Below are 60,948 nucleotides of genomic sequence, written 5' to 3'. Positions count from 1 at the left end.
CACACAAGACCTTAAATAGTGTAATAGACTTGTGAAATAGACCCTAGTAACAAGTGGTTGACTCCAAAGTCAGCTCCAAAATGAGTTTCTACTGGGACCCATTATTGTACGCACTTGGTGGATCGGTCACCCTGGGAATCACACACGATTATTTTTATATTCGGAAGTCATTCAGTGACACAGACTTTACAGCACTGACAGTTTTTATTGAATGTTTCAATGCAGGAGACATTAGTTCAGTTGTGATGGTCTGTTCCAATGAGTAGAGACCACCGGTGGACTTTGGAGGTTTTGGTCCACAATTAATGTTGTTCTGTCTGCTTAAACCCTGTGAGAAAGAGAAAATCATCATAAAATCAGTATTTGCTCATATAAGGTCACTTTCTGTACCATATAGTGAACACACACAGTAAATGATTGTTTAGCGACCAGACATTTGACGTAGACCTTGTTCCATTTTGCTCTGGGTCAACATTAATACATTCAGTTTATTCTCTTGGCTTTGCATTCTTCAGCCATAATAACACAATGCATCATGTTTATCGTTTTGCATAGTGCATGTTGGCTTCATGATGTTGAGGAACCATGGAGGGCCAGATCTCAAAGTATGGACCTGGCTATTAGTCCAGAATGGTGGACTATAGTACATGGGCCTCTGTGACCGGTACATTATAGAAGCCTTATCTATTCCGGGTATCTATATCCCTCCTGAATGGTAGTCTCATGAGTTGCTGTCACAGTAGCCTCGCATGGAATTCTGCATAATTGTATCAAGGTACCTCATAGTTTCCCCAACACAACAAAGGCCATACAAGATCAATCTCATCCCTACTATTGGTAAGACGTTGGCACTTAACGCAATAACGCTGCAAATTGTCTTTCGAATTAAATGTGACACTTAATGTTTTTGATATAAACTTAAAAAAAACAAAACAATATAATAATAGCAAATTTGACGCAAAGTTCACATCTGCGCTCGGGTCTCCATTCTTCGGGTCCACTTACGGACCCAAAAAAAGGTAATCCAATCCGCTTTAAAAGTGGTTCTCCACAAAAAAAACTATGGACACCATAGTCTACAATGGGTCGAGTTTGTAGACTATGGAGAGAAAAGTTGTGCATCTTTCAAGCGGAATGGAGGATGCAATCTCCGAATGGGATGCAAGTGCAGAGGTAAATCCAGACTTGTAAAGGTGGATTTTGAAATTTTACAAAGAATTCCAAAAACAACTAAAAAAAATAGGGAAAAGTTCTATAGGGAAATTGTGAAGTCTAACCATGATGGAAACACCACGGGGTTCCGTGGATGCTGGAATCGAAGCAGCAGCCTTTCTGTTCACATTCCTCCTTTGAAATATTTGGGCGACCACAATCGGATCTCTCTCTGGGGTTTACAGCACAATGAGATACAGCTGAGAACACAAAAGTCATTAGGGTTTATGAATATTGTGCAAATTTTAGGCAGCCCTTTATAAAGGTGTTTTAAAACCAAATTAAATTACATTGAATAATAATAAAATTAAATTACAATAAACTTCCCCTTTAAGAGTTGCCTTAATCTGTTTTTTAAAAATTAAATAGTTCAAATTTAAATAAATTTAATTTTTGAATAGATTTTTAAGTTACAATCACAATGGATTAGCTCGTCTTCTGGCAACAAAATATCACAGGGGAAAGTCTTGAAAACTGGTGCTAAGCACGAGCCAAGGAGTTGTCCATTTCACCAATCTGATGGCTTCATTATTTTCTCAATGGACACCTTAGAAGTGAGATCTAGAGTAGGATTGGTTGCTATGGATAATTGCTCTAATTTTAATATATTTCCAGATAGGAATGAGTTTTCTATAATCTTAAGACCCGATCAGATCTAAATATAAGCTGGACACCATTTTACTAATGGTATTCCAGAACACAGTGCCAAAAATGAATTCGGAGTTCCTTTCTTACCTCCATGGCAGGGGGCATTGTACTCAACCACGGTGTTTAAATCTGTAACAGAAAGATAATATAGATGTAGCAGGAGTGTGAGAGTCACCGATTATATCATTGCTAACCATATATTGCTATATATAGAGCCCTCTCATAGTATAGTTACTGGAACACAGACTAATGAATGTAGAATTATCCATAAGATCAGATAACTGAAGCCTAATGTAACCAATAATAGATGGCCATCATTGTGGAAGAGTAGAGGGACCGTCGTAGAGAAGGTGAGGAAGGGGTTAAAGGCACTATCCCATTTGGGCAACTCCTTCATGGAATGATTGTGCCAGTGATCGGTCCGTCTTCTCTAACCCCCAATAATCAGATATGATCACTGTGGGAATCTTTGTACAACCATTACATCGAATGAATGGGTGTCCATAGAGTACATTGCCATGTTGAGTCCTTCGTAGCAAAACGCTGTCAAATAGTTCATTTTGGAAGGTCAACCTAATCACATGGGAATCTGATATCTTACCCATTAAAAAAGGTTTTCTAGAATTTTCCATATCGATAAATGACCCTACCCTGTTATATTTGGAGGACATACCTGGAATATAGTAGTCAATGACGACGACACTGGCGGGCTGCAGATTCTCTACGATGGATTCTTGTTCCAGAGACAAGTGTAATCTTTGAGTTTGATGAGTGAGCTGGAGAAAACAAGGTACAATAAACCATTTCAGGAAGCCAAACACTTTGGAGAAGATAAACCAGATCTACTCGAGGACATGAAAGGTATCGGAACGGTATTTCACAAGGAGGCAGGAACTTGTAGCAGCATAGATAACTATAATGCTAGGGTTCACTCTTCTGGCCTACTCTTCATACTGGTAAATTGGGATGTGTGAATGTAGCCTAAAATCTCACTTGGATTCCACCACCTTGTAGGCTTAGTTCATACAGTAGAACAGGAGATGTACTATCATGATAAAGACCATGTATTACTTACGTGCTCCATATAAATGGAAATCTTCTTGGCGGTAACCTCTGTTCTGCTCACTGCCGGGGTCTCCTCCAACTATAAATGACCATATAACCAGATTACCAAAGTCATATATACAATAGAGATGGCCACAACCAAAAGAAGTCCATGGCTCATCCACAACTAGACCTGGCTCTCCACTGACTACTCTTGTGACCAATGTGGCACCATGCTCCTTTGGTATCACTTCCTCGATTCTTAAGTGTAGAAACCTTTCTCCTTATGTCTTATTGTTTACCCAGTTGTTTTAGTAAATTGTTATTCTACGATGTTGTTACCCCCATAACTATAAAGTGCTATAAAATATCAGCTGACTAGTTGTAGTATATACTGCTTCCCTTTCTATTAGCTGTATAAGGCTATGGTCCCACTGGCATTGGGTGACCGGGGACTCTGTCCCCCATTCTGCTTAAAATATGCAAGCAGAACTTTTCTCTCCATCGATTTTGGGCAGAAACCGGGCTAAAACCCGATGGACCCCCATTATAGTCTATGGGGCTTGAGGTTTTCTGTGAGTAACCGCTTTTTAAGTGGATAGAGTTTCCATTTTTCATATCCCCAAGTGGACCCAAAGTATAGAAACCCGAACGCTAGTGTGAACCTAGCATAATATATTTTTTACATTGCCACTTTTTATTATTATTCTTTCAGAGGAATTGTGTGAGGGCTTAGTTTTTGCGGTAAGACCTGATATTTTTAATGGTGATGTTTTGGGGAACAGAAGACTAGCTTAGAAAGTCTATGGATCAGTCAATGGGTTACGCTGGTTATACACATTAGTTAGCTGTCGGCTAAATACTCATTTGGCGCACCGCTTTTACCCAATACCCTCATACACATGCACACTCAGCTTGTTCTGAATAGGTAGATGGAGGAAAGCAGCTAAGTTGCTCAGGACCAAAAGGATGGGACGCTAGAAATCCTTATCTCACCCCACATCTGTTGTTGAGCATGTTCAGGAGGACCCCATATATAGATGGTCGGCCATTCCTACACACGTTCAGCTTACACACATTGAATGTATATGGCCACCTTGAATGGGTAACGTACAACAAACCTTCCCATAGTCACATCTAAACTCCTATGACCAGTTCAGAGAGTTCACAGTCTGTTTTACGATTCTAGATGATGTTCCTTACCTTTTTAATACTGCTTTTATTAGGAATATATCCTGAAACAGGTTCGATTAGGATCACCACCATGTTGGTTTTTTCTCGCTTTCCAACATATCTACAAACAATGGATATCTCCGATTATTTATATGAATAATATATGAAAACTGGTCGATCAGTGGCATGGTACACAACTGAACCACAAGTAGTAGCTCTCGTGGCTGTGTCATGTCTTCTATGATAGAGGAGGAGATGCTGATCTTGGAGATGTACCGTCTTCATTGACTGTCAGAACTCTTAGAGAAAACCTGCCTTGACCTCAATGATACAGATTGTAAGAAAGGATCAAACTTGTGTAGTGTGAACAGTCCTATACCTATATGGTAATAAGAAATTGTATCTCACCGGACATCTATTTGGACATCAAACTTCATGTGTGATTCATGCGAGCAGGTAGATGGAACTGCGCTAACGTTGACGGAGAAGGGTCCCGTCTTGGATTCCTCAGGATGAATATTGTAATGGTAGTGTGTCTGTAAAAACAAGGCTCTGATATTAGAGTAAAACTGACAATCCCTACAAGGTAACACAAAATTAATTGGACTCTTTCATTTATATCTCTTATATTCCTAGGTTACAATTCCTCATCCATGACTTATTTTGCCGTAACAACTTTGCTGTACGCTACATATTACTCAGTGTTGCATACTTTCAGATATTCTTTCATATACTTATTACAGTATGTCTATTACCAAAACGTATTTGATGGAGAGGTAAAATATTAAGGAGTTTAGTTCTTTCTCTTTGGATTTCTGTTGTTCTTTCACAGACCTAATACGGGAGAATACTGCTCTAGTCTAACCAGCAAAACAAAAACCGAAACCTCATGGGCCCATTACTAGTCATTGGATTCTCTGAGGCAAACCAAGCAATTTCTAAGGACCCCTATTCCGAAAGGGCAGTGAAGGAGTTAATTTTAGTATCCTTGGTGGTATAAGAAGGGACTGGCTACATAAGACCCTTTGCTCTAGAGCAATCAATGGGTTCATTTTAGGACCCTTGTGGTCTAGAGAAGATAAGGGGTTTCATTCTGGATTTTGGTAGTCCAGGGTAGTGAAGAGGCTAATGTCGTAATCCCTGGTGGCTTACATGGGTCACATTTAGTTACTCTGATGGTCTCAAAAAGTAAAGTAGTATATTTAAGGATCTCTGGTGGTCTAGGGGAGTGAAGGGCTTACATTCAGATTGTTGCAATCACATGCTTATCCCTTATCTTGTGGATATAAGGTGAAACCCATGCAAACCACTGCTCCATTGACTTCTAGTGAATAGAGCAGTATTCATGTTTTGGTACTATTGGTCTATTCACCCCAGAACCTCGAGTTCCTCCAATTACATGAGGTCTCAGTGATTGGGCTCCCAGCTTTCAGGCACTTATCCCTTGTCTTAGACATAGGGGTAAGTGTTATTCATGGGAAAACTCCTTTATGAGGGGTGTCTGTGTAGAGCCAACCTGTCTCTGAGCAGAGGGAGCTTTTAAGCTATTTGGCTGTGCAGCACAAAGGGAACAGTAGCTGCAAAGCTAATATGCCTGCCCGGTCTACAGGACAGGGTATACGTGTCAGTTTGCTGGGGTTCCAATCTGTAATCTCTGGCAGTGCCCGAAGCCCCATGGGAGTGAATGGAGCAGCGATCACAGGACTTTTGGTGCTCCATCCTCTTGATCACTCGGGCACCTAGTAATTGGACACTTATCCCCTGACCTGTGGATAGTGGATAAGTGTCCATAGTGGCACAACCCCTTTAATGAATTCAGTCACCCATCAAACTTAATTTTTTGCCTACAAAATGTGTGGAACTCAATGAATACCATCCCTTAGAGCAAATCATCATACCTGCACTAAGGCCATTCCTTCTCCTTTAATACTAATGTCATATTCTCCAGGGGTTTCTGGAAGGTCAACTTGGTGTACAAGAAGACCATCTCCTTTATGTAAATCAACAGTCTTCACGAAGCCAGACTTTGACTGAATTGTTACTGCTGAATCTCCCTTCTTGTAGTCGATGAGTTTGGCATATTTAGCCAGAGCTTGAAGAGCCAAGGTTGAGTCCTACAAGGAAGATAATGGTGAATAACTTGTGTTAAAGTAGCAACCAAGACAGGAAACTTATGTATCCTATACTGGAAAGAAAGTTGTCTTGTTGACCAGAAATATGAAGCTGGTTACTTAATATGGCTGCCATGTGGGCCTACTGAGCCAATATTAGACAGAAGAATTCTATTTGGTGTATTGGAAACATGGGAGCTCCAGGTATTGTGTGACGTTAAGATGTGGGTGGGCAACCAGCTTTGGGCTAGACAGTTGTAAGGGTTTCTTTGAGAACAAGACACTACCTGAGAAGACTGGAAGCCTCCGCGGGAATTTTGCTGGCTCACTATGATACGGGCAATTTCGGCACATTCTTCCATATGTTTGGAGTATGTTGTCTTGTCATGAAGCAAGGTTAGAAGAATATATGATGGTGTCTCAAGTTCATGTCTATGGTGAGGGTTTGTATCCCAGCGCTTTGTTCCATCTGTATAGGAAATATAAAGAGTAAAATATCATTGAAATCAGCACAGGTCAATATAACAGGTCATTTCTTAGTAGGCACTCCAACCAATTTTTCCAAAAAAGAGTGGGTCATGGCATGTCATTCCTCTTGATGCAACACAGCCATACTACTGCCAGCATTGAACACCAGTTTTAATACAGGTGCCCTTGTGACTCATGTATTGGTCTTTTAGATTCAGTGCTGTATCCAAACCCAAGTTTTCGTCTGGAAAAACTGAAAACAGAAGGCATTGGCGATCCCCCATTGTAGTGACCCGTTGTAATGAATTATATCTAAGATCAATGTACAATGGACTGTCTACTTCTTATCTCTACGTATACATGCGTCAAACCCTCTTTGAGGGGATGCAGTGAAAAGGTCTTTAAGACTTAATGGTTGAAGAAGAGGACATAGGGCGAAAGGGAAAGGGCGAAGGCCTGTTACGAGAAAATCCATAGAGGAGGTATTTTGGAGCAGTGCACATATCACTGGAGTTCCATTGATATGAGTTTAGTAGGGGTGCCCCTTCCGGACAACCACTTCGTTGAGAATGGAGAGCAGCATTTGGATAGGGGAATACGTTGCTTTGGTGGACAACTTCTCTAGGTAGGAGATAACAATTGTGGGCAGCCTAGTTGTCTTGCAGCACCGGGTCCTGGGTTCAGACCTTTGTGATAGAAATCACAAATTTTTATCTACAGCATTGCACAATAATCATCGGAATCAAACATTTGTCCAAGATATGGTAGGTCCTCCAGAACAGACCATACTCTTTGTAGACACCATCCGCTGCAGCCTAAAGATGAGGAAACTCAACCCCTCCCCTATACTAACCTAAGCCCTTTAAGCTTCAATACCCGCCTCTGTCACACTCATTTGGACATCTCTATGGCAGATATTGTAGTAAAGACATTACTGTCTCATTGTCTGGTTGATCTGTAGTGACCTCCACCAATAATACACTGATAGCCAATCCTAAGGATACATTTGTAATATTGCGGAAAGCCCTATTAAGTTAATAACTATTAGTAATAAGAGTCCTATTGTCTCACTTATTGATTATAACAGCTCACAATTCATTACAGTAACTTTACCTTTCTTTATGGCTTTCTCGTCCAGTTTCTTCAGAACACGATCTCTTAGCTCATGGTCTCCTGATAAGGAGAGGGCATAGGCCAGAAGAGCCTGAGTGTGTGCCACTGTAACAGTGTCCACTGATCTCCTGAGACAGCCCAGGGCATCTTCCACCATACTTCCCTATATATGATATAAACAATACAACAAATACATATGACTATACGGTCTATAAGATTGAAAAAAAAACAAAACAGTAGCTTACACATGAAGGGAAGGGGCTTATGAGTAAAGCATAATTCCTTTCATGTGAATGGGGCTTTCTGTAGACAAAAATTGTGAAGGTCCCACCGCGCTGAATCAGCACCGCCACCCTTCATTGTTATTGAATATGGGGGGTCTATTATTCCTGTGTGCTACATTGTATATAAGTAATGCTAGTGATGCTTTCATGAGTTGTAGACTTTTCCTTGCCTTCCACTGATTGACAGCCTTCTCTCTATGCAAAATAAGAGGGAGAAAGCTGTCAAATAGCATGAAGAGGGAACCCAAAGGGTGGGATTGAACCTGCATTTAATGAATACATTGGATTTCTTGCTTACAGTACTACTACCAATAAGAAAATAAAAGAGAATTTTGAGCATCAGACAAAATCAGAAGATCACAACCTCAATATTACCGAGGTTGCTATGTTCTTCTGACACATGGTAACTCATAGAGGTGCAGAAGCAAAAATGTCTGTGAGCGCATTATCTGGCAGTCAATGATTTCTCACCAAGAAGTACACTACCCAAAAGTAGCCTCTTTGTGGGACAGTAAGAGAAACACTTCTGGTGAGATCCACTGTCTAACCAGACCAAAGACCTGTAAAAAGTTCTGTATGGTGAGCCATAGGGGGAGTCTGCCTAGCTCTGCCCTGCAGGCCATGTTGGAGGTACAAACATGCCTGAGAAAAAAAACATTTTTTGCAGCAATTCGATATTTCGATATTTTTTTGGTCACTTATATTTCTATAATGTCTTACACTGTGTTCCTTCTCATTTTCTAGGAGAGACATCACGACAAATGAAGTACGAGACACTTCGTTGTCTGCCTAAAATGAGAAAACAAGTGTCAAACTTTTTGGTATAGATTATTTTATATAATGTAAAGATTTGTAAAGAAAAAATAACCAGCCTATAGAAGAATCATCTCATTAAATTAAAAACATTCAGGTAATAATATGATTGCCGCAAGTCATGTTCCTGAAAATTGCAGTACGTGCTTCCATAGTATGGTATGAAATAGATGGTTGACCATGTAAGGGTTCATTCAGATGGTTGTATTTGGATCAAGATGGTCCTTGTGTTGACCACTAGGGTGGATCGGAAAAGATCGGATTCCGATCGGCGATCGAGCAAATTTCACGATCACGATTGTTAAAGTCCCTTGTAACAAGTTTCATTACAGGAGAGTGATATTGCAGGGCATGGTATATACACAATGGAGGAAATAAACTAAGCACAATGGGCAGATTTATTATGCCTTGTTTTTAGGTCTCAATTTTTTTGTGTAAATCAGTGCTTTGCCCCCAAAATTGCAACTTTTTACCACTTTGACCATCTCTAGTCCCTTTCCTAGACAGGGGTATGTTGATGGGCAGGCCATGGGCGGGAGGATGAGCCTAATTTTTTCACAATATGCCGATCTTCATAAATTTCCCCCAGTGCACCAGTATTCTGGGAGGCTTTTTAACTCATTGATTTCAATGTGTTATGCGCGTTAAATGGAACCCATTGAAGTCAATGGGATTCTGTTTTGAAGCGCTGATTCTGACACGTGTATACGTGTCAGAGTGAGGGCCGCGTTACATCGTGGGAACGAGCCCTTATACTATAGCTCTGGGTATCAGACCATAGTACCCGTCAAATGTGCATGTCTTCTGCTGGACCTTTATTGTATTGGAGCCTGAGCCCACTGGAGAATCCTCTCTAGTTCTCCATTGCATAGACACTAAAAAGTACTGAACATACATCAGAAACGGTTCTTTATCTACAATTGTTTTTTTTTAATCATGTAGATTGATATTAGTCAATCTCTTTTCACCTCCAGTTCATTGTTGAAGTAGTAACCTTCATCTTTAAAGCAGCCATCAGGCTTCTGTAACGTCTTCAGCCAGTCTTCAGCTTCCTGAATGTATTTCTGATCAATGGGGATCCACTTCTGAGCCACAGTGAAAGCCTTTAATGTCAATGCCGTGATCCTATAAATGATTGGAATACAGGAGTCACTTATTCCATCCCAGTGCAGATTACATATATTACAGAATGATTTACAACCACCTGGATAACAACTACTGAAATAGGTGTTGGAAATGTCTAGATGTCCCTGTGGCGGTCTTGTCAATACGTGGCCCATTTCTTGAAGGAGGTTATAACATGATTTGACAATATCTGCTCTATTTCCTTCCCTTTCTGTTTGGGAGTGATCCAACGCAATTGGTACCTTTTGGCAGAGGCACCCATTATCCAAATACTGGAAGACCCTTACTCTTTTCATAATTTGACAATGGGAACAAAGGGTAGACCACATCTACCACTTGGTAGAATGGGCACATTGTTATCTGATCCAGCTTAGATTCACAAAAATCAGGGAGCATGGACAATGTTGTAGATGACTCTGTCAATTACTCGACTTCCTACTCCTCGTACCTTAATCAAGTACCTGTGCATGATCTTCTCCAGATATCCTCCTCCCCTCTTTTTACATACTAGTCCATTCTCCTACCATCCCTTCTTCTATCCTTGGTTAAAGTTTAGTAATTTTTCCCTGATCTACATGGGCTGGGTTGACTCTCTGTATGGGGATTCGGTGCCCCTCTCCGCTTTCTGAGTGAAAACCAAGCGGACCCCATTATAGTCTATGGAGTCCGCAGGTCTTCACGGATAACCGCTTTTCTAAGCAAATTAGGTTTCCGTTTGGGAAGGGGGGCAAACCTGAACGGAAACCCAAACACAGATGTGAACCTAGCCTCAGATAGTCTCATAGACCATTCCCCCCTTTTTCAGTTGCCGATCCTCTAGACTTTACAAATAATTTGTCTACAGCAACCCTTTTGATTACAACGTTCTTCATGCTCTCCAATGTTTTGTTATATACTTTCGATAAGTCATTGTACATTGGGGAAATTCACTACCACAGTATCTACTATTACTTACTAAGTCTCATTGTATCTAATTGTGCACATACCATAAACTTGGAGAACTTCCTTCTGCAAAAAAGCTGTAGGAGCCGTTTTCAGTTCTATAGGTCAGCTGGTTCTGGTACACTGAAGAGAGTGTAGAATCAGGGAATATTAGTGAATACACCACTCTATAAGTTTATTCTAATGAAATAATTTTTACAAGCATATCTAATGAAATATGCAACGTGTCACCAGGACCAAGTACCAGTGCCCACCATCAGGGCTCCGGGAACGGCAGTTTATTAATAGCATATTAGAATTATCTGCAGGGGCTCACATTGACCTCCCGAGGTGTCCTGCTGAAAAATCAATTTAGGAGGATGAAACGCCTTGAGGTTAATTAATTATATCTACTATGGTCCAACCAACCAAGCTATAGTGTGGGAGTGTGCTCGAGAAACAAGCCACCATGGAATACATGTCTATAGAGGCTTTGTACGTAAAGTATTGGACACTCCTGAACGTTATACTGATGCCGATGCATTTGATTTGATCATTCTGTCTGATGGAGTTTATAACTAACAACTCTAACATGCACACTAGTCCCTTTATGAGGGATAAGCATGGTGGTATAGTGAGCCCCATATGTTTTTAGTAAGTGCTACACAGTTTTCTCCTAAGGTCAAATGACTGAGTCCAGATAATATGCACGAGTTCTAATTTGTGATGGCAGAGACAATATTGCTAGTGCCATACTTTGCAGTGAAATAGTTGATTGTGTTATATACGATTCAACCCTCTGGGAGAATTTTTTTATTAAACCTGTCTCAACTGTTTTGAGATTTGTGGCTGCCATGGATTTCTAATTGAGTTAACTTTTCAAATGCAATGGAAAAATGTCTAATTCTCAACTTCTGGTATGTGTTCTATGTTCTATTGTGTAACTTTCATCTTCCAATCTATGTTCTATGTTCTATTGTGTAACTTTCATCTTCTGATCTATGTTCTATTGTGTAACTTTCACCTTCTGATCTATGTTCTATTGTGTAACTTTCACCTTCTGATCTATGTTCTATTGTGTAACTTTCATCTTCCAATCTATGTTCTATGTTCTATTGTGTAACTTTCATCTTCTGATCTATGTTCTATTGTGTAACTTTCACCTTCTGATCTATGTTCTATTGTGTAACTTTCACCTTCTGATCTATGTTCTATTGTGTAACTTTCACCTTCTGATCTATGTTCTATTGTGTAACTTTCACCTTCTGATCTATGTTCTATTGTGTAACTTTCACCTTCTGATCTATGTTCTATTGTGTAACTTTCATCTTCCAATCTATGTTCTATGTTCTATTGTGTAACTTTCATCTTCTGATCTATGTTCTATTGTGTAACTTTCACCTTCTGATCTATGTTCTATTGTGTAACTTTCACCTTCTGATCTATGTTCTATTGTGTAACTTTCACCTTCTGATCTATGTTCTATTGTGTAACTTTCACCTTCTGATCTATGTTCTATTGTGTAACTTTCACCTTCTGATCTATGTTCTAATGTGTAACTTTCACCTTCTGATCTATGTTCTACTGTGTAACTTTCACCTTCTGATCTATGTTCTATTGTGTAACTTTCACCTTCTGATCTATGTTCTACTGTGTAACTTTCACCTTCTGATCTATGTTCTATTGTGTAACTTTCACCTTCTGATCTATGTTCTACTGTGTAACTTTCACCTTCTGATCTATGTTCTATTGTGTAACTTTCACCTTCTGATCTATGTTCTACTGTGTAACTTTCACCTTCTGATCTATGTTCTATTGTGTAACTTTCACCTTCTGATCTATGTTCTACTGTGTAACTTTCACCTTCTGATCTATGTTCTATTGTGTAACTTTCACCTTCTGATCTATGTTCTACTGTGTAACTTTCACCTTGTGATAGGTGTTCTATGTTCTATCATGTACCTTTCACCTTGTGGTATGTTCTATGTCTTACTGTGTAACTTTCACCTTGCGATATATGTTCTATAGGATAACCCCTTTAGTGAGTATTGGATATCTAGATCATAATAATTATACCGTCTAGCTCTTGGCATTCACTCACTTTTAGTCATCGATTCTGTAAGTTTGTCTTTCAGTTCAGGTGTCAGTTCATTCATATTCTTAAGATATTCCAAGGTATGACCATATCTTAACATCTTTGATGCCTTCTGCTCTCCACATCCCTCAGGTAAATTAATAATATTATCTAGGTTAACAGCAACCGTGGCCATAATATCACCTGGAAAAACAAGTTACAAATAATATATCAAATACAAAGTGTCTTTAAATGGTCTCTAACTTTTGAACAAACTCTGCCTAAGTCGATAGTGAATATATAATAAACGTTCTTTGGTTATCTGCTTATCTGGTACTTCTATTGCTTTATTCTCGGTGCTAAACTGATATTCACTCTGAAATCTCTGCTGAATTTAGATATCAGTTCACAAAGGTGCCATATTATAGATTTATATAGAAATCTATGAAAAAATGTAAGGGGAAGAGCTGTCAGGGAAACTTATCCTCTATTCACAGGACAGTGTTTGATCACTGGAGTCCTGATTGCTGGTTCCCCCCAAGGATCAGGACAACATCCTTGTAAAGATAGTTATCACTGAAGACTACTCACCCTGGATGAAAACGTGCGCACGATCAGAGCCTTTTACTAGTCTCTCTGGGAGAGTGAAGGTGACATGAACCTCCTCTGTGCCTCCTGGAAAGTAACATGAGGGATAATGTATCAGTTAGAGACTATTAATACTTATTAGACACTGACTTAGTTAAAGAAAGACTCAAGGCAATATAGCAAATATAAAGCTTGTATGTCAAATGCTAATTTTTGCACTGGGAATAGGCTATTTGTCAAAGTTACCAACATTTTGTAAAAAGGGGACATTTACGTCCCACCCTCAACCTCTTAAATACACTTTTTTATACATCCGATCCCTTTCAGGATGGGGCAAGCCAAAATTAATGGGATTGCTATGGATTACAGTGAATGACCTGGAGCTTCCTTACAGACCCATGGCTAGCCATGCCACCCCACCCTACACGAAATTGTAGAAGTTATCACCTAGACCTGGAAGACTGATGGGATTGCTGAAGATAACCAAACATTGTACCAAACTATCTCCTTCTGTACCACTGAGATGACTATGTGATTTGCTGTTACATTGATACTAGGAAAATGGGATCGGTGAGGGTCCAAGTGGTCAAAGCCTCATCAATCAAGAAGTGTCACCTATTCGTCAAAGCTTAGTCCAAGTTATTGTAGAACCTAGATCAGTGTTTTCAGGATCTCTGGCTCTTCATTTGTTGCAGAGTTACAATGCCCAGAAGCAGACCATAAGTGGTACATGAGGGGCCAGAGAGCCATGGGTTGAAAACCACTCATCTAGACCAGGAGCTTTGGTCACCATTGCAAGTTGGAGATTGAATCTAGTAGAAAAGGAAACACAATGGGGCAAGATGTTCGAAGCTAAATCCACTAGAATTATGGCTCCATTGGCATAAAAATAATTGGCACGCATGCCTCGCACCACCTTTTGGTGGTTTATCCTGGAGTTTGGCTTAAAATGGAACATTTTTCAATGAAGTATTGGCAAAAGGTAAACCAATAAGTAATTACACCAAATGTTTCATCCTGAATAAGCCACTGTGATAAATTTGGCCCATATTTAGACTGCTCGGTCTAAGTTTACATTTTCTAAATTAGACAAAATTTAGTAAATCTGGCCCAATAAATACAAATTTGTAGATGCAAATATTATAAACAGAATTTTTTACCTGGGTACATCAGGAATGTGTTTATCTTTTCTTCTTCAACTCCCATTGGCTAACAAAAAGAAAAGACAAAAATGAATATCTGAAATTTTTGGGCTACGACTTTTAAGGACATAGCAGGGGACGGGGATATTACTTGAATGCTAGATGTCAGGAGTAGTGATGAGCGAATAGTATTCAAAACTCTAGTTTTGAATACCTCGCTCCATAGGAATGAATGGAAGCAGCCGGCGCTTAACCCCTTGGTGTTCGGCCACTTCCATTCATTCCTATGGGAGCGAGGTATTCAAAACTAGAGTTTCGAATACTATTCGCTCATCTTTAGTCAGGAGGACTGCTTATTGGGGGTATTTGGTTACAGTTAGGGAGCAAAGTGAATGTTTGCACCAAGAGATCAACAACTCTATAACATGGAATGAATGAATACTAAAAAGTGGGCCTTTTATTAAGACGTACCTTTGGCTTCCTAAGTCACAAACACTGGAATATTCCTCAGTATTAAAGAGGACTGTTCATGTCCTCTGACATTTGCGGAGTTATATACCTCTATGAAGCTGAATCCAGCACCCTGCCGGTATGTTGACTGGTTGCAGAGATATCAGTACTGTTACTTTTGGCACCAATATCACTGCACTGTCAAGGGGGCCAGCGTTACAGCAATGGACAGTAGTCAATAACCGAGTACTGATAATGTCTATAGAAAAGAAGGATTCACTGCCAGCATAGAAGGGGCAGACAATGTAACTGGGTGCAGCTACAACGCAGCTATGTTTTCTCGTACCTGTAAAGTCGAAAACATGATGGAGTGTGATGTGAGGAGTTTGGTAGTTTTTGGAATGACCATATCATTGGATATTAAAGAGAAGGTCTTTATGCTAAATCCTACGGGGTATTACTGCCATCTAACCACAGATAGCTTACCTTGACCACAATGGTTTTCTCCACCCGATCCTCCCTCTCAGTGGTTCCTATCAGTGTGGTGTCCTCAGTACATTCCCCTTTCAACTCTATTGAACCACTCTGAACTTGTACCTTTATAGTCTCTGAAAAGTGAATACATACTGTGAATATATATTAAATTTTCATTCTTATTACAGTACATAAGGCTATATATACATCAAGCAAGAATTTTTACAATTGAGGTATAGCTAAAGGTTCATGGTACCTGCTACAAAAGCTCAGCTTAGGTTCCCTTCTGCAAACTATCCTCACAGCCATCTCCCATGTCCTATCTGTACATACTCTATCTGAGCCCTGTCAGGAGGACTTACTCACAATATGTCTTTGTGCGCTCAAGCTTCACATCATTCCCATCCCCTCTTGGTCCTGCCCCTCACATAGTCATCATGCCCATTTTGTACCACAGCCTCCCAAACCGAATCCCTCACAGACTCCGTGCTGCGGACCAACTGCAATTTTTTGACCATTAGAAAGATAATTTTCTCCTTTCTGACAGTGGAAGGGTGAGTATCATACATCTTCTCCCTCCAACACCCCAGAGGCAAAAATTTACAATGCAGAGATGGTTTTTGAACCCTAGTGTGTTGAGCGTGACCCTTAACTTCTGAGCATGGCAACCTACCCAATTTTTACAATATTCTAAGGGGCTACCTCCTGATTTTGGCCGCAGCAGCCATTTCTCTACTGTGTATGCAGGCTCCTCATGCCAGACGATGTTGAGGATAAAGGATCAGGCATGCTGAAAGCAATATGCAGCCCGGGCAGTCTGTCAATTATGTTTTTGCATCTCATTTTTGGTATTTATATGCAATTTTCGATGCAGTCTTTGGATGCAAGAAAATAAATTGATAGGAAGTTGGAAATTGAGGCAATGCAAAAGCTGCATTAAAATGGCATGTGAGGTTCCAGCCTATGGCAGGACAGCTATTAAGCTTAAATGGATTACTTGGTTTTATTGCGGTCACATCCCAGGTGAAGCTTTGTGCATGGTGATCACAGACACATCTGGTCTGCACCTTGTTCTTGACTGCTGCAAGGTCTTCTGAATCCGGTAAGGCCACGGAAATCTGTTGTCATTAGAATAGAAATAACTTAGATACATGAAAGATTACAGCTCCAGATTTTTTTTTAACCTATAACCTAAAAACCAAAAATACAAAAAAGCAGCAAGCGGCTCCCATTCACATCAATAGAAGCCGGTTTTGGCAGCGGATTTTGAAGCGGATTCCACGTCAAAATCCGCTGTGCCAAAAAAACTCATATTGCATTGTATATTCATTGCCATATTTGCAGTTCTTTTTGTTAAAAGTTGTAAATCTGTTTGCAGATTGCATGTATTACATTTCCCTGCAAGCTGCTGGATTGTGTTCTGAGGAAATTCCCCCATGGGGCTCAGATAGGATCAAATTAAATAAATCCAACTCAAATCACATCAAATGTTAAGGAATGTTGAGGGCCAGAGCAGCGACAGCAAATGACATGACAGGGTCTAGCTCCTGGAATTGCAAATGGACAGAATTGAGCATCTTGCAGTGTATGTGCTGAACACAAAGGGAGCATTCACATTCATGCGGCGCCGCTTCTGGCACGATAACTCGTGTAAGAATCAGCGCTGCAAAACAGAATCCCATTGAGATCAATGGGTTCCGTTTTATGCGCGGAACACACTGAACTCAATGGGATTCTGTTTTGCAGCGCTGATTCTTACGTGAGTTATCGTGCCAGAAGTGGCGCCGTGTGAATGCCCACAAACAGCACAATTTTTTTCATTACATCAGTAAAAGGTGCCATTAAATATTTTAAGTGAAATTGGAAAGTGGATTCTCTTACCAAAAGACATCCTTTCACATGGCTGAAGATAAGGGCTTGTATAGTAAATATCTCCGCCTGTACCACAGAGTAGGGAGCGATCATGTCAATAAAGTAAGGTTGGAATGTGGTGAGCTCAACGTTGCTGACACTGGCAAAACCGGTCTTGCCCAAGCAGAAGCCATCAGTCACCCACTTAGTGATACTGTGTGGTGTATTCAGATTCAGTACAGTGTGCCCCTCCGCTCTGTAACACAAATATCATGCTGTGATAGAAGTAGTGGATAGATAGAACTGTATTTAGTATTAACCCTTACATGCCATGTTTCTTTCGGTTTTTTTTTAATTTTCACTCTCTACCTTCCAAAAGCCATGATTTTTTTTAGCACCTCTCAGGTGCTTTTTCAATCTTAGATCATTCTAAACTTGAAAAAGCACCTGAGAGGTGCAAAGAGATTGTCGCTGCAGTTTTTCATATCTGCATGAAGTGGAATAAAGCCTGAAAAGTTTTAATGATGCCTTGGGTGAGTGACCCCATAATTTCTATTTTTGCTGTGAACTTCTGTGCGATTTATCTGGGAGTGAGCATCACCCAAATTAGGATTGGTTACATCCGACCACATGGTATATACATTTTTTTCTTCCTGACATCCCTGCCGCTATATAGCGTTTTTTGCAGTGCCGCCTCTACTGTCTCTGAGTGTTTTGTATTGACATTATTATTTACTTACGGGATGTGAACTAGCTCAAATATCCATCTTTCTGGAAAGTCTTTCCTTGTGAAATACGCTTTAATTGCTTTATCTGTTTCAAGAAAATGTAACAATGCCTTAAAATAAATCCAAGTAAGACTTAAAATTACAAAATCGCAATATGTATAGAATATGACAAGAAATAAGGTGCAGAGTGGAAAAGTATGCCCAGAATGTATATACAGTATGACTCAAAAGTGCCTGTGTCTTTAAATATTACTTATAGTGATTTCAGTCTGTTCTCCATACACAAGCAGGTACATGTACAATCAAGTCTATGGAGAAGGAGAGGAAGTAAAGGAGATGGAGTTATTAGGCCATCTACAGTCCTTTTTGTCTGATGAAGGACAGAAAGTCATTTTTGATATCCCAGTTGTGTTGTGAAAGAAAACAGTCTCTCTATAGTGAAGATGTCTCTCTGATTTTAGGAGTTCTTCTACCCCCCTTCCCTTTCCATAGACTGCTATTGTACAGATTGATCAATAACAGAAAGAATCAAATCACTTCTGTCCATTGTCCTGATCCTATGATGGGTTGTTCCATTACAGATACAGGATAAAGGATACATGTCAAATAGCTAAGGTGTTTGAACACTGAGACCCCCAGTGATCAGGAAAGTAAGGACCTAAAGTGTCCCTGCATTCTTCCTGTGAATGAGATGCAAGTGCACTTGAGTGGCCAGTGTTCCATTCACTTCTATGGGACTGCGGGGGCTGCAATCTTGGGCAGCCTCATAGAAGTGAATGGAGAGTCAGTCAGGTACTGGCAATCCTTTTACAGGAAGGCACCATTAAGGAACAGTTTTTTTTTTGTTTTTTTTTTTGCACAGACACAAAGTCGACTCTGTGTCCGTCCAAAAAAAAAACCTGTTTCCCCGCAGAGAGCCTGCACACGGACTCCGGTGGTTTCTTTAAAACTCAGCACTGGCAAGTCATCCCCTACCCCGTTTCTCCGGGGATTAGGATGGAAACCCCTGGGTGGACAGCAAACGCTAGTGTGAACACCCCCTAAATGGGCTGAGCCATTATACAAATGTACTGCACTGTGCTTGGTACATACTGAAGAGGCTGCAGCAAATGGACTACTGAACGCATTGGCAAGCGGTGTGCAGTGAAAGCACACGGACCCCATAGACTATAATGGGGTCCATGTGCTTTCGGCGCGGTGTCCGCACGGAACATGCGGACAGAAAAGTACTTCACAATCTACTTTCCTCTCCACATGACTGCGCGGAAAGCACACGGACCCCATTATAGTCTATGGGGTCCATGTGCCAATGCGTTCCGTAGTCCGTTCGAGGGGTCCCCATGCAGATTCCCCGAACAGATTACCAAGCACAGATGTGAACCAGGCCTAAGACCCCATTGGTGTATGTTTGCTACATTTTACAACATATAAAGTACTTCTTGATTTCCAAAATGGACAAATAATGTGATGTAAAAAGAAACCTAAAGATATCAAATAAATACAACTTCCATATCCTAAATAACCCGAGATAAACCGATTTGTAAAGTACCTTTATCCTCTTTTTTTTTCTCTTTTACTCCACTACGGGCACCCAACCTTGGCTCATCTTTTACACAAGTCACTGGTTTTTTCATTTCAGTGTTTGTAAAGGCAATGATGTTGGTGCCCTATAAAAAGCAAAGTTTCTAATATTAGAGTCTTGGAAATACTCGCATGTTGTATACAAAAATATCACAATTCTATTCATCTATGATGGAAATAATGCAGGTAGAACTGTCATCTTAGTGTCATATGAACGAGAAGAACCTCAGCTTTAATGTAATACAACTATTCTGGGTGCTAGATAGGGAAAGGAGGAGTAAGGGGCATAATGTGGCCAAGATTTCACACAAAGGAGCCAGAATCTGTTAATACAGTATTACAGTATGTATCAATACCACGAATGATTCCAAGAAATCAAAAGTTGCTCAAAAGTTTAGTTTAAGAGGATGTCCAGAGCCTACTGGGCATATGGAGGCACTACGTAGTGTGCAGCAATGTCTCACTGTGCCCAATATCAGATTGGGGAGTACAGAAGGGCTGAACAACCTGTTTAATAACCTAGGGAGTTTTAGAACATTAGACAATGTCTTTGATGGTTTCTGGGGGTGGCACAGTCAGCTCAGTAAGGGTATGATCACACGGCGGAAAGTGGATTCCGTGTGTGAACTTACCGCATGGCTAGCCGCAACGAATTGCAGTACACCGGCATCCCGTCTCGGCATACCGTTTTGGATTAGGCCCAAATAGGGAGGGAGTCTCGCGCCGCAAAATCTGTTACCAAAAAGCTCCGTGTGAACTAGCCGTAAAGCTTCAAAGATGTTTCCAGAAGAGGAATGACACCACCTGTCTATACAGGTTGTACAAATGTAGCCATTAATATCAGATCTCTTGTAAGATAGATTTTACCTTACCGCAAACATCATGGCTGCATCAACAATTGGATTAAACCAATTAACTAGAGCCGTCTCATTCTCTGGGCAATGGGGCTTTTCCCATTCCTCATCCATCAGCATGAAAGGCATATGTACACTGGTAAACATGAAGTTTGACAATTCATCGGTCTGCAAAAAAGAACACAACGGCAATTGGAATGTATTATATCATCATTTCCTCAGTACATGTTGCGTATTACATAATGATCTATGCATACAGTATATTGTGTGTTCCAGCACTGGATATTCCACCAGGATCAACATGCATATGCCTAGCGTAACCTTCCAGGAAAGGGCAAGTTCAGTGCTGCAATATACGGGTAGGTGTGTATGTTTATCTTAGGACATATGAGTGTATATATAATGACGGTATTAGATTAATAGTACGTGTTTATTTGCATAAGGGGTTTGTCAATGTGATTTTATTAATAGGAGGGTTCTAAAGACTGAGACATTTTAAGACCCCGACACTGATCCTGGTTTCAAAGTTCTAGTAAACTCTTCAATTTCACATTAAAATAAGTATCAAATAAATGGGGCACAAATGTCTGGGGGGGGGGGGGGGTGTCAATGCATTCAAACACTAAGAGATCACGAGGATAGGGGTCTGTAAGGGGCCCTAAATGGTCCCAAGTGGTGGATGGATAGGGTAGTTACTACTCTATTGACTTCTAAGGGGCCACCATTGTTCACCATTGCAGAAACCTCAAGTGTATAAAGCTGTGTCTGAGCATGGACCCCATTGTACTATTCACATGGGACACTTAGAGACACTTGCACTCAATTATACACTCACCGGCCACTTTATTAGGTACACCATGTTAGTAACGGGTTGGACCCCCTTTTGCCTTCAGAACTGCCTCAATTCTTCGTGGCATAGATTCAACAAGGTGCTGGAAGCATTCCTCAGAGATTTTGGTCCATATTGACATGATGGCATCACACAGTTGCCGCAGATTTGTCGGCTGCACATCCATGATGCGAATCTCCCGTTCCACCACATCCCAAAGATTGGATTGAGATCTGGTGTCTGTGGAGGCCATTGGAGTACAGTGAACTCATTGTCATGTTCAAGAAACCAGTCTGAGATGATTCCAGCTTTATGACATGGCGCATTATCCTGCTGAAAGTAGCCATCAGATGTTGGGTACATTGTGGTCATAAAGGGATGGACATGGTCAGCAACAATACTCAGGTAGGCTTTGGCGTTGCAACGATGCTCAATTGGTACCAAGGGGCCCAAAGAGTGCCAAGAAAATATTCCCCACACCATGACACCACCACCACCAGCCTGAACCGTTACCGATACAAGGCAGGATGGATCCATGCTTTCATGTTGTTGACGCCAAATTCTGACCCTACCATCCGAATGTCGCAGCAGAAATCGAGACTCATCAGACCAGGCAACGTTTTTCCAATCTTCAATTGTCCAATTTCGATGAGCTTGTGCAAATTGTAGCCTCAGTTTCCTGTTCTTAGCTGAAAGGAGTGGCACCCGGTGTGGTCTTCTGCTGCTGTAGCCCATCTGCCTCAAAGTTCGACGTACTGTGCGGCGTTCAGAGATGCTCTTCTGGCTACCTTGGTTGTAACGGGTGGCTATTTGAGTCACTGTTGCCTTTCTATCAGCTGGAACCAGTCTGGCCATTCTCCTCTGACCTCTGGCATCAACAACGCATTTCCGCCCACAGAACTGCCGCTCACTGGATGTTTTTTCTTTTTCGGACCATTCTCTGTAAACCCTAGAGATGGTTGTGCGTGAAAATCCCAGTAGATCAGCAGTTTCTGAAATACTCAGACCAGCCCTTCTGGCACCAACAACCATGCCACGTTCAAAGGCACTCAAATCACCTTTCTTCCCCATACTGATGCTCGGTTTGAACTGCAGGAGATTGTCTTGACCATGTCTACATGCCTAAATGCACTGAGTTGCCGCCATGTGATTGGCTGATTAGAAATTAAGTGTTAACGAGCAGTTGGACAGGTGTACCTAATAAAGTGGCCGGTGAGTGTACGATCCCAGCAGTCGGACCCCAGCAATAAGGGTGCATTCACACTGAGTAAACGCTAGCTTATTTTGTAGAGTAAAATTACACTTGTAAATTTTGCTATCCCATTGACTTCAATGATATTTTTTTACAAGTGTAAAAATACGCCAGTAAAAAATACGCCTGTAAAAAATACGCCTGTAAAAATACGCCTGTAAAATGTCATTGAAGTCAATGGGATAGCAAAATTTACAAGTGTAATTTTACTCTACAAAATAAGCTAGCGTTTACTCAGTGTGAATGCACCCTAAGACACATCCCCTATCCTGTAAATAGGTAATACGTGTCATCAGTTGTTAACGCGGGAAGAGTCTGTCATGACATGGATCACATTTATCAATGTCTTTGCACCAGTTTTCTAGGGCAAATACATAAAAAAATAGAGCACAGTCAAAATATTGGACAATTTTATCTTCCTGAGAACTGGAATCCAAAAAAAGTTAATGTGAACAATAAAATATACAGAAAACTTACAAATTCTTCTAGCAGAGACATGCCATGAGGGCTTTGAAGTGACTGTCCTTTATCCAAAGAGCGTATAGAGCACACCGATCCAGCTCTTGCTGAGACGTCCAGATTGACACTTGCCCCGGGATGGACCTGATCTTCTGAGAACTTGAGTTGCATCTGTATTATATAAGATGAGACCAGTAAAGATCACAATCACACTTGCGTAGAGAACCCTTTGGATACTTTTAATGCCCCCAGAACTCCCAAAGGACCCAATTAAGGTTTATAGGGTGCGTCAGGATTTTCTGGTAATTGTATGTGATCATATATAGCTGCCATGTCATCAATATAAATCAAAGTCATGATGGTGCTGAACTGGCCCACTAGAGCACCAGAGGATCCTTCAGTGGGTCCAGGTTCTCAATGATGATCCAGCAGAAGACATCCAAGCTTGAAGGCTTCTATGGTTTATTTCCTAGTGGATGTTGGAGAGTAAATTCCTGGTGGGGCCAAGGAACCTCAATGTGACACCGAGCCTCATATATTCTTTTTAACCTTTTCTGACATTGTATGTACATAATACAGTATATATGGACATTATGTATGTAGGTAAAATATACTATTTATTTCAATGTATACATTTTTTTTACAAATTTTTATATCTATTATCAATGCTGTGATCAATTAAAGAAGGAACCAGTGTGGTTTGACAAGTGTAAGAATAGTCATTTCTATTATAGTATGTTAACTATCTGTTAATAGGCGCTGCTCCACTGATTCCAGCACAGTTGGAATGTTCTCTCTATCCCCCACCACTCCTGAGTAACAAGCGCAGTTAGTTTTGGTGCCTGATGTGCTATTTACATTCTGTAATGTCAGAAGGGCGGTGTCAGGCCAGGGGCGTGACTCAGAGCTCCAATCAGAGACAGCCAGTGTCAGAGCTCAGAATCACACCCCTTGTCTGCTCCTGCCTGACACCGCCCCCTGTACACAGAGACTAAATACAGTAGTATATCAGGTACCAAAAACTTAAGCCTGGACAACCCCTTCAAATATGTCTCTGCTTTTTAGGTGGGCATTAATGGCATAGTAATCATATTGCACTACTAAAGATTGTCAGGTCCTGATATAAAGTAACCACAGAAAAAACAGGTGCTCTGGAAGGCATGGCCACACCCCAGACGTACCAAGCACCTCCGTGGCATAGGAGAAAAAGTTTATTTTCTCACACTTTGGCACTCCACTAGACTAAGAATTGTAGCCATCACAGCGTATATACTCGAGTATAAGCCGACCCGAATATAAGCCGAGGTCCCTAATTTTACCACAAAAAAAGTGGGAAAACTTATTGACTCAAGTATAAGCCGAGGGGGGGAAATGCAGCAGCTACTGGAAAATTTCAAAAATTAAAATGGGCGGAGTTTTTGGGTGCAGTAGGTGCTGGGAAAGGGGAGGGGGTGTTTTGGTTGTCTGTCTTCCCCTTCCCTGAGCTTGAGGACTGTGTTTTTTCCCCCACTTGGAGTTCAGCCTGGCTGAATATAGGGGATCTGCAGTGCTCCTATTAACCCTTCCCAACAGAACAGGAGCACTGCAGATCCCCTATATTCAGTGGACCGGGCACTGTCAGACACAGGGATACCTAATGTGTATGTGTGTCACAGTCATTTTCTACGTTTGTGTCTATTCTAGGGAAAGGAATGATTTAGAACTTTTAATTTTAAATTTTTTTTTAAAGCTTCGTTTTTTCCCACTATTTTATGGGAGATTCTATACATTGATATTGCTGCTGGTCATAGACCTCCCCCCCCCTAAAAAATTTATTTTATTTTTTTGCTGACTCGAGTATAAACCGAGAGGGGCTTTTTCAGCACAAAAACTGTGCTGAAAAGTTCGGCTTATACTCGAGTATATACGGTAAATGGTTAGGTGAGATTTTGCTAGACTCCCTTTATTTTAGAAAACCACATCAATTGTTTTCCAGTACCTTTTCCTTGACACATAACGGACTTCTGTACATTGCTAAATTTGCGACTGTCTCTCCAGTTGGCAGTACTATGAAAACGATCAGCATCGCAATAGGGTACATCTCTGTTCCTACATGAAAACTTATAGGAAATGAACCATGTATATCTAAAAGAAAAAAGAAAAGATGGTGATAAGTGACTTAGGAGATCATAGACAGACTGCTCCCTACCTATGAAAATCAATGCAGTTTACATGCTACGCTAGGACAGATCTGCAGAGTTTTCCACCTACATTACTTGTATCAATGTAAAGGGCACCCACAAACCCCTGATCCCTATTATATTAGTACTTCTAGAATCTTGCCAAATTTATTTATTTACTTTTTAAGGGCCCGTTCCCACGATGTAATGCGGCGCTCATTCTGACACGTAAACACGTGTCAGAGTCAGCGCTTCCAAACAGAATCCCATTGACATCAATGGGTTCCGTTTAATGCGCATAACACATTGAAATCAATGGATTAAAAAGCCTCCCATTGATTTCCATGCATAGCGCGTGTAAGACGGCACCCATTGAAGTCAATGGGATTCTGTTTTGAAGCGCTGACTCTGACATGTGTTTACGTGTCAGAGTGAGCGCCTCGTTACATCATGTGAATGGGCCCTAAAGAGGCAGCAGAAGATTTTGGCAAAATCAATGAACTTTTTTAAATTTTACATACTTACTTGGGTTGTTTAATTGATCTTTAATGTCTACTGTGTGTTCTTTATACAATGAGAATCCAGTTTTAGTTCGTAGCTGGAAAAAAAGGAGACAGAGTCAAACGTATAAAATCGGAAACCAAAAACATTGGTCGGTTCCAATATATGTAGTTATGTCAATAACAAAGCTAGAGCTGTAGTATATAGTACTGCTACCATATACTGCATAGATGAGCAATTACCACCACGCAGTGCACTATTGACTGGCGTCTATACTATCTCCACCAGCTAAATGGGTGTGCAACCTGTACTAAGCCGGTCCTGAGAACATGACAATAAGCCTGAAATTACATATCAATACCACTGTCGTATTTGAGGACACAGCTATTATATCTTGCATGTATGTGTCTTATTTCATGACAATGTATTTACCTAAAGAAAAGGTTCCATAGATCACCATGAATGAAGTACTTACCAAGTAGACAAAGTGGAGATGATCGGTATCGGCGCCAATAGCGTTCCGGTTGATGTCATATCTCACAGTCACCTTCTCCTCTGTATCACATTCTGGTTCAGTTGATTGTGTTATAAGAGTAATTTGGCTTTTACTCCGAGTATAAGAGGGTGTAAGCCTGGCAATGGCGGAAGTAGCGTCGTCATAATCATCATGGTCACCCTGGTCATCATCATTTTCAAGTGACAAAGTTGCCTGAGGAAAATAGTGTGTAAAAGAGATAATCAAAAAATATCCAAAAAATCCATCTATCTTCTCTCCAAGAGAACCTTCCCAATTTACTGCAAGAAATAAGGGGTCAATCTTTTGGTTGAGAGACAATGGGGTTATTACTAATGGAAAGATGTAAGCAGAAAATATCCTAAGTTTTTGTTACCTTATGTCAAGGTCACCAAAAGTTTGACAAGACTTGGTGTTTGACTTATGATATACTTGACCCATGATGTGTCCTGATGTGACCCATTACCTGTCCAACCACTGCTTGGTGATCGCTGTTGGCACGTGGCCTTTCTCTTACTGTCCTTTACCTATATATGCCATATACCTCAAGCTTGAGGGATGCTCTTCTATATGTGCTATTCTCAGGGGTGAACCTACCCCTTTCGCCGCCCGAGGCGAACTAGAGAAAGCCGTCTCCCCCCCTGAGGAGGGGGCGGAGCGGAGGGGGCGTGGTGGAGCGAAGGGGCGTGGCCTCCCCAAACCACCGCTTGGTGCTAACCCAGTCCAGGACAGCTTGTCCTGGACTGGCTTAGGTATGCAAAAATGCCACCCTCCCTGGGGCCCTGGCATAGCGCCGCCTGAAGCGATCGCTTCAGGTCGCCTCATGGGTGGTGCGGCGCTGGCTATTCTTGGATATTCACCCACCATATCTATCTATCTATCTATCTATCTATCTATCTATCTATCTGTTGTCTTCTTTCACTAAAGTATCCAACTTACCTTCAAAGACATATGTGTGTCCCACGTTGAGGTGTTGAGAACAAAGTGAGCGAGCCCATTCTCATCCGTCACCTGCTTTTCATATGGATGTCCCGAAGTTAGGTCATATTCTACCACATGTAGATATATGTCTTTATTACCCATGGGCTGTTTTTTCTCATCAACCAATTTGACCTACGAATAAGGAACGGAAACAAGTAAACCAAACCTTCTTATAGATTTTAAAGTTTGCCCCTTATTGACTCAAGTTCTGATTTTTAGGGATTGGAAGACTTCATTTACACGGCCCAGACATGAAATATGTTCCAATCTGTAAGAAAACCCTCCATTTGTCTACAGATAGTCTAGATATGATCTATGGTCCACCAACAATCTTCTCTTCACCACTCCCTTATCCACCCAACAAGGATAAGGCCTGACCTAGGTCTCCAGAAACCAGTTGACTACTTTCTGCAATTTCTCCTTACCGTGGTATGGAATGGTAGACCTTTCTGATATAAGTGGACTTCCTCGAGAAAGGTAATTTTTTTATGCAAGTCAAGGTAAACTTTAGCTGAAGCCTTTTCAGTACGACCTAAAAGAGAGAACAGATAGTCCACGCTTTATGTTACATGTTACACCTAACTTTCGATTCCTCTGCAGTTCCTATGGATGTCTACTCCATGGTCATGCGACAGTTGCACCACTAAAGGTGAAGAGTAGCCTCAAAGAAACGGTGAAAAGAAAACCAATGGATCTGGTTGTATTAGAAATTCTTACCTGTCTGACTCTCTGTCAGCTTGGCTTTAACTTCTAAATACTGATTATGTTCTGTTTTTGAGAACTTAAACAATCCAAGACTGATATCTTTCGATAAGCATTTTCCGCTGTCGGGCTACAAAACAAATGAGGTTCAGAGATATAATGGAAAACTTAATATTTGTAGAACAATTTGAGCTTAAACCAGTTTCCCATGGTTCTGGGACCAGGATTTTCCCCCATAGTATTGGCATTGTATGATGGTACTTGATGTCTATGATCTAGAAGTACACCCAGGTCCTTCTCAACAAATGTCTCCAACATTTTTGTGCCCCTAGAGCCTGAATTGGTAAAAAAAACATCCAAGAGTGCCCACAATCTCTGCACCCCTGTGGACCCATAACTTTAATGCAGGTCGATAATCTCACGGTAAATACATTTTGTCATCCTGTAAATATTTGCATATTGAAAATATAAGAACGTGTTACCGTCATCTCCTTCATTTTTATACAGTTGTCTCCTTCATCTTCTTCACTACCGATATCTACTCGACTGTCCCATCCTCCTCTATAGTGATATTGTCTAGCACAGACAGAAAGATCAACTGATCCATAGACTGATGTTCCATGAGTGTAACTGGAAAAGTAAGACAAATAATACAACTGGTGATGTCACTGTGTTGCAGGCAGGACTGAAGGCACACATCTTCATGGGGAAAAAGGTGTTCAGGTGACCCTGACCTATCTAATAGTGTTACTGCTAGGGTTGAGCCGATCTTGAGATTTCAGGATCGTTTTTAAAATCCGATTTCCGATCATTTTACATCCGAACCCGATCCCAATTCCGATCCTAATGTAAGTCAATGGGATTTTTTAATGATCGAAAATCGGATTTTAAAAATGATCCTATTCACTACACAGCATGGAGTCCAAAAATTGAATGCTTAAATTTTTGGACTCCATGTTGTGTAGTGATTAAAAAATCTGCTGGCTACTTAGTCCCCCCTGTTGTCCACTTACCTGCACACAGAACTGCTGCCGCTCCACGTTGTTCTCGCTTGTCTTCTATCTAATTCACATGCCTGCAGAGCACCCAGAACTGCTGCCCAGAGTGTGGGCAGGTACAGGGCGGGGAGACGTGAGTGCATCACTCATGTCTCCCCTCCCAGTAGCCGCCCACACTCTTTTAAGCCACAAGCCCCCACCTTCTCCCAGCATCTGTAACACTACCCTGGGAGGCGAGGGCACGTACGGCACTCTGCAGTCATGTGAATTAGACAGAAGAGGAGCGAGAACAATGGGGAGCGGCAGCGGTTCTGTGCAGGTAAGTTGAGCAATCGGTATCGGAATTCCGTTTCAAGATCTTTTTTAGGCAGGATCGGAACCCGATCGTGATCATGAAATTTACTCGATCTTTTCCGATCCCGATCACTCAACCCTAGTTACTGCTAAACTTTTCTGCCTTTGCGCTCCGCTTGCCATTTATGTCCAGGTCTGCCAGAAAACTGGTGCGTGTTACCACAAATCTAAGCCAGTCACTTACTAACGTAGATCTGCGTCCAGGCACTAGAATTACTAAGGGCCTGGGTGGGGCCTGGTGGGGAATGAATTAAGACTGACGTAAAAATTGCCAGTCTTGATAAATGCTGCCCTTTTTGTCTTGTGTTATTGATCTGATGGGGTGGTTTACGAAGTTGGGAGAGAAAGGTTACCAGCAGGGTTCCTTATATAAGTAGACTAGTAATATTTACGATCTATAACATTAGTTGATCTGTAGCTAACAGATTATTCTGCCACTCTAAGACGTTGGACTCCAATTTTTATGACCCAGTTTGAGCCTTTACTTGAATATTACCATAGCTAGAACCTGCTATTAGGTGTGAGCTATAGCAGCGATATAGTAACTCTAATATACAACACACTTAACCCTACCTGCCGCAAATTTCCATGTGAAGTGACTTGTCGTTCAGGACAAGATTGGCTGGTGTGTTGATCTTTACCTCAAACCTCTTTAGCTCTGGATCGAAAAAAAAAAAGTTCCAAATAAGGATTGTTCTTGTTAACAAATACATGAAATTCTCCAACAGCATAAACAAGGGAATACAACTAACACCAGGTTCACACTAGCGTTTGAGTCTTGGTATGAGACTCCGTCCCCCATTCCGCTTAAGATAGGTGGAGAGAAGAGTCTTCAGCGAACACTTGGTGGACCCCATAGTGTTTTTTGGCAGGAGGCCGGTGTAGCCCTTGGCTGCTTGGTAGCTTTTGGTCCAGTGGCCTTGGGAATGTCGGGAGCCCATTCTCTTTTGAGATGGGTTACCAAGCAGATGCATCTTTTACACGTTTTGTTTAGTGGCACTTCCCAATTTTTTGTGCACTGGGTTGATGGCCTTCAACAAAAAATGGTTCCAAATAATCTCTGACTTATCGGGAACCCATAGACTTTACCTCAATTCATCTTCAATTGTATGTGGATGTATTTATAGTAGAGGTTTTCTTTCTGAAGGATTCTATACCGGTGAGGATGGACTCAAGTGTATACCATATTAAGAAACTATTCTCCCCCAGATACAAGGCATTTACAAGAGAAATATGTCATATTATGGTGCTGTATGGAGCACCTTATGGCAACAAATTAAGTGCCTAAAGCTACAAAGTACAGAGATGAAGGGTGTCCAGTGTCACCATTCAGTCTTCTGTAGAGATGAGAGAGTACTATTCGATCCCACCATAGGTATTTGTGTAAGCGGCTGAACACCAAGGGGTTAAACGCATCGAATATTCGATGCGCTTAACCCCTTGGTGTTGGGCCGCTTACATGAATACCTATGGCGGGGGGGGGGGTATTCGATCAAATAGTACTCGTTCATCTCTAGTCTTCTGTATATAACTCTAATGAATATTTGAGACTCGATGCTCGATTAAGTTTACTGGAATAATTTCTTTGATATTCGTCATAAGATGATACATGTAATATCTTTTCTCCATTATTGCCATTCACAACTTACCATATTCCTTAACTTTAATTTGTTTTTTACATAACCTGGGTAAGCTAATTTGATATTCTCCAAGAGGTAACTCATCTGCCAGATGAAATTCCATCTCTGCAAACCCGTTCTTAGTAGGCACATCCCGCCACTGCATTATGTGGTTTCCATTTGGGTCCTATTGAATAAAAGGTTAAATACAATTGGAACCTCTCACTGTCATCCACAAAGTTCTTCATAGAGTGGCACCATCTTATCTTTCCTGCCTCATCTCTATCTACCAACTTACCATGCTTTCCATTCATATGCCAGAAGGACCAAGGATAACTAACCCAATGAATAAATAACCAACTCTTCTTTATTAAAGTCCAATAAATACACAACGCGTTTCCAGCTTGTAAATGCCCTTTCTCAAGTGCAATGAACTGGTTCTGTCGGTCTAGATCAATCATCCATCCCGACAGAACCAGTTCATTGCACTCGAGAAAGGGCATTTACAAGCTGGAAATGCGTTGTGTATTGAAAATCTGTTTTTATATCCCAACCACTTTTCAAAGGAATCTGTATAGGATGGCCTAAGTCAGAATGTCTAAATGTTCTTAAGCTAAGACTAAGTAGAAACAGATTTCACCAAAATTCCCATGTTCCCTTGCAGTGGAGCAACTATGGCTGTATAAGTCTCCACACACCTGAGAAGGTGGTCTCTCCCTAAGGATGGACGTTATCCCCATAATCAAAATTCCCTAATAATCCTATAAAAAGCCCAGTGTGAGCATCCTATAGGGACATGGGTAAACACATTACCTGTAGTGAACCTATGGAGAAGCCAAATATGATTGCTTGTGTACTCGTGTTCTACAATTAGTATACAGTACATATAAGTCTGTACAGTAAGTGGTTGTGTCGTACTTACGATTATCTCAACCAAAGAAAACTGAAAAGGAAAAAGGAAATAATTAACATATTGAATTTCAATTCCTTATTCAGGAGAAGGTTGTATATGTCGCTATATTAGATTGTAAGCTCTTAGGAGAAGGCTGCTATCTTAGACTGTAAGGAGCGGGTGGTGGGTTATATTACTAAATGGTTTTTATGTATAACATAGTAATAATCCTAAACTTACCGTTTTATCGTTAGAATGGTAATAACGGTCCATGGAGATCAACTGAAACTTCACTGAAAAGTAATAACGGAAGTCAGAAAAACATCAATAAACTCCTGAGATTTATCAGGTTTGATACTTTAACATTATCCTATAGGGCAGTGCCCCCTACAAGTGCTCGGGACTATCTTGACCCAGAATCATTAGGAATGTATTGGTCACATGACCATGTTCCAGCTCAAAATGAACAGGTAGGAGCAGCAATACCAGGAACAGCCACTACACAATGTATGGCGCTGTGCTTGGTAAGTAGTGAAGAGGTCACAACAATCAATAGCACAGTCCTGAAGAATTCCATTAAGGATGGCCAGTCCTCTCTCCTGACATGTCCGAAAGTAGTGCCAAATGGGGCTACCATTCATCTTGTTAAAGGGATGTGTCCCAATATAGTATGGCAATACTGGCAGCACTGACGTAACATAGAGTGTGTTATTGTTAAATGAAAGAGTCCAAAGTTAACCACAACTTACTGCAGTTGCCAAGCAGATCAAAAAGTTCATGGATCATTGCTAAATTACATTTTGCAACATTGACTAAAAAGTTCCAAATTCCATTGAAAGCGAGGTCAGTCCAGGGGTAACATTAGGGAGCTGAGTGGCCAGTGGAGACAATTTTTGGAAGACCCACAAACAAAAAGCTGCCATCCTGACATAGACAAGTAAGTCCTATAATCTCACAGGGAGTGGATGGTGAGTTGACCAGGAGAGTTTTTAGAATTCTGCACCGGTTGCCATTGAGGAATTTGTCAAAGGAACTTTGGAATTTGTCAATGTGGCTACTTCAAAGGGTTTGTGAGACTCTAGACTCATACCCAGAGATGAGTCTAGAGTCACCCAACCCCTTAGAACTAGCCACATTGACAAATTCCAAAATTCCTTTGAAAAATGTCTCAATAAAAGGTGAGGTGGCAGCGTATGTGTGTAGCTCACATGGTGGAACCAGTGGTTAACCCAATGTAAAGCACAATACTAGTGTAATGGATGGCATTAAAGCAAACCCCATCTACACACTACATTGAAAACACTTTATCCTGTGGCTTTTGATCTTACAAGGTGCCGACTATGGCTGTAGGTCCGGACACAATTTTCAGTCTTTGCAATGGTTGAAAGCCAGACCGGCCACCAGGAAATCTGTTTCCATTTTTTTCTACATCCTGATCCAAGGTTGGGTATCCATTAATGACTTGGTGCAGTGGACCCATCCCAAAAAGTTTTAGTCTAAGACACGTTCCTATACTTGTTATTTTTCTGTATTCTTGGATTTTGATTAAATTCTATGTCATTATGATTTTTGGACAAATTACTCATGCAGTTATGACAATAACATTTTCCAAAAAATGTATAGTGAGCCATATATATTGGCCCTTACCTGTATCTCCGGGTTTGTAGGTGAATTTATCTGGATGGATAATGCAGAGATCCTGGCTGACAAGGACAACGTTCTTCTTCTGATCCACATTGATGTGATCTCCATGTATAGTCAGATGAAGTGACCCTTTGGCATAAGCTTCCTTTATGACCGGGACCTAAGGGGAAATGAAATTCAATGTTTTTGTTATTATGTCTCAGTCCTTTGAGGTTATGAAAACATTATCTTGGATCGCAAAAACAGTGCCTCATCTGCTTATAGGTTGGGTCTGGTATTGCAGCTCAGTTTCGGAAAGAGTCCCATGAAGAATACTATACAAGGTTTGGGCTCCCATATTAAATACCATACATGTTGTTTTAACTTTATTTAGTAAAATTTTATACATCATACCCTATAGAGGTATACTCACCTGCACGGGATAACACTCTGTATGGTCATGAGGATGAGTATGGTCGTGAGTATGAGTATGGTCATCAGTATGAGTTTGGTCATCAGTATGAGCTTGGTCATGAGTATGAGTTTGGTCATCAGTATGGGTTTGGTCATGAGTATGAGTATGGTCTATTTTATGTTCGGCTATAGTATGAACTTCATCATTTATCGTCAGCTCTAATTTTAATTCAGCTGTCCCCTTCAGACCATAGACGCTCACGCAGGCTTTCTCCTTGCCCCCTTGGACTAAGGTGTAAGGGATGGCATTCAAATAATAGCTGTAAGGATAGAAAACCACAAATATTAACTATAAGTCATTAATACATTGCAGAAATCAGACGTCAGAATCCTGAACAACTGGATTTAGTAATAAGTAAATTGTATCAATCAATATCTTACGGCTCGGTTGCAGATGTAAGAGATGGGCTAAAGATTGCCAGGCAGGCGGGCACCAGGAGCAGCCACATGTTGGACCACACGTTACCTCCACTCCGCCTGGAACATGTTTCCTCTTTTTAACAGTGAGAGACAAAGGAGGAGCCAAAATTTTCTCCTATGTCTAACAAGCTGGTCTGAGATGTCATTAAACTGCGGGGGCATCTTGGCTACAATCCAGAATTTCATAACTTCTTATCTGTTATGGTGTTTGTGTAGATGAACAAGGGCCAGTGTACACAGTTATGTACTTTGAGAGATTGAGAAATGAGTGAACATTGTCATAATGAATAGGGATTTTACTAATTTTCTGAACCTAAAAGTTTTCGCCAGCTCTTTAAGACCTGACTCCACCATCAGGGTTCTGGGAACTGCAGTTTTGACTGCATATATCTAGACATTGGGGCATTGTTTCTCCTCCAGTAGATTCATGCAATCCTGCTGATGAACTTGTTATATCCTCAAGAGAAACACATTGAGTTCCTTCTCTAAAACAGATAGTTATATTAGTCTAGGCTTCATTAGGCTGTGTTTTGTCTTCCCAGAGCGAGTGTTGCTTGCTACCTCCGTGTTGGCAACCATGTCCTCTGGGCTTTGGAGTGAGGGAGTCATCTGATTCCATAACAGGGTTGAATAACTATCTGTTGGTGCTTCTCTATGGGAACCTCAGTAAATCCTTTTTTCCCCCATGACTCTTGGTGTATGATGCCTTCGCTCAGTTATCTATTGAAGTTACGGTATACTTATTAGAGATGAGCGAACAGTAAAATATTCGATATTCGTTTCGAATAGCCCCTCAATATTCGACTATTCGAACGAATATCGAACCCTATTATAGTCTACGGAGAAAAATGTTTCGTTTCAGGGGATCCCACTCTTCAACTCAGGAGAGTCACCAAGTCCACTATGACACCCCAGAAAATGATGCCAACACCCTGGAATGCAACTGGGACAGCAGGGGAAGCATGTCTGGGGGCATCTAACATGCCCAAGTCACTGTATTACATCAGGATCCCTGTCAGCTTGTGAAATGCGTGAGCTGACTTTTTCCCATAGGAATGCATTGACCAGCGTTGATTGACCGAATGCCATACAGAGTACATCATTCGGCCAATCAACGCTGGTTCTGCTGGAGGCTCGTCTGGGAGGAGGCGGAGTCTAAGATCAGATCAGAATGGAGACTGCTGTGGACCGATCTTAGACTCCGCCTTCTCCGGCAGAACCAGCATTGATTGGCCGAATGCTGTACACTGTATGGCATTCGGCCAATCAACGCTGGTCAATGCATTCCTATGGGAAAAAGTCAGCTCCCGCATAACGCAAGCTGACAGGGATCCTGACCAGATAGAGCCCCAAAGAGCTGTTTCAGTAACGTTCCCACCTAAATAAAGGTAATCCCTAGCTAACCCTGCCTGTACATCTATCCCTGTCTCACAGTCACATAGTTCACAGTCTTATATGACCCGGATATTAAATCCACTATTCGTATAAATTGGAGGTCACCTGATTTCGGCAGCCAATTACTTTTTCCATTTTTTTTTCGATACCTATGTTGTCGTAGTTCCTGTTCCACTTCCCCTGCGCAGTTATTGGTGCAAAAAAAACGCCAGGGAAGGTGGGAGGGGATACGAATTTTTAGTGCGTTTGCCACATGGTATTTGATTGAAATCGAATACCTCGAACGGCCTGATATTCAATCAAATATCAATTCGATCGAACGCCGTTCGCTCATCTCTATTTATGTAGATTATATAACCTCTGTGTGGTAAATTAGCCCACGCCATTATTTTACATTTAGGATGCCCTCTTGGTTTTAATAGAACCAAATCAAAGTTTTGTTTTGATGTATTTTTGCACTAGGAACCTTGTTCTTCTGAGACTTCCTAAACGTTTTAGGATTAACCAGATGAAAATCAGCAAAGTTGATTATTATACCCTGGGATCTGTTCAGGCTGCAGAGCATAATAGCCAAAATATACCTTTCCTGAACTCCACCATGGCTTCTGGAGTTCAGATCTTCTTTTCTTGGTGTCTGCAATCTCATCTCTCTCCACCCTATGGTTCACATGGAGGACATTGACATTATGACACTGTATCGCCACTTCCACTTCAGACTGAACGAACAAGATGGGTCAATCATCGCTATTGAAGGGGTTGTCTGGGATAAAATGATATGTCTAATCTAAGCTATACCTTCCCACGCCTATTTTTTTAAATTATTTAGGTTACCAAAAATCTATATTTGCCTAGTTTGCCAATACTAACCCCCTCCCATCCCATCATACTTACCTGTCTTGCTTTCAGAATCATCTGGATACAGCATTTCAATCCATTTGAGCGGACAGTATCACCTCTTCTTGAAGTCTGCTAGTCGCCCACACCTGCAGAACAGAGCAAGAGTGCCGAGTGCTGGCCGAGAACAAGTGAAGTCCCATATCCAAGATATCAGAACAGGAAGACAGGTAAGTATGATGGGGTGTGGAGGGGTGAGTTGGTTAGAAAGGACTAGTAGTGGGCAGCTAGCTGGGGCAATAGGGAGGGGGTGTGAGTGAGAAAGGGAGGGGGAGGGAACAAGAGAGGGCGGTAGTATGAGTCAGGTCTGAGTGAAGTGCAAGGCATCATGGTAGTTTTAGGAAAACAGAACAGGAAGCTACTCAGGTAAACAAATGCAGAAGATGCCAGGAGTTACCAGAGAAACCAAGAAATCACTGACAACACTGATAAAGGTATTTGGGTGCACTTATTAACCCATTAACAGCACTAACAGATCTTTTTGAAAAATACTGAGGTTAAGGCCCCACGGGACGTCCTGCAGTAACAAAGTGCTGCAAGAAAAACTGCGGCGGCAATATATCGTGTTTTTTCCCACTGTAAACAGAAAGTTTGCACAGTTTTCCTCCGTGGACTTTCTGTTACAATTATACCTAATGAGAAACCGCCGGTGTTTCCGTAAGTATAATTGTCGTGCTGCGACTTCCAAAACTACACCGGTTTTGGAAATCATGTGACTGCACTGTGGTTTTTACCACTTTGCCTGTACTGTAAATGCTGTGATTTTTTTCCGCGGCGTTTCCGTCCCGCGAGGCCCCGGTCTGAATCAGGATATCAGTAAGAAACATCAAGTCTTTAGTTAGATTCCAAAATCTATAAAACTCACCCCAAGTAATAACTTTTATTTTTTGTATTTTCTATTCTATAACATTTTGCCATAGTGAAAGATTTTCCATTAACCTTTGGGCCAATATTTGCTGAAAAAAGTTCATTTACATTTGTGCTTTGGCTCCGATTCTACTAGGATTTTGCAAGCTTTGCTTTGATATTTGTAGGACGACAATTGTCTGGTTTTCTAAATTCTGCTCAAAAAAATTAAAGGGATCCTATCAATAGAATCCCTTTTTTACTAACTAACACGTAGGAATAGCCTTAAGAAAGGCTATTCTTCTCCTACCTTTAGATGTCTTCTCCGCGCCGCCGTTCGGTAGATATTCTGTTTTCCATCTTTGTGCAAATGAGTTATTTTGCAGCACTGGGGGTGGGCCCCAGCGCTCAAACAGCACTGGGGGCATCCCCAATGGTGCGAGAGAACTCTCCAGCGTCACCTCCATTTTCTTCAGGAACCGGTCTCTATGCTTCGTCTTCTGGCCTGGCTTTCAATCTTCTATGCAGTCGGCTCTAGGCAGAGCCGACTGCACCTGTACACAGCCATTTTTTTGTGGCCGCTTCCTACAAGAGCTTGCGTAAGCGGCCACAAAAAAACGGCCGCGCACAGGTGCAGTCGACTCTGCCCGATGCTCGTTGGCAGAGCCGACTGCGCATGCGTATAAGATTGAAAGCCAGGCCAGAAGACAATGCATAGAGGCCGGTTCCTGAAGAAGATGGAGGCGGTGCTGGAGAGTTCTGTTGCAGCATTGGGGACGCCTCCAGTGCTGTTTGAGCGCTGGGGCCCGCCTGCCGTGCTGCGACAGAACTCATTTGCATAAAGATATAAAGCAGAATATCTGGGGCCACACGGTGGCTCAGTGGTTAGCACTGCAGCCTTGCAGCGCTGGAGTCCTGGTGTTCAAATCCCGCCATGGGCAAAAAACCATCTGCAAGGAGTTTGTATGTTCTCCCCGTGTTTGCATGGATTTCCATCCCATATTCCAAAAAAAAGACATACTGATAGGGAAAAATGTACATTGTGAGCTCTATGTGGGGCTCACAATCTACATTTAAAAAAAAAAAAAAAAAAAAAGAAAGCAGAATATCTACCGAACGGCGGCGCGGAGAAGACATCAACAGGTAGGAGAAGAATAGCATTTCTTAAGGCTATTCCTACGTATTAGTTAGAAAAAAAGGGATTCTAATGATAGGATCCCTTTAAGAGAACACTTATAGTCAATAGTTAGACGGACCTCAAGTCACATGTCCATAGAAGTATATAGACAGGGTCGGATTGGGATATTAAGATGACCATATTTTTTAGGGAAGGGAAGAATTGCCTGCAGCCACCACCTATAAAACTACGCCCTCTTGGTGGATTGTCTTGTTGTTGTCTCTCCATTATACCTGTTGTCATTTTCATTTGCACCACAACAAGGTAGAATGATTCAGAGTCGCTTATCGTTCGTGACTGTACAGACTTGTATCTATGATATTCAATTAACCTTAAACTGTGATACCCCAGGGTCTATTCTAGTTATAACCAAAAAGACCTTTCCTGGGAGGCTCGGATGCTAGATAGACTTACACCAGAATCTAACCTTTACTCTTGATCCAGATAAAATGCTACATAGTAACAGGGAGGAAGGAACGTCTATTGTTCTGAAACGCGTAGCCATACCATGTGTCTGCACCATTAATCTACTCCCAGTTACTATGTAACATTTTATCTGGATCAAGAATAAAGGTTATATTTTATTGAGGATTTACCGCCTGGTTGACGCTGGATTTTTACCCAATTGATTATAAATTCTAACGGCAGCAGCCGTGTGTGGGCGAAGCCCTGCTCCATTATGTCTGCCAATGGTCACACTATTATACAGGTAAACATAGGCAGCCACAACCCACCTGTAGCTCTTGCCATGTTGGAAAGATCCCTAAGTATTCCTAATATCATAGTAGATGAGGTTGGATGAAGAAATAGGTCCATAAAGTCCAACTTGTAACCTACTGTGTTGATTTAGGACAGGGGTAGGAAACCTTTTTTGTTACGCATGCCAATTTAAATAAAAAAAATCAAAGATGAGGTACTCGTGCTGGGCAATAATTGTAAGGCTGAAGACCCCAGGACTAAAGTCATACAACACAAAAGTGGTAAGATAAGATACTTATGGACATGTCACCTGTATGCAAATAGAACAGGGAACCGCGCCTGAGTCCAGGGAAGGTCAGTAACATTATTTTATATGTTAATAAGAACTCTTGAGTGGTGAACCCCAAAATTTCTGGATTGGCTGAACCAGAAATTTTTGGAAAATTTGTTGGGACCATTATGGGACACTATACAGTGTGGAGGGGCCAATATGAAATATTATACTCTGTAAATCAATGGGGGGGGGGCTAAGTTAGGGGGAGGCTAACATAAGTACCCAAGACCCCAAATATTGGCTTTGTATTACCTTCACTTGGTGGATATTTTATGTGTAATGTACTCTATTATTCAGTCACACTGCCACCATATTTGTCCTTTCTATGGCTCTTATGCAGCCTGTATCACTTATGGACACACGGGCCCCAGCCATTCTACAGGGCTCCTGCCTATGGGCTTGGTGGTGGTGTCAGTTCTGTTTTTTCTCCCCCTTTCTACACCTAATGTATATCCTAAGTTGATTAAATCGATCAGTAACTATTATTTGTCTGACTTTATACCCTGTTGTATAAGGTTTGGAAACCTGCAAGGTCCATGCACATATTTCACTTGACTAGTTTCAAACTAGAGGGGAACATTAAACTGGGGCATCTGGAGGGTGACATTAAACCGTGAGGGTAACTGGAGGGTGACATTCCACTGTGGGCAACTAGAGGCAGACATGTCCCCCTGCAGCTATCCCCACGGGGTACTATTCCGTTATTGGGCCTGCAGAGCTTATCAGCATCAGCATCAGGAATGACATCTGAGGACTGACTGCTGGCCCGATGCTTGTGCCCAGCTCTCCTTCCATCTGCCCCATACCCCTCCCTGGCCCAGCTCTCCTTCCATCTGCCCCGTACCCCTCTCCCCGCCACACGACTAGGCTTGACCGACATTACTAGTCCCCGGGAGACCTGCAGGAAGTTTGTCCCTCCAGATCGCCATAGCTCCCCACCGTTACTATGGTCGGCGCGTCCCTGAATCTCCGCCGCCACTTTCAAGACCCTTTATTGAGCCCCGGTGTGTGCTGTTTTCTTCCTTCCAGTCTACGTTCTCTGTACCAGCCATGGCTTCCAGTGCGAGCGTCTTTCTTTCACGCGAACGGCCAGATTGACAGTGCCGAGGTGAGGCCTAGTTGTGTGGCGGGGAGAGGTGGTACAGGGCAGATATAAGAAGAGCTGGGAGGGGCAGCACTGGGAGGATGGATGGGGGCATCGATGTACTAGCTACTAGACACAGGGCGCCAGCATCGGGCCAGCAGTCAGTCCTCGGGGCGGGCCAGAGAGGGGTACGGGGCAGATGGAAGGAGAGCTGGGCCAAAGAGGAGTATGAGACAGATGGAAGGAGAGCTGGGCACAAGCATCGGGCCAGCAGTCAGTCCTCGGATGTCATTCCTGATGCTGAAATGCTGCTGTCCCGATGCTGGTACTGATAAGCTCTGCTGGCCCGATAACGGAATAGTACCCCCACAGTATAATGTCCCCCTCCAGCTAGCCCCATGGCTTAATGTCCCCTCCAGTTTCTCCCAGTTTAATATTCCCTTCCAACTTTCCCCCAGTTTAATGTTATGCTCTATCTGCCCCATTTTAATGTTTCCTCCTTCCTCTGCCACAAGTTTAATTTCCCCTTTTCATCTGTCCTCAGTTTTATGTCTCCTTTACATCTGCCTCCAGTTTAATGTTTCCCCTCCATTTGCTCACATAGTTTAACATAATAAAGCAATGATACTGACCTCGGGGTGCTGTTGGCATCTAAGAGGGGTATTGCTGGCATGGATAAGGGCAGGTATCCTTAAGAGGCTGCTGGCAGCTAAAGAATGTGGGTAGAAGCAGGGGTCCTTGTGGTGCGCTGGCATCTCAGGTTGGGGGGGAGGCAAGGGTCTTTGTTGCGCTACTGGCATCTAAGGGGCAGGGGTCTCAGGGATGGCATTGGCTTCTTAACATGGAGGCATGTGACTTCAGGGTGCTTCTGGCATCTAAAGGGGTCCTTTTGGTAATGCTGATATCAAGTTGGGGGAGGGCTGCTTCTAGCACCTAACAGTGATGCTGCTGAAATGGACAGGGGGCAGTGGTCCCAGGTGCACTTCTGGCAACTAAAGGGGGTGGAAACACGGTTCCCGGTGGTGCCATTGGCATCTAAATATGGGGGCATGTGTCCTTGGTGTGCATCTGGCATTTAAATGGGGGGCAGGGGTCATTAGCGTTCTGCTGGCATGTAATGGGGCAGGGTCTTTGTATGTTTTTATAGAATGGGAGGAAATCCAGGCAAACATGGGGAGAGGGGGGGTTCTGGGGGTATTGCTTGTGTAAGAGGGGATTCTGGAGTTGGTCCCAGGGTGCTGCCACCTGTGTGCATGCTTGTGGGTCACTGGGGTACTACCTGTGTGTGACGAGGTGCTGCTGGTGGTTCTTTGGGTACTTCCACCTGTGTGCATATGGCAGAAGGTTTAAGGGGTGCTGCCGTGTGGTATTCTGGTCCCTGGGGTACTACCTTCATGTAAGTGGGAGGGGGAGTGCTGTGGAGGTAGGAGGGGTCCTCCAGTGCCTGGGTCCATGGGGGCTGCTGTCTGTATGCTGTTGTGATCTGTATTTTATTGGGCTGCTATGAAAGTACAGAGGCCATGAACCTACCTGCAGGAACTCCATTCTTGTCATGTCAGTAGTGAGACAGATGGGGGGGATATTAAACTGGGGGCAGATGAAGAAGGTCATTAAATTGGGGGCAGATGGCATTAAACCGGAGGCAACTGGAGGGGGACATTAATCTGGGGGGTAGCTGGAGGAGAAAAGTAAAATTGGGTCAACTAGAGGAGGACATTAAACTGGGGCAGCTGAAGAAGGACATTAAACTGTGGGTGTTTCAGGAGTGAGACTTTATACTGTGGGGTCAATTTGAGGAGAACATTATAATGTGAGGACATATAATATTAGGGTTATTGTGTGGCGAGAACAAAGAGAAATGGATCTGAATGGGCGGGGTCAATTTAGAAGTGGGAGGAGGTAAATTCGCTATGCGCGCCTCATTTCTTCTTCCTCTTTCTGTCCTTTGAAAGTTGGGAGGTATGCTATAATGCACCTCCTATATACAAGAATGTAACTATTATCATACTGCCCCCTAGCTGTGAGAAGGTGCTTTGATAGTCCTCATGTTAGGAGATGGTTGGGGACGCTTCCCAAACCAAGGCCCAGGCATCCAGGCCTACACTGGGAGAACTCTTCAAGCTACTTTGGGGTTTACATCCATGTTTAAAGTGATCTTTGACAGAATCTGCAGTGCAGTGCGCAGAAGAACGGTGAAGTGGAAGTAAATTCTGTAAAGAAAGAAGTGCCAGGATCCAGTGCATCCTAGAGACGTGTTATGAGACATTCAGCCAGCCAAGGCATACAGCGTTTTGGACAACAAGGAGGGTTCATTCACACGGAGGAAAATGGCAAGGAATTTGGTGTGCAATTTCAGCGCTGAAAAAAAAAAAAATCCAATTGACTTCAATGGGTTCCTTAGCAGAAAAAGGAACCCATTGAAGACAATGGGAGGCTTTTTTTTCAGCGCTGAAATTTCACACCAAAGTCCTCACCATTTTCCTCCGTGTGAATGGACCCGGAGACTCCAAGATGGAATCTTCAGCTGTAAATCTGAAAAGCCCAAACCCAGGCTAGCAAGGTGCAGAGGACTGAGACGAGCCCATTACATTCAGCAGGTGTGCAGTTCACAGACACAGGAAGACTCCACCGGAGAGACAGACATTGTAGGAGAACCTGCAACAACATGAGGTTGTATCCAGCATGGTGTGTCCCAACCACTGGTGGGAGCAGCAGAAATGTTGCAAAATCTGTGGATGAAACACAAGTAAAACCGTCAGGAAAATCTAAAGGAGCTTTTAAGGCTGACTCTAACCCAAACCTGGGAAAGTGTTATCAAGCTTCATCAGGGACAGCTGGTCAGAAACCTGGAGCCACCATGAAACCAGCAATAGGGAAACCTGTGGCACCAAGTAAACTACAGGTGAAAAAGACACTGCTGGCACCAGAGCTACAACTAGCACAAGAGATCATGGCGCTGGTAAGTAAAATGGAGGAATTAAAGGCTCACAAACAAATGTTGTAGATCAGGGGTAGGAAACATACGGCTCTCCAGCTGTTGCAAAACTACAACTCCCAGCATGCGTACTTGCTCTGCTCTTCTTGGAACTCCAATGGAAGTGAATGGAGCATGCTGGGAGTTGTAGTTTCACAGCAGCTGGAGAGCCGAAGGTTCCCTACCTCTGTTGTAGACAGTGTAGTGGCAGGACAGTGGACATGTATCCACGTGTGAGGTTGATACGGTGACACAGCAGAGATTTGTTTTGGGGGCAATGATGATATTGTAATTGAGGGGTCCAGGGCTAGAGATAAAACACAGTCCGTGTACAATTTAGATGATGATGTCATAGAGGTGGATGGGGGACAGGAGGTTGTACAAAGTGATGTGTGGGATTACTCCATCTAACAGGCACATAAGGTGTGAGAGGTCCCTCTAGAGCAGACCCTAACTCAGGTAACCATGATACCCCTAAATCCATTGCACTCCATCCCCTACCTCTGGTGCTCACTGCACAGGCCACACGTTTAAGAGGAGGTACCTGGTGAGAGGCGCCAAGGAAGTCCTCCCAAATAGGAGGTTTGTGGTGAAGGAGCTCCTGTGCCGACAGATGGGGTTCATGCCAGCTTTAAGCTCATGCCTTGTCTGGATAGGTTCTGGGCAAATTTCTCCCAGTTCAGGGACTCAGATGGTTAAGTGTATTTGTATTCCTGTTTCAAGGCCAGATACCATATCTGTATCTGGCCTGGAAATAGAAATATTGTGGTGTGACTGATGTCTGATCTCACCAAAGATGGAGACGCTGATGGTATTTGGAATGGAGGGTGGAAGGTCCTGGTAAAATGGCACCAATATAATAACATCGCAAGACATCTGTGAACTTCTAAGAAAGTGCTTTAAGGACCAGGAACCGCGTAGTGTAAATGCTGTGATTTGGCTGCGGTGGACAGGCTAGGGTTTAAAAGAACGTTGCGCCTTTGTAGATCACTGCATGGTCATTATACTCTTGGAAACGTTGGGGTTTTCTGTATACCTATAATTGAAGTAGAAGGCCGCAGAGGAAAACTCTACAAACATGATGTTTTTCCTATAGCACTTTTGTGGCCACGGCTTGCTACGACTCACTACGTGGGGCCTTACCCTAAATATGGTAAGTCTCTTCATGTGGTGAATGTGTGCAGGGTGGCCGGCAATGTAAATACCCACTGACAGAACATTGTAATCTATGTGGGCAGATAGACCACCTGCATCGGGACTGTCCAGACATCACTGGAGGAGAGGAGGAGGCACTAATGATGGGGGCGGTAATAACCAGAAAGGAAATCCAACAGGGTCAGGCGATACAGCACTAGAACCTCAGACAGTATACAGGTAACGTGGTAGCGCACTTGTATCTCTTGTATCTGTATTTAAAGAGCACCTGGTCAAACAGAACATGCAAAGGAAAACAAACAAAAAAAAAAGAGTCCTCTTGCAAGCCTTAGGCCGGGTTCATACGGGTTTTTTTTGGTCCGGAATTTGATGCGAAGGCCACCTCAGATTCCGGACCAAAAAACAGCTAGCCACGCCTGAATACCGGTGCAGTACACGGGCTTCCAGTCGCGGCATTCCGCTCTGGATAAGGCCCAAATGAATGGGCCAGTCGGGAGGGAGGTGTCACGAGGCGGATGACCGCAATTGAATCAGCCTAAAGAAAGGGCATGTCGCTTCTTTTTTTTCTGCAATTTCAATAGGAGGCGGTTTTTTGAGCAGGTTATTGACACGGATTCCGCATCAAAATCCTGACCAAAAAACCCCATCTGAACTCAGCCTTAGCCTTAGAAACATCACAACACGGGCCACGGAGGCGTTCCCCCATAGCCCAGCTAGACTGTCAGGAATGCCCTTCAGACAGTGGACTGAGATCGCTTACGGCACCGATATCTCTAGCCCCAGGGCACGTAACGGGAAAGCCGATAGTGCGCTGAATTCAGCAGTATATAAAACCACATGTTTCTGAGGACTTGAAACTCTTTAACTCCAGTTTCCTGGAGAAGGAAATATGTTCTCTCTTTTTTACAGAGTCAACTAGATAGAGTGGATTTCTCTGACAACATGGCAGACTGGTGGGAGGATGTCAAGGAGGCGATCAGATCCCTCTTAAAGGACAAAGGTGAGTTCGCATCTGCGCCCGGTCTCCGGCTTAGCCAATCCGGCCGGTTTCCATCTTCTGCCCCGCGAAACTGGACAGAAGACGGAAACCCGGAAATTCTGTTCTCGAGTTTGTTTTTTTGATTATGTGAATGTGGTAATATTTTAGCTTCTTGAGATAGAGATGTTGTCTGCTACCATCAGAAGTTGCTTTGAGTCCTCAGGGTCTCTGGTCAACCTTGAAGGAGTCAAACTCCCGGGACAGGTCATGCCGATCCTGTTTTTGAACAATCACAGTTTTCTAAGGCCCTCTTCTATATTAAGATCCTTGGGGTTAAATTTGGGAGGGATGATAATGCCAGACTCATTCGGGAAGAAAAGTTGGACGATGAAAGAACTGGAGTCTGACCTATAGTGAAAGGGTTAAAATGTTGGACTTTCCTGGTTCCTGTCTTCTTGTATGTCACTGTTGTCTTTCCTTTGCCTGAATCTTTCTCCGCTAGGCTCTTAAGCTTGTGCTTCCAACTTTTTAGGGAAAGAGGTTGAACCCAGTAAAACGAGGGATAACCTACCTACAGTGGGGAGAGGGTGGGCTGGATATGTTAAACCTAAGGCTGAGTTCACACTGGGAGCATCAGGGCGGATTTTGGCACCAAGAGTCAAGCGTGGAGCCACGTCACTCTCAGGTCAAAACCTGCCTGTCACGGCTTCCGACAGTCGCGGCTTCCCCCTCCGGAGTAGGCTCAAATGAATGGGCCAACTCAGGAGGTTGCTGCCGCGAAGCGGACGCCATGGCTCAACGAGCCTGAAGAAAGGGCATGTCAATTATTTTTTCCGTGAGCAGCAACATGCCACTCATGGAAAAAGTAGCCTGGTGGTCTCCATAGACCACCATTGTGAGGGGGCGGATTATGACGTGGATTACACACCATAATCCGCCCCCTCTGTGCCTGTGTGAACAAGCCCTTAGGGTGTTTTTTGACTTTTTGTTTCTAAAAGTTAATTTTGGTTGCCTTGACTCAAACAACAACTCTCTGTGGGTAAATAGTAGCCATGGTTGGATGTTGCTTTTTAGGGCCCCTTCACACGGCGTAAGCGCACCGCTCATTTAGACATGTATACACGTGTCCGAGCGCGGCGCTTCAAAACGGAGCCCATTGATTTTATGCCGATATACGCGCGCTTCCCATTGAAATCAATGGGCTCTGTTTTAAAGCGTCGCGCTCAGACACGCGTATACGTGTCTAAATGAGCGGAGCGCTTACGCCGTGTGAAGGGGCCCTTACAGAATCTTAGGTGGCAGATGGCAGGCGGAAATAGACTTGCAGCTCCCTTCCCCAGTGTCTGGACTATGGCCTAAGATGTTTGAAGGAATTAGGTAAGACCTATCTTGCTAAAGTTAACCAGGCATGGTCAAAGCAAGTCGCTCACCTGTGCCACTACATTGTATTATGTAAGGTTAACCCTTTCTTTCTGTCTCATTCCCCAGCTCAAAGCATTTAAGTGGCCGTCATTCTGCAAGATTCTGGATGAACTGGAAGACGTGGAGAAGAGCCTGGAATCTGCGTTAGAGCTGCAGTACTCGTTGTGAGGCCCCATGTGTAAGCTGTAAATAATTGTACAGACGGGGTTATCTAAACTGGTGTTTGGAGCCCACAAGCTGGTAAAGCAGGATCATGAGACCAGTGTCATGTGTTCTAGTGTCCTCATATTTATTTAGTTGTAATAACCATACCCACCTCATGTGAATATGTCTCTGTACAATTACCTTCATTTTTAAATCAGGTTTTATGTTAAACATATTTTTAAACTGTTTTGGTAAGTTTTTTTACTAAATATTTTCCATGTTAAATCTAGATTTCAAAATAACTAAATAAATAAAAAACCTCCAATTCTGACTCTGGCCACAAAGCCAAATAGTATGCTGAGGCTTCCTGTTTTCTGTAGATTTCTTTGCAGCAGTCACCTCATTTACAGCTTCCTGCAACTTATCTACATAGCTACATATCAACATATACATGATAGCTGTGATCATCAGAGTCCACCATTCACAAGAAGTGATGTCATGTCTTACCTACTCTCCCTCACTGTACGGGGTCATAGAGCATGCCCAGAAAACTCTCCCATCCAAGTCCCCATTCCATTATGTTAATGGCCCCATGACCCATTTCCAGAAGACAGGAAATTAAAAACTATTGTATGCTTAGTTTTTTTTTTTCCAAAATATAGATAACTAGCAGGAGGACTTCGCATGGGTATATTTCATTTTTTTTGTTTGTGTAGTGAACCCATAAGAATTGCCCAGTTTTGCACTGGCTTATTTTGTATGTTGCTTCTGTGTGTCGTGTGATCATGTGCATCCCAGTTTTTATATCAGTGAAAAACCTGCAATCGGTTTTATGGATATCTGGGGTAAAGCTGTGTGTATGTGACCTTGTGTAACAGTGTCATCTACGGCATCCTGTCTCTTTAATGCTGACCTACAGCAGTGAAGAAACAATTGTGTGTGATGTGCTGTGTATCTAATCCTCTATGTGATACTGTGTGCTGATCTGTTTATTTAATCCTCTGATGTGTGATACTCAAATGAATGATCTGTGTATGTAATCCTCTGATGTGTGATACTATGTGCTGATCTGTGTATGTAATCCTCTGATGTGTAATACTGTGTGCTGATCTGTGTCTTTACTTCTCTGATGTGTGCTGAGCTGTGTATCTAATCCCCTGATATGTTATGGTGTGTTCTGAGATGTGTATGTAATCTGTTGATGTGTGCTACTGTTTTCTGAGCTATGTATCTAATGCTCTGATGTGATATTGTGTGCTGAGCTGTGTATCTAATCCTCTGATGCATGTATTTCAGTTTGGATATCAGCGTTGGATATTAGTGTTAGATACACCTGGAGTAATGCTGTGTACATGTGGAGTGACCGTGTTTATGCCAGTTGGAATATGAGTGAAAGACTTGCAGGTTTGTATTGGCTAGTGGAGGGGGGGGCGTTATTTTGGGAATACTGTATCCTCGGAATGATACATCTGAGAGAGTTGAGGCTCCGGTCTAAAACCGTCCTGGACACCTGATGTATCTGTGTGCTAAATTTGGTGAAGATTGGTCCAGTCATTTGGTTGCGCATACAAGACAGACAGAAACTCATATATATATATATATATATATATATATATATATATATATATATATATAACTAGCTATAACCTGCGACTTCGGCGGCCCCCTGATGCCTGCGCAAACCACCTGCAGCGCGGCCCGTGGGCCCCAACGCCCCTCTACTTGTGGCCAGAGCGGGCCTGCCCCAAGTATTTTGTCCCCCCCCCCATCTCTGCCCCCAGTATCTTGTCTCCCCCATCTCTTCCCCCAGTATCTTGTCCCCCTATCTCTGACCCCAGTACCTTGTCCCCCCCCCCCATCTCTGCCCCCAGTATTTTGTCCTCCACATCTCTGCCCCAGGGTCTTGTCCCCCCTCCATCTTTGCCCCCAGTATCTTGTCCCCCCATCTCTGCCCCCAGCTTCATGTCCCCCCTTCTCTGCCCCCAGTTCACTTCATGTGCCCCCAGTGTCTTGCCCCCCCATCTCTGCCCCCCAGTCTCATGTTCCCCCATCCCTGCCCCTCCCCCACATCGTCCCTCGTGTAGTATCTCTCACCTTTGTCTCTCTCCTCTGCTCCCTCTGCTGGCTGCCTGCACACACTGCTCCTGCTGGTCCCTGTGGCGTTTATGTAGCAGAGCAGGCCCAGCGTCATAGCAACCAGATGCCGGAGCTCGCTGTGTTTCATACAGGACACAGACAGCAGCACGGGAAGTGTGTGGAGCGGAGGAGACACAGGAGCAGAGGAGAGAGCCAAAGGTGAGAGCTACTACACGGGGGACGAAGCTGGGGACCTGGGGACACTGACCTGGGGACACCTCCTCCCCCGGACCCCCCTCCCTCCCCGGAACACCCCCTGCCCCTGCTGCACTGACCTGTATGTGTAGTGTGGGGTGCAGCAGCCTTCTCCTTCTCCTCCGCGATGTGTGTAGGCAGCGTGGTATAGCTGCGGCTCCGGGACCCTGTGGGCAGCCTCCATCTTCCTCACTGTGTCCCTGGTGAATCGGCACACCCACATTCAGCCCCCAACCTATGGTGCTGCAGCCCTGGCTCCATAGCCCGCCCACAGCCTGCCCTGCACCAATAGGAGGAGCGTGGACAGAGCAGCACTGGCAGAATATATATATAATATATAATTATATATATATATATAATTATATATATATAATTAGCTTTTACCCGCGACTTCGTCTGCGGTGATTTGAGAATTGGGCGGACACAGACGTGTGAAACTGTAAGAGTGCTTTAAAAAGTTTGGTGGGCTAGCAGATGTGATGTGTTGTATTGTGTATGTAGTGATACAGACAATGTGATGTGTTGTGTATGTAGTGATACAGACAATGTGATCTGTTGTATTGTGTATGTCGTGATACAGACAATGTGATGTGTTGTATTGTGTATGTCATGATACAGACAATGTGATGTGTTATATAGTGGAAAGCTATATGTAAATGTGAGTGAGTAGAGTGAGGGCTACTCCTGAGGTGACAGTAAGGAGTGTGCAGGCAGGTTGAGGCAGGAAATGCCAGGCAGTGTGTGTGAGTCTATAGCTGGGGCTAGGAGTCCTGCTTTTGTGAGTCTCCTGCTAGGAAGCCATGTTGTTTAGTGGCACCAAAAGTAGCCTGTGACTCAATCCTAAGGGAAAACTATGTTTGTGGAAAATTGCACGCAAATCCGTCCAGGCGTTTTAGCGTGATTGAGGAACAGACATCCAAACTCACAAACATCCAAACACACAAACTTTCACACTTATAATATTAGTAGGATATATATATGTGTGTGTGTATGTATATATGGAAAGTTATAAATAGAGATTTCAATTCTGCAGAAGTGGCATTCAATCCAAATTTAAGGAAATCTTCGATTCGCCAAGAATTTGGATTGCCTCATGCTTTGATGCATCAAATCACACTTTGTCATAAAATGGCTGCTGCACATGTTAGAACAACAGGCAGGGAACTCGGGCTCACCCATAACGCCATGCCAGCCCAGTGATGTCACAGCCCTATAAAAACCCTCAGCCATTTTAAGTGCAACAGATAGACGTTCAGGCCGTGGCGTAACTAGGAATGGCGGGGCCCCGTCACATTTTTTGACATGGGGGGCCCCCCCTGACCAACATCGACGCCGAAGACCTCGACCGACCCCCACCTACGCATTCCTGTGCGTTCTATTATGCCCCATAGTGACCCCTGCACACAGTATTATGCCCCATAGTGGCCCCTGCACACAGTATTATCCCCCATAGTGGCCCCTGCACACAGTATTATCCCCCATAGTGGCCCCTGTACACAGTATTATCCCCCATAGTGGCCCCTGCACACAGTATTATCCCCAATCGTGGCCCCTGCACACAGTATTATCCCCAATAGTGGCCCCTGCACACAGTATTATGTCCCACTGTGGACACCCATAAACAATTATTATACTCTGGCATCTTTTCAGACCCCAGAGTATAATAATCGGAGACCCGGGGGAATAAAACCATAAAAAAACCACTGTTTCTTACCTGTCCCTGGCTACTACGCTGTCTTCTCTGCTGCCGTCCTTCTTCTATGACGTCAGACGTCACATGACCCGGGACGCAGGCCGGATTCATGTGACGTCAGGGACATCAGGAAGGAGGCCTGGCAGGATTGTGGAGAGGTAAGTAACAGTGTTTTTTATGTTTCTTACCTCTCCCGGTCTGACCAATCATTATACTCGGGGGTCTGAAAAGACCCCCGAGTATAATGATAGCAGCTGTAGCGGCTGTCACCGGGCCCCTAATGTCCCAAGCCCTGTGGCAGCTGCCTCTGCTGCTATGGCGGTAGTTACGCCACTGCGTTCAGGGAAAGAGCATTACAAGTGTAGAGAAAGGATAGAGAGGAATTTAAAGAAGATTTTGGGGTAGGTGCAGCGTCATTAACAGCAAGAATCGTAATACATATTGCAGCATTCAGTGCAATCATACTGGTACTCATTTCTCATACCTGTGTGTTCATGGTGGAACACAACAAGCCTTTTGCAGTGCAGTACATAAAAAAAAAACAGTGAATTCTCATCAACTAATATCTGCAGCTATCTGTTCTCATGCCTTTATAAAGGCGTTTATAATAAGGGGCTTATTCACTGTTCATTCAAAGCATAACATTACAGGCCATTTTTCAGTACTACTGTACCAAAGACAACGGATTTCTTATTCAGTAATCTCTGCAGTCACCTGTTAGAACGCCTTTTTAAAGGCATTTATTAGTGGGGGAAATGATCCGTTCCGTTCAGAGTATACAATTACAGGCCATTTCTCAATACAGTAGTGGCAAAAATCAATACTTCTTAGCCACTAATCTCTGCAGTTAGCAGTTATTCTAACGCTTATTTAAAGGCGTTAGAATAACTATAAATCATTTGTAATGATTACTTTGTGACATGTTCCAAAAAATAAGCGGGTACAGATGGTTTTATTATTATTTTATAACTTTTTTTTTTTTTATTTCATCTAACTCCGGGTGTTAGACTCCCTCTGGGGTCTAGAACTCTGATCCTGCAGTCCTTTGGAAGCTGCAATCATTCTGAGCTATATATGAGCTCAGGCTGATTCCAGCTGGTGGCATATATGAGGCCATGAATGGGTCCATCCGGTCTCCGTCCGTACATATGTGGTCCATGGCCTGAATCTAGGTGGCAACCCGGAAGTTATTGGCTGAGAGACCTTAAACAGAGGAAGTGGCATGTATGTCTTCTCCATGACTCAAAAAAGCCGGTGGTAAGTGTTTAATTGCTTAGAATGTATTCTTCTCATCAGAATATCTGTGTCCACTCATAGGGTGCTCCTTGTGGGGCGAGATATATTCTCATTACCCAGATATAGTGACTTTGCTGATGTGACGGTATACATTTTGTTCAATAGAAGCATAGTCGTATATTGTGCACCCCAATTCCATGTGATGTTGTGGCAACCTTTGTGTTCATGTGTTCTGGTGACCTTGTAGCTGTTTGTTACGTGTATGTGTTTAGATGGTTGTATATGCATGTATATATGTATATTTATGTGTATTTTATGCGTTTTTACATGTATATGTACCATGGATTATGAATCTTTTAGTGTTATGTTATGTTCACTTAAAGTTATTTATAGTTGCACTTGATAAAGGGGAGGCCGAACCCCTGTTTGTAGCGAATAAAGAGATGTATATTTCCACCTTGGCGTCCTCTGGATTTGTTTTCACCTTCTTTTCTGTGAGCGCAACTGGTGTCCTTTCTCTACTGGTTGTCCTGATTTGTAACGTCTTCCAGAAGACGCTGACCACTGGTTGCTGCCACCTCTCACCACTTGTGCTCAATTTGTTGTTGTGACCTATTCACAACAACTCCAGGAGAGGGGATAGACAGGATTTTTTCATTGTAACTATTGTGATTCTAATGTAAACACAGACGGATCTACATTATGGTCGGTCGCTCGGTGTCCTCTCTATTTTTTTTTTTTTAGCTTATTTAAAGGCGTTTATTAGTGGGGAAACAAATAAGGGGCATATTAGCCGTTGTGTTCCAAGTATATAATTGTAGGTAATTTTGCTGTACAGTACTGCCAAAAAATCCTTTATCTTTTTTTTTTTTTTTTTTTTTTTTTAAGGCATTCTACCATTAAAATTGAATCTTTTGTCCTTAACACGTAGGAATTTCCTTAAAGGGGTTGTCCCGTCACAAGGATCCTATCTATAATGCTTGTTAATGTGAATGTAAGACTTTTCCTAAATACACTGCTTCAGCAAAATTGCTTTGTTTGGCCGCTATCTTACTTTATTCATTTTTTTTGTGGCCACAGCCCTGACCTAGCTGCTCCTGAGTCAAGTGATGTATCTGCCTGCTCTCAGGGGTAGGGAGGAGGGGCTAAGTGCACGGGAGCGAGCCTGGTGGGAGGGGGGGGGGGTAGTTTACCCTTTGGGGGAAGGGGCCGCCAATACAGGGTTAGACGCCGGCACAAGTGAAGTCAGCAACATCTCTATGCTTCTGCCCTGCATGAAGCAAGTAGCGGCAAAAGCGATGCTGCTATTCCGGGGCGGGGGGCGGAGGAGCGGAATAACAGCATCGCTTCTGCCACTGCTGGCTTCATGCAGGGCAGAAGCATAGAGATGTTGCTGGCTTCACCTGTGCCGGCGTCTAACTGTCCCCGGCATCCGCTGTAATAGAGAGGCGGATGCTGGGGACTGTTAGACGCCGGCACAGGTGAAGCCAGCAACATCGCTATGGTTCTGCCCTGCATAAAGCCAGCAGCGGCAGAAGCGATGCTGTTATGCCGCTCTGGGGTCACATATGCAAAGCCAAGCAGCGAGATGCTGCCGGCCCTGCGTGCACGCTCATACACCAGTCTAGCCTTCACAATGCAGACCCGGCACCCTGTCGGGTCTGTATTTGCACTGTGAAGGCTAGACTGGTCTATGAGCGCGCACGCAGGGCCGGCGGCATCTCGCCGCTTGACTTTGCATATGTGATCTCTCCCACCAATGACGAGACAAAGCCGGAAGACAGAAGAATTCACAGAAACGAAGACTGGTAAGTATGCGACGTGGGATAACCCCTTTAAGAAAGGCTATTCATCCCCTACATTTAGATGTCTTCTCCGTGCCGCCATTCCATAGAGATCCCGGTTTTTGCCAGTATGCAAATGAGTTCTCTTGCAGCACTGGGGGCGGTCCTGAGTGCTCAAACAGCACTGTTGGCTTCCCAATGCTGCGAGAGAACTCTCCAGTGCCGTCTCCATCTTCTTCAGGAACGGGTCTTCTTCGTGTCTTCTTCCAGGGGTTGGCTTCAAACTTCTAGGCCTAGGGCAAAGCCGACTGTGCATATCTGCCGGCCACAAGAAAATGGCCGCCTACAATACTGTGTAAGCGGCCATTTTCTTGTGGCCGGCGGGCATGCGCAGTCGGCTTTGCACTAGGTGAGAGAACTTACATACTGGCAAAAACTGGGATTTCTATGGAACGGCGGCGCGGAGAAGACATCTGAGTGTAGGAGACGAATAGCCTTTCTTAAGGCTATTCCTATGTGTTAGGGACAAAAAAAATTGATTTTAATGGTAGAATCTCTTTAAGGTGTTCATTAGTGGGGAAAGAAATAAGGGTCATATTTGTCTTTCTCTTAAAAGTAGAAAACTATAGACCCTTTTGCCCTGTATTTATTTCCTTGGCACTTACATTTTTTCATCTAACAATTTGTGAGACAGAGAAGTGACAGGCCATGCACAGGGAAGGGCCACAGTTCTAAATGATTTTTGCGCAGGCTTAAGTCGCAGCAGAGTAAGGGGGTGTAGTAACAGGGGGTCACTTACAGAGGCCTGAGCTCCCAGTGTCAAGTAGCGGTTCTGTCTTGACCAGCAACCCAAGTCACATCAGATACCCCCAGTCAAGAGTCAGTGGGTTCGTCAGACACAATCTTTAGTTGGCATGGCCCGGGAGCAGGCCCTGTGCTCTCACGTGTCCTGAACCTGCCTCAGTCCTTTTCTGCTCCCTCAGCCAGAGAAATACTCTGCTGTGGGCTCAGCCATTATACAATGAGGATGAGGTTAATACAGGACGTTCAGCAGCTAGTGCCCATCGAAGTGCTGTAGGAGACTTCCACCTCTTCCTCAAGCAGCGATTAAGAGAGTAGTGTGTGAGTTGGTGTTGCAGGCAGTCAGGGTCTGTTGACGAAGACATCAGTGACCTGCAGACAGTAGTGGATGACAATATAGCCAATTGCAATTAGGAGCCGGTTGACGAAGAGGCTTCATCATCGGCAGAAAAAGTTGGCAGATTGCCAATAAGCCAGTGTTGGAGTCAGCAGGTGGCAGCAGTGGGAGGTCAGGAACCAAATGGGCCCAGGGTATATCACCTGCTTCGCAAGAGCCTACCTCCCCAGAAGGCAGTGGTGCAGAGGTTCGTGGAGGTAGTAACGGTCAGTCAGTGTGGAGTATTCGGGGTAAAATCACCTAATCTGTGTGTGTCCATTTTTTGTTAAGCTTCTGGGGCAGTTGAACATGGCCATATGTCGAATCTGTGGGCAGAAGGTGAAGCGTGGCCAGGGTGCCAATACTGGAACCACAGCCCTGCATCAACATATGCACCATAAAGTGGCCTGGTAGAGCCTTGGCTCTAATGTGGTGATCTAGCCTGCCACAGGAACCATTGCATCACCCAGTGGCATGCACCCCATTTCAGGCAGTCAAGGCTCCACCACCTCAGCTAAAGGAAGCTGTGTCCTTCCCATCATCTACTGGTCATGATGCTCCTGCTCTTTCTCCTCCTAGTCAGTCATTGCATCAGCAATTGATCAGAGAATCTATGTCTAATCTATATCACGCTGCTGCCACCTCCACACTTTGTCACTGGGCATTGTATGGGCTCCTCACGCTGCTGTCACCTACCCACTATGTCACTGGGCATTGTATGGGCTCCTAAGGCTATTGCTACCTACACATTATATCATCTTGCCACTCTGTGGTCTACTTATGCTTTTGCCGCCTCCCCATTCTTCTACTACGTGACTGTATGGCCTCCTAACGCTGCTGCCACCTCCTCACTCTGCCACTAAGTCACTGTATGGCCTCCTCATGCTGCTGCCTCCCCACTCTTTCACTGGGTCACTGTATGGTCTCCTAAGGCTGCTGCAACCTCTACACACTGCCATTGGATCCACTGTATGGCCTTCCCATTGCTGCTGCTTCCTCACTCTGTCACTGGGTCACTGTACGGCCTCCTCACACTGATGAAGCCTCCCCATTCTGCCACTGAGCACTGTATGGCCTCCTAAGGCTGCTGCTGATTTCCTCACTCTCTAATTGGGTTACTGTATGTCCTCCTTGCGCTTCTGCCACCTCCACATTCTACCACTGGGTCACTTTATGGCCTCCTCACACTGCTGAAGCCTTCCCACTCTGTGACTGGGCACTGTATGGCCTCCTAAGGCTGCTGCTACCTCCACATTATATTACCTTGCCACTCTGTGGCCTCCTCGTGCTGCTGCTACCTTAACACTATGTCACCATGTCACTATGACGCCCTCTCTAGTCTGTCAGGGGGGCACTACTTGTATAATTATTTTCTAGGTGGAATCAGCAGATGAGGGTGTCAAAGGAGTGTTCTCTTTCACGCTACAGTAGGATCTTGGGCCTCTGCACGGTTGTTTATACCTGGCACTATCATCAATGTGTAAGGCTGAGTTCACACTTGAGTTATTTGGTTAGTTCTGGCCTCATAACTGACCAAATAAGTGAAGTGTCAAGCTGTTCTAAGATCGACACCTGTCATGTGCATGTCATACTGACTCACTGTATTGTTTCACTACCACCCCAGACTCCCTGTGTATGTTACTGCAAGGCACCGTGTTCTACACTACTATACAGGATCTCTGCAGCCAGGAAATAGCTGTTTTGTAATGCTATCAAATCTTGGGAAATCCGGAGAAGCCGCCAAATCTAATTTTTTAAAACTTCTGTCATCTCTGGTTATAAACAAGATCACCACAAATTCTTAAAAATATTGTTTAAATTTCGTTATTGGGGTCCACTCACACGGAGGAAAATGGTGAGAAATTTGGTGTGGAATTTCAGCGCTGAAAAAAAGCCTCCCATTCACTTAAATGGATTCCTTATTCTGCTAGCATTGACGTCAATGGGAGGCTTGTTTCCAGCACTGGTTAAAATGTAAATAAAACCATATAAATTTGGTATCCCCAGACTCGTACCGAAACATAGAGTACCGGTGACATGTCATGTTGGCTGCAGAGTGAACGCCGTAAAAAAGAAGCCCGCTAGAAAGTCTCCCAAATGGACTTTTGCTTCAATTCCTCCCATTCTGATTTTTTTTCCAGCTTTTCGATACATTGTACAGAATAATAAATGTCACCACTACGAAGAACAATTTATCCTCCAAACATTAAGGCCTCATATGGCTCTGTGAATGGAGAAATAAATCGGTTATGGTGTTTGGGAGGTTGGGAGTCAAAAACGAAAATTGAAAAATTTCACTGGCGGGAAGAGGTTAAATTTGTCTTCTCGATTTTATGGCACATATTGGCAGGGGTATAACTACTGGGGTAGCAGTGGTAACGGCTGTCACAGGGCCCAGGACAGTAGGGGGCCGGTGACAGCCGCCACTGCTGCTGTATTTTTTTTTTTTTTTTTTAATAGGCCGTTACGGGCCCTATTCCCTGCCAGGATTGGTAAGTGACACAGTGGACCCTACAAACACTATTATTAGAATGATCGGAAGCCCAGGAGAGGTAAGGGAACATTAAAAAAACCAGTGTTACTTACCTCTGCAGGCAGGCTTCAGGCCTACTTGTGTGACGTCCCTGATGTCACATGATCGGGGCCTGTGTCCTTATGCGTTGCGATGCAGTGCCCCCAGGTCACGTAACATCCTGAACATCATTGAAGATGGCCGCCATCAGTGGGGAGCGTAGGGATAGGTAAGTAAGTGTTTTTTATGTTTGTATCCCTCCTGGGTCTCCGATTATTATATTCTGGGGTTTGAAAAGTCCATAGAGTCTAATAATTGTACATGGGTGGTCCACAATGGGGCATAATACTGTGTGTGCAGGGGCCACTATGGGGCATAATACTGTGTGCAGGGGCCACTATGGGGGATAATACTGTGTGCAGGGGTCACTATGGGGCATAATACCAATGAAGGGGCCACTATGGGGTATAATACTGTGTGCAGGGGCCACTATGGGATATAATACTGTGTGCTGGGGACACTATGGGGCATAATACTGTGTGCAGGGGCCACTATGGGGCATAATATTGTGTGCAGGGGCCACTATGGGGCATAATACTGTGTGCAGGGGCCACTATGGGGCATAATACTGTGTGCAGGGGCCACTATGGGGTATAATACTGTGTGCAGGGGTCACTATGGGGGTTAATACTGTGTGCAGGAGCCATTATGGGGCATAATAGTGCGTGCAGGAGTGTGGGGGACGGAGGATGGTCTTTCGTGTCGGTCAGGGGAAGGGAGCCATGTCAAAAGTTCGCCACGGGGCCCCGCCATTCCTAGTTACACCATTGCATATTGGGAATAATTTGTGAGTATGGCGGCTGGTGTGGAAATTTTAATTAGCTTAGTAATAAAAAAGTAAATTTAGAAATGAGTACCATTTCCATGCTGCAGCCTTTGATATTATATCTCATCCTTGCTGTCCGGGAATAAAGATTCGTAACATCCAGAGACCATAATCCCCTCCAGCTCATGTCCAGCTGTCACAGCGAATCACCTCTGAAGGGAATTTACGGAACTTTTCATTATCCAGTTAGTAGAAATGTTTCCGTCACACCGTGCTTGGTTACACATGGCTGTCTACATGGCTCTTCTATGACTGTAGATCTCAACTCTCCAGCCCTTCAGCACACAATGGATTCACCACATCGGACTTCGGAAGCATCCGGCTCGGCTCTGGATTTACTCTACATGGACCACACTTCGGATTGACAATCTTGTGGAGATTGTCTTGTGGAAAGCCTCCTTTTACCTCCTGTTTTAGAATGTTCCCACCCAGCGTGACTACAAGACGTCATGTTATAGCATGGTGAGACTACATCAAGCAACGCCAGAAGGCCAGGGGCACAGCCAAGGGGCACATCCTGGTTTTGGAGACACATGGTTCCCACCTCTCCAGTAAATACCAGACAGTGGCAGATGCTACCAGTGGTGTAACTACTGGGGTATCAGAGGTAGTAACTGCCACAGGGCCCGGGACATTAGGGGCCCGGCGACAGCCGCTACCAGTGCGTTTCTTTTTTCTTAATAGGCAGTTATTGGCCGGTAATGGGTCCTATTTACTTACCGATCCTGGCAGGGGATGGGATCGGTAAGTGACGCCACGGGCCCCACAAACACTGTTATTATACGTGGTGTGGGGGGGGGGGGGGGTTGGAGGATATGTCTCTTTAGACCCCCGAGTATAAGGATTGGAGGTCCGGGAGAGGTAAGGGAACATAAAAAACAGTGTTACTTACCTCTCCGTGCTCCAGACAGGCTTCGGGCCTAGTTGTGTGATGTCACATGACTGGGGCCTGCGTCATTGAAGATGGCCGACACCACCGGAGCCAGGGATAGGTAAGTGACGGTGTTTTTTTATGTTTTCATCCTCCCTTGGTCTCCGAATATTATACTCTGGGGTCTGAGGGTATATCAAAAGTTTGCCATGGGGCCCTGCCATTCCTAGTTACGCCACTGGATGCTACTCATATATCAAGGTACATAGTGCAATACATCATGAAATGATAAATGATACAATACTGGGTATCATCCAGCTTTTCTAGTGTCCTGAATGGTGAAATGGTTTAGTTATGCATAGAGTTCCATCTGAGCCCGATCTCAATGCCAATTCCGATCCTAATGTAAATCAATGGGATTTTTTAATGATCGAAATCGGATTTTAAAAACGATCCTATTCACTACACAGCGTGGAGCCCAATTGAACGCTTCAATTTTTGGACTCCATGCCATGTAGTGATTAAAAAAATCCGCCGGCTACTTAGTCCTTCCTGTTGTCCGCTTACCTGCACATAGCCGCTGCTGCTGTCGCTCCCCGTTCTTCTTGGTCCTCTCCTCTCTCATTCACATGCCTGCGCCGTGCGTGCCCCCACCTCCCTAGGCTAGTGTTACAGATGCTTGGAGTAGGCGGGGCTTGTTGTGGCTTAGGAGAGTGTGGGCGGGTACAGAGCAGGATACATGAGTACATCACTCACGTCTCCCCTCCTAGTACCCGCCCACACTCTCCTAAGCCACAACCCCCGCCTTCTCCAAGCATCTGTAACACTAGTCTAGGAGGCGGGGGCACGTACGGCAGCGATTCTGTGCAGGTAAGTTGAGCGATCAGGATCGGAATTCCGTTACCGATCTTTTTTAGGCAGGAT

The 60,948-nt window shown here is 43.5% G+C and overlaps 1 protein-coding gene across 1 annotated transcript; it reads right to left on the bottom strand.

Annotated features, from left to right (window-relative positions):
* Positions 1-201: 201 nt before the first annotated feature.
* LOC142183586 (pregnancy zone protein-like) lies at positions 202-33,627 on the bottom strand. Its single transcript, XM_075258719.1, has 35 exons — positions 33,562-33,627; positions 32,155-32,207; positions 31,945-31,965; positions 31,053-31,209; positions 29,977-30,061; positions 28,534-28,681; positions 28,067-28,181; positions 27,775-27,881; positions 27,308-27,481; positions 26,330-26,563; positions 25,879-25,951; positions 25,173-25,318; positions 23,213-23,365; positions 20,673-20,822; positions 19,769-19,886; positions 18,232-18,304; positions 17,522-17,747; positions 16,638-16,758; positions 15,653-15,774; positions 14,735-14,783; positions 13,578-13,661; positions 13,014-13,190; positions 10,978-11,056; positions 9,835-9,991; positions 8,774-8,842; positions 7,770-7,932; positions 6,476-6,657; positions 5,976-6,191; positions 4,486-4,613; positions 4,108-4,198; positions 2,936-3,004; positions 2,534-2,636; positions 1,948-1,989; positions 1,278-1,412; positions 202-328 (listed from the first exon to the last, which is right to left on the bottom strand). The coding sequence occupies exons 2-35, from the start codon at positions 32,185-32,187 to the stop codon at positions 303-305; spliced, it is 4,026 nt and encodes a 1,341-aa protein (XP_075114820.1). The 5' UTR covers positions 32,188-32,207; positions 33,562-33,627; the 3' UTR covers positions 202-302.
* Positions 33,628-60,948: the final 27,321 nt, after the last annotated feature.

This window comes from Leptodactylus fuscus, chromosome 10 (genome assembly GCF_031893055.1).
Source record: "Leptodactylus fuscus isolate aLepFus1 chromosome 10, aLepFus1.hap2, whole genome shotgun sequence".
In the NCBI taxonomy this organism is placed as follows: Eukaryota; Metazoa; Chordata; class Amphibia; order Anura; family Leptodactylidae; genus Leptodactylus; species Leptodactylus fuscus.
Note: the sequence above shows the minus strand (reverse complement) of the source record. Positions and strands in the feature narration are given on the sequence as shown.

Excerpts from the sequence above, each read along its gene's own strand:
- LOC142183586 (XM_075258719.1), bottom strand. The coding sequence starts at position 32,187 with ATGGACCGTTATTACCATTCTAACGATAAAACG. Across the intron at positions 18,305-19,768 it reads GAAAAAAAAAGAGGATAAAG|ATAAAGCAATTAAAGCGTAT; the intron begins GTACTTTACAAA and ends TTCTTGAAACAG. Across the intron at positions 17,748-18,231 it reads TTTGAGCTAGTTCACATCCC|AGCGGAGGGGCACACTGTAC; the intron begins GTAAGTAAATAA and ends TTTGTGTTACAG.